Raw genomic sequence first — 72,089 nt, forward strand, 5'->3', positions numbered from 1 at the left:
AAGTCTCCCACGTCTGGGAGCTTTATCCACCCACGTCTGAGTGAAGTCAATGGGGCCGGTAGAGCAATCGCGGGCTCTAAGCATAACTCCCTTTATCATTTCTGGCAAAGGTTCACAATATCCCATAAGACACCAGAGTACAAAAGGGTAGTATGAACAATAACATTGACATATATCAGAAGCACATGCGGAACAACGAAGATATGCATGTGCCTTTATCAAACAAGGAAATGCAAACAAAGCATTACATAATAAATTTCAGATATACAATAATTTCAGGATGAACAATACAATAACTTCAAAGGACTAATATAAAGCTCAATTGAAGAAGAATTTAGCAGAAATCAAATTTCCAATAGGATGAAAATTGAATAGGCAAAACCCAACAAAGTTTTCAATTATGACATAATTTGAATGGTACATTTTCTAAATTGTTTGAGTGACGAAGCATGCTCCAAATCATTAAAAATGGTGTCATTAGAAAGCTGTATCAATCTATTTTCAGATGAACTCAGATTTATAATTTTTTGATTTCTTAACAGGAAGTGACAACAAATAGAGTAAAGGAAGGTCAGAATTGATCATCCCTGTTTTGCAGAATCGATAGAATCAATTTAAATAGATGTTTCAGAAGGTAAATATACTTCAAAATTTTCAACTAGCGTCAAAAGAAAGATATGCGAATCTAGTTTCCAAAGAACTAAGTTTTGCATAATTCAGAATTTTCACTAGAGCGTTATGAGCAATTTAGTAACAGAAGGTCAGAATTGATCATCTCTGTTTTCCAGAATTGATAGAATCAATTTAAACAGATGTTTCAGAGGCAAACATACTTTAAAATTTTCAAATTATGTGTCAAAAGAAAGATAAGTAAATCTAGTTTCCAAAAAAATAAGCTTTGTATAATTCAGAATTTTCTCTAGAGAGTTATGAGCAATTTAGTAACAGAAGGTCAGAAATTTCAGTCCCTATTTTGTAGAATCTATAGGGTTAATTGAAATAGAAGTCTTAGTAGGCATTTAAACTCCAAATCATTCAATATCAGTGTCAAAATAAAGATATTTGAGTCTACTTTCGAATGGATTAGGCTTTGCCTAAATCAGAGTTTAGTGCTAAAAGTTAGATCCAAAACAATGTATAGAAGTCAGATTACCGAAAATTTTCAGATTCATGGCTTTGTATCAAAAGGAAAGAAAGGTTTGGTACTAAGCTAAAATCTTTTGAATTATGAAGAATTAAAAGGAAAACAGAGATTAGGAATTCTGTAGGAAGAGGTTAGAACACTTACCTTAGATGTGTTTGATTCCCAAATATAGGGAGTTGATGCAAAACCTCATACAAAGTTTCCTCTTCTTCTTCTTCTTCTTCTTCTTCTTCTTCTTCTTCTTCTTCTCTTCTTCTTCTTCTCCTCAAACTAACATTGGCTGCAAAGTTTTTTTTTAATGGTGCCTTAAATTACTTAGGTTTGGCTCATGCTAAAATAGTGAGGTGGCAAGCATGCATGAGGGTTTAGGTATCAACTTTAGAATAAATGCAAGTGGCTCATCCTTGTTAATGACACATGTCCTCCATTTTGTTTTATTTTTTTTTATTTACTCAATTCTGAATATTCTATAAATCATATCAAAATTTTAATATTTACTCTTAGGTCCTTAGCCATAAACTTTAATATAATATTATTTAATAAAAAAATTATTAAATAATCCTCATATTTACAAACAAGCATTTACTAATTTTTTTTTTTAAATGGGGGATGTTACACTCTCCCCTCCTTAAAAGAAAATTTAGTCCTCTATATTTGTCATACCTCTTTCGGCGAAAGGATGAGGATACGCTTTCTTCATTTCTTCCTCTAGCTCCCAGGTCGTTTCATTTGTAGAATGTTGCTTCCAAATTACTTTAACCAGAGTAATGATTCTATTTCTTAAGATCTTCTCTTTTTTATCAATAATCTGAATGGGCTCTTCCTTGTAAAATAAGTCTTTCTGAATTACAATCGGCTCATACTCAATGACATGAGAGGGATCATGTATATACTTTCTGAGCATTGACGCATGAAATATATTATAAATATGACACATCGATGGTGGTAAGGCAATCTTGTAAGTGACAGAGCCAATTCTTTCAAGGATCTCAAAAGGTCCAATGAACCTTGGGTTTAACTTTCCTTTCTTTCCAAATCTTGCAATGCCTTTGGAAGGGGAGACCTTTAGGAATACAAAATCCCCTACTTGGAACTTGATATCTCGTCTTCTGTTGTCAGCATAGCTCTTTTGCCGACTTTGAGCAGCCTTTAGCCTTTTTATGATAACTTGAATCTTTTCAGTAGTCTCTTGTACTTTATCTGGTGCTAATAACTTTCTATCACCAACTTCCTCCCAACATATAGGCGTTCTGCATTTTCGCCCATACAATGCTTCATAAGGAGCCATCTAAATGCTCGAATGATAACTATTATTGTAAGTGAACTCAATAAGAGAAATATCTTTATCCCATTCACCTCTCCAATCCATAACATTGGCTCTAAGCAAATCCTCAAGTACTTGAATTGTTCTTTCAGATTAACCATCGGTCTGAGGGTGATAGGCAGTGCTAAACTTTACTTTAGTGCCCATAGAATCTTTGTAATCTCCTCCACAATCTAGAAAGAAATCTGGAGTCTCTATTCGAGATAATCTCCTTCGGGACACCATGAAGTCTTACTATTTCATCAACATACAAATCTGCAAGCTTATCAAGAGAATAAGTCATATTGATTGGTAAGAAATGTGCAGATTTAGTTAACCTATCAACAATAACCCAAATAGCATCGTGCTTTCTAGAGGTTCTGGGTAGTCCTGAAACAAAGTCCATAGTAATGCATTCTCATTTCCATTCAGGAATATCTAAGGGCTGTAACAAACCTCCAGGTCTCTGGTGTTCTGCTTTCATTTGCTGACAAGTCAAACACCTTGAAACATATATTGCAATCTCCTTCTTCATGCCTTTCCACCAATAATGACTTTGGAGATCTTTGTACATTTTTGTGCTACCAGGATGCATAGTGTACTTTGAATTGTGACCTTCGTTCAAGATTTGGTTCTTGATATCTGAGTCATTTGGAACACATATTCTATCCCCAAATCTCAATAGGCTATCATTTGAAATTTGAAAATTCAACTTCAATCCCTTTTCAACTTTATTATGTTAGGATCGGAGCGGCACTAAGAGGGGGGGTGAATTAGTGCAACAGATTAAAACGTCGGTTTTGACAAATCTTTCGTACGTTAAAAATCGAACTCGGAAGTGCTTAACTTGAAAGCGTATTCGCAAAGTTGTGCAGCAAAGGTAATGAGGAAATAAAGCACGTAAGAAGGTTTGCAGTAATGTAAATAGCAGTAATAAAATGCAATCCAAAGATTATGTCGAATTTAAAGTGGTTCGGTCAAATGACCTACATCCACTTGCGAAGCCCTCTTCGATGAGGCTCCCACCTTCCACTAGCAAATCTCTTGAAGGGGAAGGGTAAATACCCCTCTTACAACTTTTTACAAGCGGTTCACTCTCTTACAGATTTTCAGCAAGAAAGAAGGAGGTGAACACTAGCAAATTGAAAACAAGACTTGCTAAGACTTTTCTAAGATCTTTCTCTCAATCAATTGCTTCTTAAAAAGTTGTAATCTCATCTGAGATTTGAGGGGTATTTATAGGCCTCAAGAAGATTCAATTTTGGGCTCCAAAATTTGAATTCTCTTTAGTTCCCGATGCTGGTGGTGCCACCGCTTGTCAGTGTCTGACACTGACAGTGGACTGGCGGTACCACCGCCCAGCCAAGTGGTGCCACCGCCCAGCCCAGGCGGTTCCACCGCTTGGCTCTCGGGTGCTGGGCAGTGCCACCGCCAAACCCTTCGGTTCACTGGTTGGGCTTTAAATTTAGCCCAAACCAAGTCTAATTTTGGGCCCAGTTGGCCCCTAACCATGATATAGGATTATCTTTTAATCCTAATCATAATTACATGTGAACTACATAACTAAAAACATCCCAAGCAAGTTTTCAACCGTGAACGTCGAGTCTTGTTCCGGCGAGCTCTCCGACGAACTTCTTTCGACGGACTCCCAGCAAGCTCCCGATCTTGTGATGACTTCAACGAGTAGCCGAGCCTTCTCAGTGATCTCCGCGAACCTCTGATGATCTCTTCGGTGAACTTTCAAAAATTTCGACAAGTTCCCGATTTCTTCTCGGTTGGTTCCGGCAGCATCTCCGATGATTCTTCGGACTCTCAAACGTCCATCGAACTTGACTCTGGTATTCTTTCTTTATGTTTTCTGGTTATCGTAGTTAATCCTACACACTTAACTCACTAATATGGATTAGATCAATTAACCTATCAATTGATTTTATCATCAAAATCCGAGATTCAACAATCTCCCCCTTTTTGATGATGACAATCAATTGATGACGGAGTTAAACATAACTCCCCCTATCTATATGCCATATTATGAGAAGATAAAAACACTTGAATTCTATCCCATTGAATTCAAGCATAAACCGATAAGTTCTAACCGTAGAACTTATCGTTATTCTCATTAAGCAATAGTAAATATGAAACTTCGATGAAAATCATAAGTCAAATGATAAGGGACGATTTTTACTACGACAGGAGATAAAGATTTTCAACATGAATTTGATGATATAGATGTAAGGCATGCTTTCAATATGATCAATCAATCTTATGATATTCTCAAGGATTTTGCAAGGCATTTTGCAAGGCATATAAGACATTCATATCACATAAGCTTTTGCAATTCATATAAGTCATGCTATCAAAATGGTACAAGTAATCACTTTTCTCCCCTTTGTCATCAACAAAAAGGGAATGAGACTTGAATCACATAATTTGTGATTATAACATCAGGAATTCAGCATTGATCATACAAAAAATTTATCATTCAAAATTAAATATGCTAAAATATTTATGCAGAGTTCATCTTAAAGGAAAATTCAATATTCATCCATTTTATCAAATCTCTTCTTTCTATAAATAACAAAAATTGTAGATGTACAAGGAAGAGATTGTGATTTAAAATAATTTCAAGTAGTAACTCCAATAAGTCAAGATCATAATTCGAATACAAACTCATTCAAATTCAATTCGTCAACTTGAAACTCATAATCAAGCCATCAAAATCAATTTCAAGATTCACAAAATATCATAAGATCATTAATCTTGATCAGATGGGAGCGGTGTTTGACTCAAGATAGGATGAGGTAATTTAACATGTCATTTAGAATCGAAAGAGAAGGATCAAATTCACCAAGGAACGGAGAGAGGATGAAAAACTTTACGGAAAATCCATTCAAACAAGTTTATTCTTAGGGATAATTTAACATACCTAATTCCCTTCTAATGAATTCAAATTGGTCTTCATTCAAAGCTTTTGTAAATATATCTGCTAATTGATGCTTTGTGTCAATGAATTCTAGAACAACATTATTGTTAAGGACATGATCGCATATGAAATGATGCCTAACGTTGATGTGCTTAGTTCTAGAGTGCTGAATTGGATTTTTAGTAAGACATATGGCACTAGTATTATCACATTTTATGGGAATGTTTTTAAAGTCAATTCCATAGTCTTCTAATGTATTTTTCATCCAAACAACTTGTGCACAACATGCACTTGCAGCAATGTATTTGACTTCTGTCGTAGATAGTGCAACTGAATTTTGTTTCTTGGAAGTCCAAGAAACAAGTACATGTCCTAAAAATTGGCATGTTCTGGATGTACTTTTTCTATCTATCCTGCATCCGCCAAAATCGGCATCTGCATAAGCTATTAAATCAAAATTTTCAGATTTTGGATACCACAATCCTAAATTTGGAGTTCCTTTAAGATATCTAATTATTCTTTTAACGCTCTTAAGATGAGATAATTTAGGATTGGATTGAAATCTAGTGCAAAGTCCTACGCTAAACATAATATCCGGTCTAGTCGCGGTGAGGTAGAGTAGACTACCTATCATTCCTCTATATGTTTTTTGATCGAAATTTTCACTATTTTCATCCAAATCTAACTTAGTAGAAGTACTCATCGGGGTGTTTGTTGCTTTAGAATTATCCATGTTAAATCATTTTAACAATTCTAATATATATTTAAATTGGTTGAGAAATATGTCATCACTAAGTTGTTTGATTTGTAATCCTAAGAAAGTTAATTCACCCATTAAACTCATTTTAAATTCATGACTCATACATTTAGCAAATGATTCACATAGTGATTCATCCGAAGAGCCAAAAATAATATCGTCAACATAAATTTGTACAATAAGAAAATTTTCTTCAAAGTGTTTGATAAACAATGTAGTATCAACCTTGCCTTTGGTAAAATTATTTGAAATAAGAAAGGAACTAAGCCTTTCGTACCAAACTCTAGGAGCTTGTTTTAAACCATAGAGAGCCTTAGTCAATTTGAATACATGATTAGGTAGAAGAGAATTTTCAAATCCGGGAGGTTGTTCAACATATACTTCTTCCGAAATAAAACCATTCAAGAAGGCACTTTTGACGTCCATTTGAAATAGTTTAAAGTTATTACTACTAGCATAGGCAAGGAGCATCCTTATGGCTTCTAATCGAGCCACGGGAGCGAAGGTTTCTTCGTAATCGATACCTTCTTCTTGGTTGAAACCTTTGGCCACTAATCTAGCCTTATTTCTAACCATGATACCATTTTCGTCTTGCTTGTTTCTAAAAACCCATTTAGTACCAATGACTAAATGGTCACTAGGTCTAGGAACAAGCTTCCATACCTTATTCCTCTCAAATTGATTCAATTCCTCTTGCATTGCAATAACCCAAAAATCATCTTTTATAGCCTCGTCAATGCATTTAGGTTCGATTTGAGAAAGGAAGGCGACGTTAGCACAAAAATTCTTGAAAGAGGAACGAGTTTGAACCCCTTTTGATGTATCTCCTATAATTAGCTCCTTTGGATGAGCATCTATATACTTCCATTCCTTGGGTAAGGAAATTTCGGAAGAAGGTGCATCCAAGTTGCTATTTTGAGGAGGGGTTCATTTAAACTCAAATTATCAAAACCAAGATCATCATCAAAATCATTTTTCTTTAAATTAGAAATTTCATTAAAAACTACATGAATAGACTCTTCTATTACTAAGGTTCTTTTGTTAAAAACCCGAAAAACTTTAGAAACGGAAGAGTAACCAAGAAAGATGCCTTCATCGGATTTAGCATCAAATTTTCCTAAGGCATCCCCTTTCATTCAAAATAAAGCATTTACAACCGAAAACTTTAAAATAGGAAATATTTGGTTTTTTGTTATTCCATAATTCATAGGGAGTTTTTGATAGGGATGGTCTTATTAGGACTCTATTCATGATGTAGCAAGCCGTATTTACGGCTTCGGCCCAAAAATACTTAGGTAAACTATGTTTATTTAACATCGTTCTTGCCATTTCTTGTAGGTTTCTATTTTTTCTTTCAACTACTCCATTTTGTTGGGGATTTCTCGGAGTGGAGAAGTTGTGATTGTATTCATTAACTTTACAAAAAATTTGAAAGTCACGGTTTTGAAATTCGCCACCGTGATCACTCCGAATTGATGAAATCATGAAACCTTTTTCGTTTTGAGTGAGTTTACAAAATTTAGAGAAACACTTGAAACAATCACTTTTGTGAGCTAAGAAATAGGTCCAAGTGTATCTAGCATAGTCATCCACAATTACAAACGCATATTTGCTTCCTCCTAGACTTGTCGTGTCAATTGGTCCAAATAAGTCCAAATGAATCAATTGTAATGGTCTAGTGGTGCTAATTTGAGTTTTTGGTTTGAAACTAGTTTTTATTTGTTTACCTAGTTGACATGCATCGCATACTTTGTCCTTAATAAACTTTATATTTGGAATTCCTCGCACTAATTCTTTAGATGAGATCTTAGATATTAGTTTCATGCTTGCATGGCCTAGTCTCCTATGCCAAAGCCAAGCATCATCATTTAAAGCGGAGAAGCACATTTCATTACTTAGTTCATCAAGGTTGATGGTGTAGACATTATTTTATTTTTATGCAATCATAGTTATGTTATGGCTTGGTTTTTCAATAATACACACATTTGATTCAAATCTAACGATATAACCTTTATCGCATAATTGACTAATACTCAAGAGATTATGTTTCAATCCATCAACTAGTAAGACATCATCAATAGAAAATTTTAATTTGTTACCTATGGTTCCCTTGCCAATGATTTTACCTTGGTTGTTGTCTCCGAAGCTGACGTACCCTTCTTCTTTGCTAGTGAGCATAGAGAAATGAGATGAATCTCCAGTCATATGTCTTGAGCATCCACTATCTAGATACCATCTCTTGCTCCTAACTTGTGATGGTGTATGTTTCTATAAGAAGGGATTATTTTTAGGTACCCATTTTCTTTTGGGTGCCTTAAAAACTGATTTAACTTGTTCATCATATTGCATAGAATTGATCATGGTTCCTTTAGGAACCCAAATTAGTTTGTTCGGACTAATTTTCTTGAATGAACATTTATAAGTTTTATGTCCATATTTACAACAAAAGTTGCAATTGCTTTGGTGCCGAACATGTTGGATAGGGTCTTTAATAAAGGTGGTTGGATTTTGGTGAGGACTTCTCACAAATCCAATTCCACTTCTTTTAGGAACGTGACCCTTATTTGTAAGGATCATATTCAAAGACTTACTACAAATCTCGAATTTCTTCAAGGTGTCCTTAAGTAGCAAGTTTTCCTTTTGGAGAGTTTCTAGATCATGACATTTTATACATGGAGCTAAACTATCATGATATTCAGTCTTTAATTTATTGGCATTACAAGTGAGACTATCATGCTCCTTTTTTAGCGATTTGTATTTTCTACTAATTGTCTTACATTCATCAAATAACTCATGGAAGGCATTTAATAATTCATGATAAGGTAAATCTGCATCAATTAAATCCGTTTCCTCTTCTCCGATGGCCATTAGGGCGTAATGAGCAACTTGCTCGGTGTTGGACTCCTCTTCTTCGGACGCGCTTGAATCATCCCACGTTGCCTTGAGCGCATTCTTCTTTGATGTTCTCATTTTGGCTTGTGGATAATCGTTCTTGTAGTGTCCCGGTTTTTTGCACTCATAGTAAATTACTTGGTCCTTCTTATGTTCGAATTTATTTTTTGTATTATTTTTAATTTTGTTCTTTCTTAAATATTTTTAAAATTTTTGAGTCAAAAGTGCAATGTCATTGTCACTGTCCTCATCACTTGATGTTCCTTTCAAGTGGTCTTCTTGTGATGTGAGTGCCATATCCTTCCTGTTCTTTGGAAGGGGGTTCTCGAGCTCGTCATGAGCTTGAAATGTCATTTCGTAGGTCATTAGAGACCCAATGAGTTCTTCAAGAGGGAATGTTTTAAGGTTTTTGGCCTCTTGAATTGTCGTAACTTTTGGATCCCAACTTTTAGGGAGGGATCTTAAGATTTTAGTTACTAGTTCAAAGTTAGTAAAATCTTTACCAAGAGCTTTGAGTCCATTGATGACATCCGTGAACCGGGTGTACATGTCTCCAATGAACTCACTTGGTTTCATTCGGAAAAGTTCGTAAGAATGCACAAGGATGTTGATTTTGGACTCTTTCACTCGGCTAGTGCCTTCATGAGTGACCTCAAGAGTTCTCTAAATATTAAAAGCCGAATCACAAATTGAAACACGATTAAATTCATTTTTGTCTAGTGCACAAAACAAGGCATTCATAGCCTTTGCGTTTAAAGCAAAAACCTTCTTCTCCGATTCATTCCATTTGCTCATCGGAAGAGAAGATTTTTGAAATCCGTTTTCAACAATAGTCCAAAGCTCGAAATCCATGGAAATGAGGAAGATCCTCATACGAGTCTTCCAATAAGTATAATCCGACCCATTAAACATGGGTGGACGTGTGATAGAATGATCCTCATGTATGCCGGAGTAAGCCATCTCTCTTGGGTATCAAACCAAATATGAGAGTGAGCCTAGCTCTGATACCAATTGTTAGGATCGGAGTAGCACTAAGAGGGGGGGGGGGGGGGGGGGTGAATTAGTGCAGCAGATTAAAACATCGATTTTGACAAATCTTTCGTACGATAAAAATCGAACTCGGAAGTGCTTAACTTGAAAACGTATTCACAAAGTTGTGCAGCAAAGGTAATGAGGAAATAAAGCATGTAAGAAGGTTTGCAGTAATGTAAATAGCAATAATGAAATGCAAACCAGAGATTACGCCGATTTTAAAGTGGTTCGGTCAAATGACCTACATCCACTTGCCCTCTTCGATGAGGCTCCCACCTTCCACTAGTAAATCTCTTGAAGGGGAAGGGTAAATACCCCTCTTACAACTTTTTACAAGCGGTTCACTCTCTTACAGATTTTCAGCAAGAAAGAAGGAGGTGAACACTAGCAAATTGAAAACAAGACTTGCTAAGACATTTCTAAGACCTTTCTCTCAATCAATTGCTTCTCAAAAAGTTGTAATCTTAGTTGAGATTTGAGGGGTATTTATAGGCCTCAAGAGGATTCAAATTTGGGCTCCAAAATTTGAATTCTCTTTGGTTCCCAATGCTGGCGGTGCCACCGCCTGTCAGTGTCTGACATTGACAGTGGACTGACGGTGCCACCGCCCAGCCCAGGCGGTGCCACCACCTGGCTCTCGGGTGCTGGGCGGTGCCACCGCCAGACCCTTCGGTTCACTGGTTGGGCTTTAAATTTAGCCCAAACCAAGTCTAATTTTGGGCCCAGTTGGCCCCTAACCAGGATATAGGATTATCTTTTAATCCTAATCCTAATTACATGTGAACTACATAACTAAAAACATCCCAAGGAAGTTTTCAACCGCGAACGTCGAGTCTTTTTCCGACGAGCTCTCTGACGAACTTCTTCCGACGGACTCCCAGCAATCTTGTGATGACTTCAACGAGTAGCCGAGCCTTCTTGCTGATCTCCGCGAACCTCCGACGATCTCTTCGGCGAACTTTCAAAAATTCCGATAGGTTCCCGATTTCTTCTCGGTTGGTTCCGGCAACATCTCCGACGATTCTTCGGACTCTCAAACGTCCATCGAACTTGACTCCGGTATTCTTGCTTTATGTTTTCTGGTTATCGTAGTTAATCCTGCACACTTAACTCAATAATATGGATTAGATCAATTAACCCATCAATTGATTTTATCATCAAAATCCGAGATTCAACACATTCCTCAAGTATACTAAATGTGGATCTCATAGTTGTCCTTCTTTAATTTGTTGAATGAGATCAGTTTGCACCTGGATAGAGACCATCAATATTATTTAGTCTTGCCCTTGCCTCATTACATTCGAATCGTAATTTCTTTCTAATAGCTTCCATTGTTTCACAACTAAACTAGCCATAAAACTTGTAGATTTTCTACTAAGTGCATCAGCTACAACATTTGCTTTACCTGGATGATAACGTATGGTACAATTATAATCCTTTTGTTATCACTTTCTGATTCATTTCTAATCATATATATATATATATATATATATATATATATATATATATATATATATATATATATATATATATATATATATATATATATATATATATATATATATATATATATATATATATATATATATATATATATATATATATATATATATATATATATATATATTGGTAAACTTTTCCTTGCTATTCTTTTAATTATCAGAACAATTTCGTACATCAAATATCTTCTCCATTTTTCTGCCACCAATGGATTAAGTGCACCATGCTTCTACTACGCCACTCTGATTCAATATCCCCGATCACCCCTTTCATCTCACTTAATTAATCAAAACCAGATGAATTAGGAGAATCAAATGTCCTCGTCATCTTAGATTCTTAAAATGCATCAAAAAAAAAAAATCACCAATTACTATAGTTCACTAGACCTCAATATATTTTGCATGTCAACATATCAAGTATTTCAGTGATCCTCAAAACATGCTCTGACACCAACTCTTGTCACGCCCCCTCGAATTATCACAATCAGGAGGTGTAACCCTATCTAAAATCAATAATATGATAATTCATCGTCAATTTAATCCAGGATCCAATCTAACAATTTGAGGATACTAAGAATCATTCAAAATCGATATTCACAATTCATAAACCTGTACATTACATAAATCATAATCCACTTCACTTAGAGATTCACAAAATCTAAAGGCAACTCAACTAAACATCAACCACAACACAAATCCATAATTGTAGAAATATATACAATTACAAAAAGATAATTATTTACCATGAGTTCTTATCCTTATACAACTTAAACGTATCATTCTATAAACATGAGCGGTCCTTTAAACTTTTACAACACATGAATATCAACATATCCTTAACATTACATCAGTAGTAAAGTATACTATACAACAAAAAAACCTATCATCCAACAAAGATTAGCTCAAAAATCTTCTAGCCTTTCACTGCTTCAACCCAATTCTAGCTTTTCAGTGCGTGACAAGCTACTCTAAAAAATTTATATAGCAACGGGGTGAGCATAAAGAGCTCAGCAAGCGACTAACGTATCCATGGCGATAGGAGAAGTTCAAGCAGGCTTAGTATCAAGATAACAAAAGCAGAAATACAAGAATTTATTTGGAATCATCTCATTAGATATAAAAAAATCACAAAGGGTTACCTCATTCGAAAATAGGCATTAGACATAACAATAGGAAAAAGGAAATTGGAGCATTTCATTGGCAAAAGAAACATTTAGGCATGTATCAAATGATACAGGAAGCATTTAGGAGCATATCAAAGGTGTAAGAGTGTTTGGGAGCATAACAATGACATACGAAACACTTCAAACTATAACAAGTGAACCGAATAATAAACACAAACTTGTATGTCATTTTTGATGTAGCATGCATTCCATATTTTTTTTTATCCAAAGCATAAATATAAACTCATAAGCAAAGCTTTGGATAGCATATCAAAAACATAGAGGGCGCTGTGAGACCACATACATAATGTGATTCATCCATTTCTGGATGACCACCAAGCATAAGTCTCCCACGTCTGGGAGCTTTATCCACCCACGTCTAAGTGAAGTCAATGGGGCCGACAGAGCAATCGCGGGCTCTAAGCATAACGCCCTTTACCATTTCTGACAAAGGTTCACAATATCTCATAAGACACCAGAGTACAAAAGGGTAGTATGAACAATAACATTGACACATATCAGAAGCACATGCGGAACAAGAAGATATGCATGTGCCTTTATCAAACAAGGAAATGCAAACAAAGCATTACATAATAAATTTCAGATATACAATAATTTCATGATAAACAATACAAGAACTTCAAAGGACTAATAAAAAGCTCAATTGAAGAAGAATTTAGCAGAAATCAAATTTCTAATATGATGAAAATTGAATAGGCAAAACTCAACAAACTTTTCAATTATGACAGAATTTGAATGGTACATTTTCTGAATTGTTTGAGTGACCAAGCATGCTCCATCTGGGCGTCAAAAGAAAGATATGCGAATCTAGTTTCCAAAGAACTAAGTTTTGCATAATTCAGAATTTTCACTAGAGCGTTATGAGCAATTTAGTAATAGAAGGTCAGAATTGATCATCTCTGTTTTACAGAATTGATAGAATAAATTTAAACAGATGTTTCAGATGCAAACATACTTCAAAATTTCTAAATCATGTGTCAAAAGAAAGATAAGTAAATTCAGTTTCCAAAAAAATAAGCTTTGTATAATTCAGAATTTTTTCTAGAGAGTTATGAGCAATTTAGTAACAGAAGGTCAGAAATTTCAGTCCCTATTTTGCAGAATCTGTAGGGTTAATTGAAACAGAAGTCTTAGTAGGCATTTAAACTCCAAATTATTCAATCTTAGTGTCAAAATAAAGATATTTGAGTCTACTTTCAAATGGATTAGGCTTTGACTAAATTAGAGTTTAGTGCTAAAAGTTAGATCCAAAACAATGTATAGAAGTCAGATTACCGAAAAATTTCAGATTCATGGCTTTGTATCAAAAGGAAAGAAAGGTTTGGTACTAAGCTGAAATCTTTTGAATTATGAAGAATTAAAAGGAAAACAAAGATTAGGAATTCTTTAGGAAGAGGTTAGAACACTTGCTTTAGATGAGTTTGATTCCCAAATATAGGGAGTTGATGCAAAACCTCAAACAAAGTTTCCTCTTCTTCTTCTTCTCCTTCTTCTTCTTCTTCTTCTTCTTCTTCTTCTTCTCTTCTTCTTCTTCTCCTCAAACTAACGTTGGCTGCAAAGTTTCTTTTTAATGGTGCCTTAAATTACTTAGGTTTGGCTCATGCTAAAATAGTGAGGTAGCAAGCATGCATGGGGGTTTAGGTGTCAACTTTAGAATAAATGCAAGTGGCTCATCCTTGTTAATGACACATGTCCTCCATTTTATTTTATTTTATTTTTATTTACTCAATTCTGAATATTTTATAAATCATATCAAAATTTTAATATTTACTCTTAGGTCCTTAGGCATAAACTTTAATATAATATTATTTAATAAAAAATTAAATAATCCTCATATTTACAAACAAGCATTTACTATTTTTTTTTTAAAATAGGGGATGTTACAGGGGTGTGTGAATTAGTGCAGCGGTAAAAACATCGATTTTGAAAAATATTCGTTGGTTGAAAACCAATCTTAGAAGATGTTAACTTGAAAGCGTATGACAGCATAGTGAGAATAAGAAATTAGTTTGCAATATAAAGTAGATTGCAATAAAGGTAAAGTGCAAAACAGAAATGCAAACCGATTTATAGTGGTTCGGTCGTCGTGACCTACATCTACTCCCGATTCCTCCTCCGTTGAGGCCACCGGCATCCACTATCACCTTTACACCTCTACTTACTCCTCTCTTAAACTACACTAACACTTAGAGCTTTTGAGAGAAGTTCTCAAAAGATTACAATAGTATTTTTCTACTTTTTTGCTCTCAATTCTTGTGTATTGTAACCAGGGATGAGAGGTGTATTTATAGGCCTCAAGTGGATTCAAACTTGGAGCCTAAAAGAGTCTCATCTTCGGTTTTCGAGGTCTTGGTGGTACCACCACTAGTGCTAGGCGATACCACTACCTGCAATACTGACACTAGGCGGTACCACCACTTAGACTGGCGGTACTACTGCTTGGAAGACTATGTCTGGGAAGTACAACTGCCTAGACTGGCGGTACCACCACCTGACACAGTCTTGAAGATTGTGCCACGACGGTGCCACCTGTTGGATCACTGTTTAGGCTTTTCACTTGGCCGCCCAATACATCCCAAACTTGGGCCCAATTGACCCCTAATTGAGTTGGCCCAATTCCAACCCAATTATGTGCTAACTATAAATTTTAAGGCATACACTAAGCTAAATATATCTGTATGTCTAGGTTTCTTCCAACGAGTTTCCGACGATCTCTCGGCAATGTTGCAGCGGACTCCCGACAAGATCCTAGACTTCACAACGATCTTCTTGGCGAGTTTCGACGAGCTTCTTTGGCAAGCTCCTGGACTTCTCGATCAATTCCGATAGAACTTCCGATGAATGTCCGGACTTCCGACAAACTCTCGAACTCCCAATAAAATCTCATTCTTGACTTCGGGACTTCATTTTGCTTTATGCCTTGATTGTTATCATAGTTAATCCTGTACACTTAAAACCTACTTCAATCTAGACAATTATTACAAAGCTTGAATCAAATGTTATCCAGCATGTCATTGGTTCATCGATGCTTCATCTGATTCTTTGGTGCATCATCCTCTCTTGCCGCCTATTGCCCAATCGTCCAGTTGACCTCCGTAACTTTGATTTCCTTAGTGCAATTTCTGCTCTTCTTGGCCCGATGCCCAAACCCATGGCCCGAAGCCTTCTGCCGATATGTCGATTAATCCTTCGGCTCGACGTCCAATCTTCTGGCATGTTTTTCTCCAGCCGAACATAATTCTTCCTACTTTAATTGTCTCTCCCTGATCGAAGTTTCCTGCATCACTCAAAACATAGATCAAATCATAAATACTATCAATTGGTTTCATCATCAAAATCTAAGATTTAACAATCTCCCCCTTTTTGATGATGACAACCAATTGATGGAGTTTAAACAAACTCCCGGAGTTTAAACAAACTCCCGGAGTTTAAACAACCTCCCCCTATTAATATGCCATATTGATAGAAACTTTGAAATCATAGTATTTTAACATTGCATGTAACATGAGTATTAAAATAACCAATTGCATGCATCATAAAATCATGCATAATCAAAATATCCAAGTACATCATCCCATACATGTTCATCATCATAACTTCTCCCCTTTTGGAATCAATAAAAATGAGAAATGCAACTAGAAAATGTTTAGACATAATTTCAAATCATTGCATAATAAACATAATCTCAAGTTTTATCATCATGCAAGCTAGTATTTGTTTCTACTTGAAATGTGCAAGCTAAAAATTTTAGCAAGTTTTACATCACTTTAGAATATGCAAGCTAACAAGTTTTTGAGATATGAAAGTTAGCAATATTTGCTTCTACTTCAAATGTGCAAGCTAGTAATTCATGCTTCTCTTTTGAGATGTGCAAGTTTGTAAATTTTACTTCTTGAGATGGACAAGCTAGCACTTTTGCTTCTCTTGAAATATGCAAATCTAAAGATAGTACTTTTTGTTTCTCTTTTGAGATGTACAAGTTTAGCAATTTTTTCTTCTTCTTGAAGTGTGCAAGCTAGCAATTCTTTCTCTCTTTATCATTGTTAAAAAGAAGGAAATAACACAATGGTATGAATGTTCAAGTTATCACATGAAAGATATCAAGAAAAATTAATTTGGTGATGAGGTATACAATTTATGAATACAAAGGAATTGCACATAATAAAAATCTAAAGTTATAATTCTGAGAAATCAAAAGATCAATCATGGTTCATTTGGATAATTCTCTTTAACAAAATGAAAGAATCATAGTAAACGATCTTGATTTATATAAAAATCTCAAGTTATAATTATCAAGATCATGGTTTGTTTGCATAATTGTCCTCTTTAGTAAATTGTAAAAAAAAGAAATTATAGAAGATAAATTTTTTTTTGATTATCATAAAAGATATCTCAAGTCAAGAAATCAAGAGAAAGTTCATGATTCGATTGGAAAAAAAATTCATTCAAATTCAAATAATTAAAACCACTTTTATAGTTTAAGAGATTCAAAAATATAATAAATAGATTCATCAATCTCTTAATGAAAACTCGATAAGATAGAGATTGAGAAATTTTTAATAAAAATGCTTTCCTCTTTTTAGTTGTTTCAATTCATGCGATTGATTTCAACAAGCATGCCCAAGTTTTTTTTATATCAAAATCAGGCATCATGTTTAAAATAAAAAAAAAGATTTATCACAAAAATTATCAAGATCAACAACCATTAACTAATAAAATATCTTTAATCAAAAGATTTGTCACCAATAATTCTAATTCCAATAATTTTTCTTTATTATTATTGTTTCGGTTAGTGAGCTTTGTGAAGTGTTTTGGATCTCCAATCATATGCCTTGAGCATCCACTATTAAAATTTTAATTTTTGCTCCTAGCTTCAATTGTAGAGATGTCTATAAGAAAGATGAGTTTGTTCTAGGTACCCATTTAGCTTTGGGTCCCTTATGGTTAGATCTACCTATCTTGTCTTTTGGCATAAGGGCATTTGTGGTTTCTTTATGAACCCAAACTAATTTATGCAAGTCATATATTTTAAATGAACATTTATATAAAAAATGACCATGACTACCATAAAAATTATATTTATTTTCAAGAGAAACATGTAATATGGGTCCTTTAACAAAAGTAGTTTGCTTTTGTTGAGTGTTACTCAAAAAACTGATTTCTTCATTTCTATGAACATGACTCTTATTGGCAAGAATCATGTTTAAAGATTTGTTACTAATTTTAAATTTATATAAAGTTTATTGTAATGACGTATTTTCCTTCTTAAGTGAATCTAATTCTTTACATTGAGTATAGGGGGTTAACATGCAATTATCATGCTTATTTTTAATTTTTTAAAAATACGAGAGAGAGAAGCATGACCCTTTTATAACAATTTATATTTTTTACCAACTAATTTTAAATCATCATATAAATCATGAAAAGCATTTAGTAATTTAAAATGAGTTTCGGTTAAGTCATTTACCTCGTCGTCGAGAGCCATCAAAGCATAGTTCACCACTTCTTCTTCATTGGTTTACTCCTCGTCTTCAGATGCACTCGATTCATCTTACATCGCCTTGAGTACTTTCTTCTTCTTTGGCAACTTCTTCTTCAATTTTGTATACTCATCTTTAGAGTGTCCTGGCTTCTTGCATTCATAGCAAGTGGTTGTGTCCTTTTTGTGTTCATTTTTAGATTCTTGTTTTAATTTAGTCTTGTTCTTTTTCATAAACTTTTTAATTTTTTTGTGAGGAGTTCTATGTCATCTTCACTTGAGCTCTCGCTTGAGTGATCTTCTTTTGTTCTAAGTGTCATATCCTTCCTATTCTTTAGAAGGTTGTTCTCATGCTCTTCATGTGATTCGAAAATCATTTTATAGGTCATTAATGACCCTATGAGTTCTTCAAGAGAAAAACAGTTCAAGCCTTTTGCTTCTAGAATAGTAGTTACTTTTGGATCCTAACTTTTTAGAAGGGATCGTAAAATTTTATTAATAAGTTCAAGATTCGAAAAATATTTACCAAGAGCTTTTAAACCATTAACGACATCCATAAAATGAGTGTACATATCTCTAATGGTTTCGCTTGGTTTCATTCGAAATAATTCAAAACTATGCATCAAAAGATTTATTTTAGATTATTTTACTCTACTTGTGCCTTCATGAGTGATTTCAAGTGTGTGACAAATATCATGTTCAGTTTTGCATATAGAAATACAATTAAACTCATTTTTGTCTAAAGCGCAAAATAAAGCATTCATAGCTTTCGTATTTAAAGAAAAGAATTTTTTCTCAAAATCGTTCCATTCGTTCATAGGTTTAGAGGGTGTTTGAAAACTAAGTTCAACAATATTCCATAAATCAAAACTCATAGAAAGCAAGAAAACTTTTATTCATGTTTTCCAATATGTTTAGTCCGTCCCATTGAACATAGGAGGACGAGTGATAGAGTATCCTTCTAGATTACTACTAAAAGTCATTTAAACTCTCTTAGGAGTTAAACCAACTGAGAGTAACGTGGCTCTGATATCAACTTTTAGGACCGTAAACGATACTAAGAGGTGGGGGGGGGGGGGGGGGGGGGGGGGGCGGGGGGGCGGGGGGGAGTGAATTTATACTTTCGTAAAACTTCGACGATTTAGAAAATTCATTCAATCAAACCTGTATTGGAAAGATGTTTAACTTGCAACGTGTGTAAAGTAGCGAGTAAGTAAATCGGTAAGCAATATGAATAAAAAGCGTAAACAGAAATGCAAACCAATTTGTAGTGGTTCGGTCATCCCGACCTATGTCCACTCCCAATTCCTATTCACTCGAGGCCACCGGCTTCCACTACCGATCTTTTTTCCAATGAGTGAAGATCAACTACCCTTATAACTCTTTCTCATTTTCATAGACTTAGGAGAGAACCTTTATGTTAGGATCAAGAGCGGCACTAAGAGGGGGGGTGAATTAGTGCAGCGGAAAACTTTTCCGTTTCAAAAGTCTTCGTTTCGATTAAACCCGATTGTGATAAAAATTGTTTCATAAAGATTTTAATTTGAAAGCATATGGGAGTGTAGAGAAAGTAGTAAGAAGGTAAAGTAGCTTGCAAAAAAGGTAAATTGCTCAAAACGAAATGCAAACCAGAATTTAGAGTGGTTCGGTCATTGTGACTTACATCCACTTTCGGATTCCTCTTCCGTTAAGGTCACTGGCATCCATTAATGATCTTCCTTCAATAGGCAAAGACCAATCACTTTTTACAGTGCTTTCTCATTTTTACGGGTTTAGGAGATAATCCTTATAAGTCTCACACCTCTCTTGAATGATCTCAACACTTAGAAAGGGAGGAGGAGGACTCTAACACTTTTTACAACACTTTAACACTCAAAAATCCAAGATTATGCCAATGCTTTCATGTCGTTTTATGCAGAAAAGGGTAGGGTATTTATAGGCCCCAATTGGCTTTAGAATTGGAGCCATAAAGTATCATATCTCCGGATTTTGGGGTACTAGCGATACCACCGTCATTAAAGGCAATCAATTAGTCCGGAATGCCAATTTTTCCCTCAGCGATCCTTCGATGAATTTCTCGACGAGTCTTTCAGTGCGCTTCCGGCGAACTCCTGACAAACTCTTGGTGATCTTCCGACGAACTCTCGGTGATCTTCTGATAAACTCTCGGCAATCTTCCGACGAGCTTTTAATGACAAACTCTTAGCGATCTTCTGACAAACTCTCAGCGATCTTTAGATGAGCTCTCGGTGAGCTCCCGGTATATCGTTTGAATCTTCAACTCCGACCCATTATCTACTTTATGCTTTTCTGCTATCATTGTTAATTCTGTACACTTATCTTAACACATAGATTAGGTCAAGTAATTTACCAATTGATTTCATCATCACAATCTGAGATTCAAGAATCTCTCCCTTTTTGATGATGACAATTAATTGGTGAAGGAGTTAACCTTAACTCCCCCTATCTATATGCCATACTCGAGAAGATATAAACTTGAATTCACAACCTTGAATTCAAGCTTTGATCAAATTTAGAAATCGCATACATTGTGCATGAACATAATTTCAAGTCATCAAGATATTAAATGTATAATCACTTCATGAATGATAAAATGTTTCAGCATAGCCTTTCATCACTACTTGCACGAAATATTATCATTATTGCATTGTAGCACTCAAAAGTTCATAATATTAAGAATCCAATATTGCATCATTATATGATAACATTAGAAATTCTCAGCATTAAAGAGATTATAACATCATAGAAATTTTCAGCATCAAAGTAAGCATAGAATTTCAACATCAATGTAGGTAGCATTTTAAGAGTACAACATCAAAGTAAACAAAATAAGTTTACAACAATAAAAGAGAGGGATTTCATCCACTTCTCCCCCTTTGTCATTAGCAAAAAGACATACACAACTTATTCAAATGGTGGCAAGTCAGAATGTCTAAACAAGGTATTAAGTTATTGATGAATCTACTGTAACTCAATTCGAATTTAATCTTGTCGTTGTTCAAATCGATCCATCCGAGTCCCTATATCGTCGATAGATAAGGGGGGTGCTTGCTCTACTGGAGGAGTTACCTCAAAGGAATCAGTGAGAGAAGATTGATTACCCCTAAATATTGGTGTTTCTAGTTCTGGTGGGAGGTGATTAGTCCTTCTTGGTAGTCTAGTCCATATCCCATTTCTGAATGTACACCTTAATCTTCGAAGTAGGTTTCTATTTATGACATTAAATCTATCTAGCTTCAAAACTTCTTCATCAGGTGGGATAACTATGTCATAAGCATGGATTAATCTTGTGATCAGGCCACCATATGGAAGCATCATATCCTTTTTCGATAGTTCAATCATATTTTGTTATATTAGGTAGCCAAAGCAATTTTCATGTCCTTTCATAATCCAATACATTGTTCCTACTTCCATTTGGTTCACTTCATCATGATGATATTGTTTTGGAATTATAATGCTTATCAAGATGTGATGAAGTAGTTTGGTGTTGAAAGGTAGTAAATATTCGTAGCTTTTTGGAAGAATAGACAAGTTTGGATTACCGAAGATGGTTCCTAAGGCTTTAGAATAAGTGGTCCCAACTGATTCTTCATCCCATTGGCCTCTAAAATAATAGCCTCTTCTTTTTTTTTTTTTTTTTTTTTTTTTTTTTTTCTGTAATTCCTATTTAGATTACAAATTATGCTATTCGTAATAGGTATATGATGTCTTAAGAGATAGGTAGATACCCTTTCATTTTCATCTACATATAAATTATTGTAAAATAGCCTAACAAGTCTAGGGTAGATAGGTTCAGTTATTTGAAGCATTGGGAGAATGTTTAGATTAGCAAACCATTGAATAGGTTCTAAATAACTTAATTCCTCTAAATCAACATATTCACCCTTATAAACATTTCTAGATTCTATGGATGAAAATTTAAGGGCATGTTGATGAGAATCGAAAAGTAGGGAGTCATAGTTTTCATATAATCTCCTCTTCCCTTTGTCCCTAGAGAATCTTCTAGAACTCATGGAGACTACAATTATGAAGATAAATAAGAGGCAAACATAGGTAATGCATAGGGGGAAATCAATTTGGTTTAGGGATTACCTTAGTAGTTTCTCCTTCTTGTGATTACCAAGATGGTGTTTGAGATTGATCCTTGATTTAGTAGAAAACGAGGATTCTTTTGAGTTGCTGGAGGGAGAACAAGAGGATCAAGAGGTTTGGGGCTCTTTGGAGAAGTTTAGAATGGGTTGGGGTCGGTTCTACCGCCGGCCCTAACTTGTTCTATTTATAAGGCAGGTTGCGGGCAGTGGCACCACCTACAACCCATGACAACTAGTGGTGCTACCGCCTGCTGGGCGGTGCCACCGCCTACATGCAGTGAGCACTACTCCGATTGTGGTGCGTTGTGGTGCTAACCTTGAGTGGTTTCATCTTGCAAGATTTTTATCATTATGAAGTGCACACACTCATTTACACATTATAAGCTCATCATGTAAAGATTCGCATCATGTAAAAATTTACACCAAAATTCATGATTCATCATATAAAATTTGTATGCAAACATCGTAAAAAAAAATGCATATGATAAGATTCATATGACTTATTGCATAGTTCATGATTCAAGTGAGTGAAAAAAGAAAAATCGAGAAAGTCCAAAATTCAACAAATTCATGAATTCGGAGAATTTAACATCCCTAATTCCCTTCTAATAAAATCAAATTATTCTTCATTTAAAGGTTTTGTAAAGATATCGACTAATTGATGCTTTATATCAATAAACTCTAAAATTACATCATGATTATTAACAAGATCTCGTATAAAGTGATACCTAATGTCAATGTATTTAATTCTAGAGTGTTTAATATGATTTTTTGTTAAACATATTGCACTTGTATTATCACATTTTATAGAAATATTCTTAAGGTAAATTTTATAATCTTCCAATGTATTTATCATCCATACAACTTGTGCATAACATGCACTAGCTGCAATATATTCAGCTTTAGTTATGGATAATGCAATCGAGTTTTATTTCTTAGAAGACCAAGAGACAAGTGTTTGTCCTAAAAATTGACACGTTCCAGATGTGCTTTTTCTATCTAATTTACATCCAACAAAATCCGCATCAGTATAAGCAATTAATTTAAAGTTTTTGGATTTTGGATACTATAATTCTAGATTTATCGTTCCTTTAAGATATACAAGTATTCTTTTGACTGCTTTAAGATGAGATAATTTAGGATTAGATTGAAACCTAGCACAAAGTCCTATGCTAAACATGATGTCCGGTCTAATTGCGGTGAGGTATAGTAAACTATCTATCATACCCCTATAAGCCTTTTGATCAAAGCTTTCTCCATTTTCGTCAATATCTAACTTGGTGGAGGTACTCATAGGAGTGTTGATAGTCTTTAAATTGTCCATATTGATTTAGCAAGTCTAATGCATATTTTGTTTGGCTAAGGAAAATATCATTACTAAGTTGTTTGATTTGTAAGTCTAAAAAGAAAGTTAGTTCACATATTAGACTCATTTCAAACTCTTGACTCATATTTTTGGCAAACGATTCATATAAGGATTCATTTGTAGAACCAAAGATAATGTCATCAATATAAATTTAAAAAATAAAAAAAAATTATTTTTAAAATTTTTAATAAACAATGTAGTATCTGTTGAATCTCGGATTTTGATGATGAAGTCAATTGTAATTTGTTTGATCTAATCTATACGTTGAGAAAAGTATACAGGATTAACTACAATAGCAGTAAGACATAAAGCAGGTGTTGTGCTGGAGTCCAGATCAAGATCTTATTGGGAGTTCGAGAGTTCGACGGAAGTCCGGACGTTCGTTGGAAGTTCTACCGGAACCAATTGAGAACTCTAGGAGCTTGCCAAAGAAGCTCATTGGAACTCGCCAAGAAGATCGTCGTAAAAGTCCAGGAGCTTGCCGGGAGTCCGCCGGAACATTACCGAGAGTTCGTCGGATGTTCGCCGAAAGTACGCCGAAAGAGCAATTGACGTACCAAAACAAGAAGCACTATAATTATGTCTTAATTATCATAGTTAGAGCAAAAATTAAGTTAGGATTGGGAGGTGATCCTACTAACTTAATTATGGGCCAATTAGGCCCTTAACAGGGTTGAATTCGGCCGAAGTGAGCTACCAATTCAACCCCTGAAAATATGGCCAGCGGTGGCACCGACTGGAAGGCAATGCCCTTGATTTCTGGGTGGTGGTACCGTTGGCAACAGTGCTACTAGCGGTGGTACCGCCCCTGTTCAATTGTGGTACCGCTAGTACCCTGGATTCTAGGGATGTGACACTTTTTTGCTCTAATTTTGAATCCATTGGGGCCTATAAAAACCCCACCCTTTTCTGCATAAAAGGGCACGAAAGCATTGGCTTAATCTAGAATTCTTGAGTCATAAAAGTGTTGTAAAAGTTAGAGTTCACCTCCATCATCTCTTAGCCTTGTAACCATCCAAGAAAGAGGAGTGAGACTTGTAAGGGTTGTCTCCTAAACCCGGGAAAAGGAGAAAGTGCTGTGAAGAGGTGTTCGATCTTCACATTTTGAAAGAAGGCCTTTAGTGGATGCCGGTGACCTCGTCAAAGGAGGAATCTGAAAGTGGATGTAGGTCATCTTGACCGAACCAATCTAAATTCCGGTTTGCTTTTCATTTGTGCAATTTACTTTACTACAAACCTCCTTAATCTTCTCTTGAACTTTTATGAAAGCTTTCAATTTCAACTTCTCTCTGAAACTAATTGAATTGAAACCATTTTTGTCAGAATCGGTTTTAAACAAAATGAATAATTTTTTGAAATCGTGAAAGTTTTCAACTACACTAATTCACCCCCCCTCTTAGTGCCGCTCTTGATCCTAACAATTGGTATCAGAGCAAGGTTCACTCTCATTTGGTTTTAAACCCAAGAGTGATGGCATTTGCCGGCAACCTAGAGGGTCACTCAATTACACGTCCGCCCATGTTCAATGGGACAGATTACACATATTGGAAGACTAGAATGAGGATCTTCCTAATTTTAATGGATTTTGAATTATGAAATATTGTAGAAATTGACTTCCAAAAGTCTTCTATTCCAACGAACGATTGGAATGAGTTGGAGAAAAAAGACTTTTGCTTTAAACGCAAAGGCTATGAATGGCTTATTTTGTGCATTAGATAAAAACGAGTTTAATCGAGTATCGATTTGTGAAATGACTTTTGACATTTGGCACACACTTGAAGTGACTCATGAAGGCACTAGTAGAGTGAAAGAGTCAAAAGTTAATCTTTTATTGTATTCTTATGAGTTGTTTCGAATGAAACCGAATGAGACCATTGGAGACATGTACACCCGATTTACATATGTCGTCAATGGTCTAAAAGGACTTGGTAAAAGTTTCTCGGATTTTGAACTTGTTAATAATATTTTAAGATTTCTTCTAAAAAGTTGAAACCCTAAAGTAACGGTTATTCAAGAGGCCAAAGATCTAAATAATTTTCCTCTTAAAGAACTAATTGGGTCACTAATGACCTATAAAATGACATGTAAAGCTCATGAAGAGTTTAAGGACACCCTACCAAAGAACAAGAAGGATATGACACTGAGAACACAAGAAGATCACTTGAAAGAAAACTCAAGTGATGAGGACTTTGATAATAACGTGGCACTCTTAACAAAGAAGTTCAAAAGATTCATAAAAAGAAATAAATTTAAAAATGATACTAAAAATAAATTTGAACCTAAGAAAGAACAAGTGATATGTCATGAATGCAAGAAGCCGAGATACTTCAAGAGTGAATATCCCCAAGCAAAGAGGAGGCAACCAAAGAAGAAGGCTCTCAAAGCTACATGGGATGACTCAAGTGCTTCCGAAGAAGAAGAGCCAACCAATACCGAGCAAGTTGCTCACTATGCGCTAATAACTATTAGAGATGAGGTAACAAGTTTATTAGACGCAAATTTAACTTTCGATGAGCTTTCAAGTGCTTTTCATGAATTTTTTGATGAATGTAAAATCTTGAGTAAAAAATATAACTCTTTAAAAAAGGAACATGCTTCTCTTATTAGCAATTTTGATAGATTAAAAGTTGAGCATAATGATAGTCTGGCTTCATATACGAAATGTGATGGACTAGAATCACTTCAAAAAGAAAACTTGCTACTTAAGAAAACCTTAGAAAAGTTTGAGGTTGGTAGCAAATCCTTGAACATGATCCTTGCCAATAAGGGTCACGTTCATAGAAAAGGCAGAATCAGATTTGTGAGTAGCTCTCACCAAAATCCAACCACCTTTATTAAAGGCCCTACTTTACATATTTCACCCCGAAAGAAATGTAACTTTTGCTACAAATTTGGGCATGTAGCTTATCATTGTCAATTTAAGAAATGTAATCCACATAAATTGATTTGGGTTCCTAAAAGAACCTCAAATGACTCAATGCAACATGATAAGCTATATAGATCAATTTTTGAAATACCCAAGGTCAAATGGGTACCTAAAAATCATCTCTTTTTCTAGAAAAATATACCATCATAAGCTAGGAGCAAGAGATGATACTTTGATTTTGGATGCTCAAGGCTTATGACCAAGAGATCCAAAATATCTCATAAAGCTCTCTAAGCCAAAAATAAAAAAAAGGAAACACACAAAGAAAAGATCATTAGAATTAAAATAAGATCATGTTTGATGATTGATGATGCAATTATTATTTGAAATCTTAAGTGATAAACATTTTATTATAATCTCTCAATATTTGAAACTTGAGAATTTTTATGCATGAATTCCTTTCTCACAATTTATGGATTTCTTGACATTTGAAAAATGAGTCTTCATTTGCTATTATCTCTCATTACAAATATGATTCATGGAACATTGATACGATTGATCTTTTATGAATTAATAATTTCAATAAGAGTTCTCCCTCCCATTTATGAAAACTGACTTGGTACGAGATTCACGCGAACAAGCATTCGCACCACAAAATGACTATGATGCTGCTTGAAAGAGTAAGCAAGAATTCTTGCCTATTGGGAAGCCATAATGCTTTAAAAGGAAAAGTGATAAGTTGAGGAGAACAATGCCCTAGCAATGGCACTGTTTCTATTGAGAAGCCACAGGGTTTAAAACAGTGCACCGACAGTGGCACTGGTTGTAGGCGGTGGCTGGCAGTGGCACTGCCCTATAAAAAGGCACTTAGGGCTAGCGGTAGAACCGACCCCAAGCCCTCCTACATTCCTTCCTCACACCTCTGAACACCTCTCCACCCCTTATTCTCCTTGATCCTCCTCTAGAAACTCAAGGAAACCCTCCCTTTCTTCAAATCCAAGGATCAATCTTAACCTTTCAAGAAGATTACTACAACGGTAATTCTCAAACCTCTTCTCTCAATTTATTGATAGATCTTGCCTCTTATGTGTAGTTCTCTCATCATTTATGTGTTTAGTCTCATGGCTTCTAGAAGATCCTCTAGGGACAAAGGGAAGAGAAGAATAGATGAAAATTATGACTCCCTACTTTTTTATTCTAATCAACATGCCCTAAAATTTTCATCCATAGAGTCTATACATGTTCATAAGGGTAAATATATTGATTTAGACAAATTAAGTGATTTGGAACCTATTCAATGGTTTACAAATCTAGACATTCTTCCAATTCTTCAAATGGTTGAACCTATCTACCCTAGACTTGTTAGGCTATTTTACAACAATTTACATGTAGATAAAGATGAAAGGGTATCTACCTATCTACTAGGACATCATATACCCATTACGGATAGAATCATTTGCAACATCATAGGAATTCCAGTAAAAGAAAGAGGGTGTTATTTTAAAGGGCAATGGGATGATGAAACAATTGGGACTACTTACGTTGATGCCTTAGGAATAATTTTTGGCAATCCTAACTTAACGATTCTTTCAAAAAGCTACGAACATTTACTACCTTTAAGCACCAAAATACTTCATTACATCCTGATAAGTATCATTCTCCTAAAGCAATATCACCATGATGAAGTAAGCCAAATGGAATTAGGTACCATGTATTGGATTATGAAGGGACATAACAATTGTTTTGGTTACCTAATCCAACAAAACATGATTGAACTATAAAAAAGGGACATGATGCTTCCATATGATGGCTTAATCATAAGACTACTTTATGCCTATGATATTACTATTCCACTCGAAGAAGAAGTTATCAAACTAGATAGATTTAGTATCATAAATAGAAATCTACTTCGATGGATGAGATGTACATTTAGAAATGGAATATGAACTAGACTGCCTAGAAGGACTGATCCCCTCCAACCTGAACCAGAACCTGAAACACTAATTTTTAGGGGTAAGCAATCTCCTCTAATTGGTCCCTTTGAGGAATCACCTCCAATAGAGCAAGCACCTCCCTCATCTATCGACGACATAGGGACTCGAATGGATTGTTTTGAACAATGACAAAATCGACTTCAATAATTCCAAGATCAAATCTTAACTAAGTTGCAGTAGATTCACCGATAGTTTAATACCTTGTTTAGACATTTTAACTTACCACCACCTGAATGAGCAGGGGGTGAAATCTCTCTATTGTATTATGCTTACTTTTATTTTGTAATCTTATGTTGATTACCTTACTGTTTGTAATCTTAAAATGCTGCTTACTTTGATGCAAAAATTTCATTGTAATCTCTTTTATGTTGTAATCTTATGTTGCTTACTCTGATGGTGAAATTCTATGCTTACTTTGATGAATGTATCACTCTAAGAATTAGACTTAATAAATCTTTTAAATGAATAAATTCATTGATACATTCAACTTTTGGTATTTATAACCTGACGCATTATTTGATGATCATTTGCGAAGTTAGGAATGTTAATTTGTTCGAATGCATGAATTTGTTAAATTTCATTTTTGGACTTTCTTGATTCTTTGGATTACTCACTTAAATTATGTGCTGATAATTCTATAATGCAAATTTTACATGATGATAAGGTTGTGTGCTTCAATAAAATGTTTACTTTGATGTTGGAATTTTATGCTTTGATGCTGAAAGTTTCTACGATGTTGTGGTCTTTTTAAATGATGAGCATGTTATCATACAATGATGCAATATCATGTTTACTTTGATGATTATGATCTTTATTGAATATTGAGAAGTTTTAATCATACATGATGTAATATCGGATTCTTAACTTTTGAGTGCTTCAAGCAATGATGATATTATCTCATACAAGTAGTGATGATAGGTTATAATGAAATATTTTATAAATGCATAAAGTGTTTATACATATCTTAATGTTTGATTCATGGAAATCATTGACAAATGCATCTCTCACGGATTTCACTCTTATGAATTTTTAATAAGAAATGGATTTGATGTAATGCTCTTCAAGTTTTATTTGTGAATTTTTCCTTTATGTGATACTCCTCTCCCATGAATAATTGAAGGAATTTCAATGGATATATTAATCCTTGAAAGATGAATTCTCATGTGTGATAATGAAAGCATTTGTGTATTTTCATAGGGATTTGATTTCATATGGATATCTATTAGGACTCTAGCTAGGAGAATCATAATTGAGAGGGGCATTCATGTAAAACCTATCTAAACCAACCCCTATTAAAGAGGTGAAGAGGCTGGCTAGGGTTTGGAGGTTATTTCTTATAGAAGAATTAGGAGTTGTAAAGAAATAGGAGTCTTGAGTAGGAGTCCTATTAGAAGTCTTAATTGACTAGGAGTTCTATTAGGAGTTAGGGTTTATAAACCCTATAAATAGCCATGTATTCATCCTCTTTTGATAAGCAACAGATGAATTTTTTCTGCAGCCTTTGAGCAGCAACTTGGAGGGAGGAACCCCTATAGAGTTCCAAGGAGGCCAATCTCCTAAAGAGTTCTATAAGGGTTCTACCACCTGGTATTAGAGCAGCGTTCTTGGCATCTTGCTACCCTTCCATAGCCATCCATCAGCCCTCCACAGCCACCCAAAGCAATTCTCACAATTGCTTAAAAGATCGTCACCAAATTCCGCCGTCATCTCCACCACCGCGGATCATCCTTTGATCTCCCTATGAATTATAATAGGTTCTAGTTTCCTACTATACTACTGCTACAATTTAGTTATCCTTATTCAAAAATCCAAAAAAAATTATTCCTATATTGCTGCATAAACTTTTCGTCGTAAAATTTTCATCTCTATAACGAAAGATACATTGCAGAATTCCAACCGCATAGCACAGTCTGTTTGATCTTGCTACTGCATTTTTTCTATCCAAATCTCTACAAAATTTTTATGAGAGCTTTGACACTTCCTAACAGCAGATTTTCCTTTGGTTTTATTAAAAAATTCTCAATATAAACTATTGATCTTTTATGTCTAAGCTGCTATACTTGAAAATCTACATTGTAAAATTTCAGCCGCATAACACAGATTGTTTGATCTTGCTACTACATTTTTTATATCCAAACCTCTATGAAATTTTTATGACAACTTTGACACTTCCTAACAGCATATTTTCCTTTAGTTTTGTCAAAAAATTCTCAATATAAATAATTGATCTTTTACGTATAATCTGCTATACTTGAAAATCTGTACTGTAAAATTCCAACCGCAGCATAGTTTGTTTGATCTTGCTACTATGTTTTTTCTATCCAAATCTCTATGAAATTTTTATGATAGCTTTGATACTTCCTAATAGTGGATTTCCCTTTGTTTTGTTAAAAAATTCTTAATATAAACTACTGATTTTTTATATCTAATCTGCTACACTTGAAAATATGTGATGCAGAAAATTTCAACCGCATATTATTTCCTTAACCCATCTATTTGTAATCTTTTTTTGATGAAATTTCTTATACACTTCATAGATCATCTTGGCTTCCATCTAAGATTGATCTATTAAGGAATTCATCTCTAAAAATGATTTGTGTCGCTATAAATTTTCGTCGTAAGTCGTTGAAATTTTTCGATGAGAATTCTTCTATCGCAACTTGCATCAATTTCTTTGCTGTTATACTGCCAAAATTTTCTTTATTAAATTAGGTATCTTTACTGTCATATAAACTGAGATTTTACTGTCAATTTTCTACTTCAATTTCTCAAGTGTTTAGTGGAAATTTTATCAAGAAACCGCTTGTTTCTTCGACGATAATTATGCTCTTATAAGACAACACATGCCTGCGGCAACTTCCATTGATTTCTATCAAACCTTTGCTGCCATCTACCATAGATCTAAAACTTTCATCCACAGCCCTAAAATTCTACTAAACCACACCCTTAAACTGCACCCAAAATAGCCACAAAACAAACCTAAACCACAGTCTATATTCACCAATCCACTAACCCTTTCGACCATCACTTCTCTCAACTTATACATGCCTTTAACCCGATAACAAAAGAGAGATCTTAACATCACATATTTGGAGGCATATATTATGACATCTAAGGAGGCAATCAATGCTAAATTCGAAGCCTTTGAGGCATGAATGAAAGATAAGATTCAGACTCTCTTTACCGAACTCAGTTTGGGTTGACCACCAAGCCCAAAGAAATTACATCAAAGGGAGAGCCCTAACCAATCGCACCAAGCCCGATGAGATGACTTCCAAGAGATGGGAGGTTCTATGATCGATCCCAACTATCCACGCATGAGGGTAGACTTCCCTAGATGGGAAGAAGGAGACCCGATTGGTTGGATCTCGCGCACGGAGCGATATTTTCGGTACCACAAAACCGCGGATGCATCTATGGTAGAAATTATGGCTATACATCTTGAAGGGGATGCCATATAGTGGTTTGACTAGTTTGAACACACTCATGGAGTCCTCTCATGGTGACAATTCAAAGAAGGACTACTGATCCACTTTGGACCAACCGATTACGAGAACATTGACGGACAACTAGCAAAGATCCGATAAATCTCCATCATTCAGGAGTACCAAATCAGGTTTGAAAGGTTATCTAATCAAACTTGTGATTGGTCTAAAAAACAGCTATTGGGGACCTTCATTGAGAGCTTGAAGCCGGAGATTCGGGGAGAAGTTAAAGCGCGACAACCGTACACGCTTATGGTAGCTATCTCTTTCGCACGATTTCAAGAGGAGCGATTGAACTATGAAGCCCGGAGGACTAGGGTCACTCCTCGACCAGCAATACTGAACCCTCAGCCCCCCCTACTATCGACCGAGTCCCTGCACCGAAAAGGTTGACAAGAGAAGAGCTTCGGGAGTGATATGCAAAGGGGTTATGTTGGCGCTGCGACGAGCCATGGAGCCGTGAGCATTATTGTAGTAAAGGGAGACTTCTTATGATTGAACTAGTAGAAGAAGAGGTCATTGAATATCTAGAAGAGAGCCTTGAACATGAAGAAGAAGATACGGAAGAAGAGCCATAACTGACCGACATTACGGTACACGCACAAGCTGGCTACTCAAACCCGCAAACGATGAAAGTTGGAGGCCTTCTCAAACAACAACCGATCACTATTCTCATCGACACGGGCAGTACTAATAACTTCCTAAATAGTAAGGTTGTAGCTCGGATGGCACTCCACATTTGCAGCAAGTCCGATGTAAAGGTCGCCAACGGCAAAATCCTAAAGTGTGACCAAAGATGCCCGCAGGTGAAATTATTGCTATAGGACCAAGAGATAATTGCATATTTCTTCCTCCTCCCTCTTGATGATCATGAGGCCATGCTTAGAATTAAATGGTTGACAATATTAGGTGATATTTCTTGGAATTTTATGAAACTAATTATGAAATTTTACAGTAAGGAGAAACAAGTGATACTGCACGGGAAACGTGAGGGTGACGTAACGACGATTTGCACACAACAAATGGAGAAGATTTTGCATAAAGTATGCAGCGGATTTTTGGTACAACTTGAGCAGCAAACTAAGGGAGAGCCAATAGAATTTGAAGATCCAAATCTACTTCCATTACTTGCTAAAATTTCAGATATATTTGACGAACCACGCAACCTACCTCTTACCCGTCGGCATGATCATTATATAATGATTCTTCCAGGAAAATCTCCAGCAAATACTTAGCTATATCAGTATCCACATCTCCAGAAGGATGAAATAAAAAGGATTGTAAAAGAGATGCTCGAAACAGGAGTTATTCGGCCAAGTTGCAGCCCCTACTCTTCACCGGTGCTCCTCGTACGAAAGAAGGACGAAACATAACAATTGTGTGTTGATTATTGAGCTCTCAACGGCATAACCATCAAGGACAAATACTCCATTCCAATAGTAGATGAATTGCTAGATGAAAGGGAGCACAAATCTTCACAAAGCTAGACCTTTGATCTGAGTATCATCAAATACGAGTGTGCGAAGAAGATATACCGAAAACCACCTTTTGAACACACAATGACCACTATGAATTTTTACTTTATTTAATAGAAGGTGAAATATCTTTGGCATATTATATTAAAGGAAGGTGTGGTAGCGGACCCCTTCAAAATTGGAGCAATGCAGAACTGGCCAACCTCGAGGAATATAAAATTGCTACGTGGCTTTCTCGGTTTAATAGACTACTACCGTAAGTTTGTAAAAAATGATGGAAAGATCAGTACACCACTTACTTCCTTGCTGAAAAAATATGCTTTCCAATGGTTGGACAAAGCCACCACTGCCTTCGACAAACTTAAAGCCGCAATGACGATAATGCCCGTACTAGCGGATGCCTCCGGAATCGGAATTGGTGTTGTACTAATGCAAGATGCCACCCCCTCGCTTATACCAGTAAGGCATTATCTCCTTCCCATCTCAAAATGACTATTTATGATAAGAAGATGCTCATGATTGTGCATGTGGTGGCCAAATGGAGATCGTACTTGATCGGGCGACGCTTTCAAATCAAGACCGACTATAAAAGCCTAAAATATTTCTTGAGCAGAAGATATCTTCATCTTCCCCCGAACAACAAAAATGGGTAACAAAGCTTCTTGGATATGATTATGAAATAATTTAAAAAAAGGGGAAAGAGAATGTTATTATAGATGTGCTTTCGCGGCTACCCAAGCAAGCTGAATTTTTGGCCATTTCACTTTCGACTAGCAACATCCCTGCAGATATTAAGAGGGAATGGCAGGAAGATCCGGAGACCAATAAGATCATAAAAAAAAAAAAAATTGGAGGAAGCACCAAGCTCCGTGGCTCATTACGATTGGGACTCAAAAGAATTACGCTATAAGGGCATACAATTGAAAAGGAGTACAGCGTATCACCCGCAAACCAACGGCCAAACGGAAGTGGTAAACAGGTGCTTAGAGACAGCCCAAAGCAACCCAGCAAATATGACTACCCAAGGAGAACTCCATACCCAATCGAGTGCCATTATTGATCGACGGATCGTGACTCGACGATGATGACCCACTACTGAAGTGCTAATATAGTAGGCAAACTTACTAGCAGAAGGTGCCACTTGAGAGAACTATGACGACTTGAAGATTAAATTTTCAAAATTCATAGATTGTCGGCCTCAAGGACAAGGCTGATTTGAAGAGAGCGGGTCTGTTAGGACTCTAGCTAGGAGAATCCTAATTGAGAGGGGCATTTATGTAAAACCTACCTAAGCCGACCCCTATTAAAGAGGTGAAGAGGTCGGCTAGGGTTTGGAGGTTATTTCTTAGAGAACAATTAGTAGTTGTAAAAGAATAGAAGTCTTAAGTAGGAGTCCTATTAGGAGTCTTGAGAAGGAGTCTTGAGTAGGAGTCATATTAGGAGTTAGGGTTCATAAACCCTATAAATAGCCATGTATTTCTCCTCTTTTGATAAGAAATAGATAAATATTTTCTGTAGCCTTTGAGTAGCTACTTGGAGGGAGGAACCCCTATAGAGTTCCAAGGAGGTTGATCCCCTAAAGAGATCAACCCTAAGTTTAGAATTCTACAAGGGTTCTAATAATATCTCGATCCTTTTCATGAATCCCTTCTCTTTGTCAAAATAAAAGCATGTTTTAACGAAAACTTCTTTATCATTTTTTACTTGATTCAAATCATTTCACAAATTTAGTTCTTAATGGATTCCCTCCTTACCTTCTTTCCTCTTCTTCATGCAAAATGTGACGAGAAAGAGGGAGAAGTTGTTGGAATCAATCGTTTTAATGTTGATAACATCTAATTATGAGAACTTTTAAGTGTGAAACTTGTTCGATTTTTTTTACCACACTTGCATTATTGAATTGTTCGCCTTTTTGTTGATGATAAAAGGGGAGAAATAATACCAAAATGTGGTAAATTGATGACAAATGTTTGCAATGTATTTCATCATATATACTTGAAATGTTTACTTGATAAATTTCTTTCATTATGATAAGATATCTAGAGCTTAACTTACTATTTTGTAATTGATATCTTGCTATAGAATGATGAATTGTTATCTTTTTCATCTTTCATATTTGAAATATTATACTTGAAAATGGATATCATTCCTTGACATCATTTCAATAAATACTTGGCATCGTATTTTGAGAATGATAGATCATGATAGGAATCATGATGTGCATATTAATAAGTTTAATTAACTTATCTTATCGGTTTGTTTCTTGAATTCAAAGGCCTTGAATTCAAGAATGCTTTTCTCAAGTATGGCATATAGATAGGGGGAGTTAAGGTTAACTCCATCATCAATTGATTGTCATCATAAAAAAGGGAGAGATTGTTGAATCTCGGATTTTAATGATGAAGTCAATTGTAATTTGTTTGATCTAATCTATATGTTAAGAAAAATGTGCAAGATTAACTATGATAGCAGTAAGACATAAAGCAGGTGTTGTGCCGGAGTCAAGATCGAGATCTCATTGGGAGTTCGAGAGTTCGACGGAAGTCCGGACGTTCATCGGAAGTTCTACCGGAACTAACCGAGAAGTCCAGGAGCTTGCCAAAGAAGCTCGTTGGAACTTAACAAGAAGATCGTCGCAAGTCCAGGAGATTTGCCGGAAGTCCGCCAAAGCATCGCCGAGGGTTCGTCGGATGTTCACCGGAAGTTCGTCGGAAGCTCGCCGAAAGAAGCGATTGACGCATCGGAGCAAGTTGTAGTAAATGTCTTAAGAATTATCGTAGTTAGCATGTAGATTAAGCTAGGAATGGGAGGTGATCTCATTAACTTAATCTGGGAACAATTGGGCCCTTGACAAACCCAAATTGGACCGAATGGATCAGCCCATTCGGACCCAGATTTCTTGGCCGGCGGTGGCACCGCCTAGGAGGCTCAATCTCCCAGGAAAACTAGGCGGTGGAACCGCCCCAGTTAGGCTGTGGAACCACCCCAGTCAGGTGGTGGCACTACCTGGGCTTAGTCTCCAAGCAAGACTGGGTGGTGGAATCACCCTAGTCAGGCGGTGGCACTACTAGAGCTCGGTCTTTAAGCTTTGTCAGGCGGTCGTACCGCTAGGACCCCGAAAATCCGGGAGATGACATTTTTGAGCTCCAAATTCAAACCAGTTTGGGGCCTATATATACCCCACCCTTTCCTGCATGAAAGGGCACCGAAAATCCAATCTTACTTTATGATTTTTAGAGCTCAAAAGTGTTTTAAAGGCTAGAAGTTCTCCTCCCTCTTTTCTTCCAAGTTTTGATCTTTCAAGAGAGGAGAGAAAATTCTGTAAGGGTTGTCTCCTAAGCCCGTCAAAAGGAGTGAAACTGTAAAAGGGTGGTTGGCCTTCACCTATTTAAGGAATGCCTCTAGTGGATGTCGGTGACCTCATCGGAGGAGGAAGCCAAAAGTGGATGTAGGTCAAGATTAACCGAACCACTCTAAATCTCAGTTTGCATTTACTTTCTATTTTCTATCTTAACTGCAAACTACCTCCATTGCTTTACTTTAACTACACTTCACCTAATCTAAGTTAAAGCAATTTCTGAATCGGCTTTCATACCGAAATCGCTTTTATCGTACGAACGTCATATTTCGGTTTGCAATTACATTCTGTTCTCTATCTTAACTGCAAACTGCCTCTATATCTTTACTTTAACTACATCTCGCTTGATCACAAGTTAAAGTGATTTCCGAATCGGCTTTCTTACCGAAATCGTTTTTATCGTACAAACGTCATTTTAAATCGTCGAAAGTTTTCCGCTGCACTAATTCACCCCCTCTTAGTGCTCTTGATCATAATAATTGGCATCAGAGCAAGGTTAACTCTCAAACGGATTAAAACCCAAGAGAGATGGCATACATTGGAATCCAAGAGGGGCACTCTATTACACGTCCGCCCATGTTTAATGGGATGGACTACACCTATTGGAAAACCCAAATGAGGATCTTCCTTATTTCAATAGATTTTGAACTTTAGAATCTTGTCGAAAATGGATTTTCGAAGTCTTCTCTTCCAATGATCGATTAGAATGAGTTAGAAAAGAAGACTTTTGCTCTTAATGCAAAGGTTATGAATGCCTTATTTTGTACGCTTGATAAAAATGAGATTAATCGTGTTTCGGTTTGTGAAACCATATTTGATATTTGGCATACACTCGAAGTGACTCACGAAGGCACAAGTAGAGTGAAAGAGTCAAAAATCAATCTTTTGATATATTCTTTTGAACTTTTCCGAATGAAACCAAGCGAGACTATTGGCGACATGTACACCCGTTTTGCGGATGTCGTCAATGGTCCAAAAAGACTCGGCAAAAGTTTTTCAGATTTTGAGCTCGTAAATAAGATTCTAAGATCCCTTCTTAAGAGTTGGGACCCTAAAGTCACTGCTATTCAAGAGACTAAAGACTTAAATAACTTCCCTCTTGAAGAACTAATTGAGTCATTAATGACCTATGAAATGACTTGCAAGGCTCATGAAGAGCAAGAAGACATCCTTCCAAAGAGTAGGAAGGATATGACACTTAGAACTTTAGATGACCACTTGATAGAAAACTCAAGTGATGAGGACTGTGACGATGACTTGGCACTTCTAACAAGGAAATTCAAAAAATTTATTAAGAGAAACAAGTTTAAAAATGACACAAAAAATAAATTTGAACCCAAAAAGGACCAAGTCATTTGCTACGAGTGCAAAAAGCTGGGACACTACAAAAGTGATTGTCCCCAAGCCAAGAAGAGAACATCAAAGAAGAAGGTGCTCAAAGCAACGTGGGATGACTCAAGTGCGTCCGAAGAAGAGGAGTCCAACACGGAGCAAGTTGCTCATTATGCCCTAATGGCCATCGGAGAGGAGGTAATACATTTAATTGATGCAAATTTATCATTTGATAAATTATTAAATGCCTTCCATGACTTATTTGATGAATGTAAAATAATCAGTAGAAAATATAAATTACTGAAAAATAAGTATGATAGTCTTGTTAGCAATTTTGATAAATTAAAAACTGAATATCATGATAGTTTAGCTCAATGTGAAAAATTGTTAGAACCCTTGCAGATTCTAAACTTGGGGTTGATCTCTTTAGGGGATCGGCCTCCTTGGAACTCTATAGGGGTTCCTCCCTCCAAGTTGCTGCTCAAAGGCTGCAGAAAAGATTCATCTATTGCTTGGGAAAAGAGGAGGAATACATGGCTATTTATAGGGCTTCTAAACCCTAACTCCTAATAGGACTCCTACTTAAGACTCTTACTTCTAACCAACTCCTAATAGGACTCCTACTCAAGACTCCTATTCCCTTACAACTCCTAATTCTTCTCTAAGAAAAAACCTCCTACATGAATGTCCCTCTCAATTAGGACTCTCCTAGCTAGAGTCCTAACAGAATGTCCCTCTCAATTAGGACTCTCCTAGCTAAAGTCCTAACAGTTTTACATGAATGTCCCTCTCAATTAGGACTCTCCTAGCTAGAGTCCTAACAAACCCACCCTCTTCAAATCAGCCTTGTCCTCGAGGCTGACGATTCATGAATTTTGGGAATTTGATCTTCAAGTCATCATAGTTCTCCAAAGTGGCATCTTCTGTTAGTAGGTTTGCCCACTGTATTAGCAATTCAGTAGTGGATCGTCGTCGTCGAGTCATAATCCGTCGATCAATAATGGCACTTGGCTGAGTCTGAAGTCCTCCTTGGGTAGTCATATTTGGTGGGTGGCTTTGGGCTATCTCCAAGCACCTATTTACAACTTCTGTTTGGCCATCGGTTTGTGAGTGATATGCCATACTCCTTTTCAATTTAGTACTCTTATAGTGTAATTCTTTTGAGTCCCAATTGTAATGAGCTACGGAGCTTGGTGCTTCCTCCAATTTTTTTTATAATCTTACTAGTCTCTGAATCTTCCTGCCATTCCATCTTAATATCCTCAAGGAAGTCGCTGGTTGGAAGTAAAACGACCGAAAATTCAGCTTGCTTAGGTAGTTGCGAAAGCGCATCTGCAACAATATTCTCTTTCCACCTTTTGTAAGTTATTTCATAATCAAATCCAAGAAGTTTTGTTACCCATTTTTGCTGCTCAGGGGATGATATCTTTTGCTCCAAAAAGTACTTGAGGCTTTTATGGTCGGTTTTAATTTGAAATCGTCGACCAATCAAGTAGGGTCTCCACCTCGTTGCTACGCGCACAATAGCGAGCATCTCCTTATCATATGTTGACTTATTTTGATAGGAGGGAGATAATGCCTTGCTAGTGTATGCGAGTGGTCGACCATCTTGCATGAGAAAGACTCCAATTCTGACTCGAGATGTGTCGGCCTCAATAATGAAGGGTCGGTTGAAATCTGGTAGTGTTAGCACCGGCGTCGTCGTCATGGCTGCCTTAAGTTTATCGAAGGCAGCGGAGGCTCTGTCAGACCATTGGAAGACATCTTTTTTCAATAAGTAAGTAACTGGTGCACTAATCTGTCCATAGTTTTTCACAAACTTGTAGTAGTAGCCTGTTAAACCCATAAAGCCATGTAGCAATTTTATGTTCCTCGGGGTCAGCCAGTTTTGCATTGCTCCAATTTTGAAGGGGTCTACTGCCACACCTTTCTCTGATATGGTATGCCCAAGATATTCCACCTTCTTTTGAAGAAAGCAAAAATTCATAGTGGTTGTTGTGTGTTCAAAAGGTGGTTTTCGGTATGTCTTCTTTGCATACTCGTATTTGATGATACCCGGATCGAAGGTCCAGCTTTGTGAAGATTTGTGCTCCCTTAGCAACTCATCTACTACTGGAATAGGGTATTTATTCTTGATGGTTATGCCATTGAGAGCTCGGTAATCAACACATAATCGCCATATTCCATCCTTCTTTCGTATGAGGAGCACCGGTGAAGAGTAAGGGCTGCAACATGGCCGAATAACTCCTGTTTTGAGCATCTCTTTTACAATCCTTTCTATTTCCTTCTGGAGATGTGGATACTGATATGGCTGAGCATTTACTATAGATTTTCCTGGAAGAATCGTTATACAATAATCATGCCAACGGGTAAGAGGTAGGTTGCACGGTTCGTCAAATATATCTGAAAATTCAGCAAGCAAAGGAAGTAGATTTGGATCTTCAAATTTTGTTGGCTCTCCCTTAGTTTGCTGCTCAAGTTGTACCAAAAGGCCGCTGCATGCTTTATTCAAAACCTTCTTCATTTGTTGTGTGCAAATCGTCGTTATGTCGCCCTCACGTTTCCCGTTCAGTATCACCTGTTTCTCCTTACTGTAAAATTTCATAATTAGTTGCATAAAATTCGAAGAAATATCACATAATATCGTCAACCATTTAATTACGAGCATGGCCTCATGATCATTAAGAGGGAGAAGGAAGAAATCTGCAATTATCTCTTGGTCCTACAGCAATAGTTTCTCCTGCGAGCGCCTACGATCATAATTCAAAATCCGTCCGTCGACGACCTTAACGTTAAACCTGCTGCAATTCTCAATAGGTAAGGCCATCTGGATAGTAACCTTACTATTTAGAAAGTTATTAGAACTGCCCGTGTCGACAAGAACAGTGATCGGTTGTTGTTTGAGAAGGCCTCCAACTTTCATCGTTTGCGGGTTTGAGTAGCCGGCTAGTGCATGTACCATAACTTCAGTCAGTTGTGGGTCTTCTTCTGCATTTTATTCTTCATGTTCAAGGCTCTCTTCTGAATGTTCAATGACCTCTTCTTCTATTGGTTCAATCATAAGAAGTCTCCCTTTACTACAGCGATGCTCACGGCTCCACGGCTCGTCACAATGCCAACATAACCCCTTCGCATATCGCTCCCGAAGCTCTTCTCTTGTTGACCTCTTTGGTGTAGGGACTTGGTCGATAGTAGGGTGGGCTGAGGGCTTCAATATTACTGGTTGAGGAGTGACCCTAGTCCTCCGAGCTTCATGGTTCAATTGCTCCTCTTGATGTCGTGCGAAAGAGATGGCTGCCATAAGTGTATACGGTTGTCGCGCTTTAACTTCTCCTCGGATCTCCGGCTTCAAGCCCTCAATGAAGTCCTCAATAGCTATTTTTGAGACCAATCACAAGTTTGATTAGATAACCTTTCAAACCTGGTTTGGTACTCCTGAATGGTGGAGGTTTATCGGATCTTTGCTAGTTGTTCGTCAATATTCTCGTAATCGGTTGGTCTGAAGCGAATCAGCAGTCCTTCTTTGAATTGTCGCCATGAAAGGACTCCATAAGTATGTTCAAACCAGTCAAACCACTGTATAGCATCCCCTTCAAGATGTATAGCTGCAATTTTCACCATAGATACATCCGCGGTTTTGTGGTACCGAAAATATCGCTCCGCGCGCGAGATCCAACCAATCGGGTCTCCTTCTTCCCATCTAGGGAAGTTCACTCTCATGCATGGATAGTTGGGGTCAGTCATATAGCCTCCCCTCCCTTGGAAGTCATCTATTCGGGCTTGGTATGATTGGGCAAAGCTCTCTCCTTGATTTGATTTCTTCGGGCTTAGTGGTCGGCCCAATCTGAGTTCGGTAAAGAGCATCCGAATCTTATCCTCCATTCGCACCTCCAAGGCTTCGAATTTAGCATTGATTGCCTCCTTAGATGCCATAGTATATACCCCCAAATCTCTCTTTTGTTGTTGGGTTAAAAGCATGTATAGGTTGAGAGAAGTGATGGTTGAAAGGGTTGGTGGATTGGTGGATGTAGGCTGCGGTTTAGGCTTGTTTTGTGGCTGTTTTGGGTACAGTTTGAGGGTATGGTTTGGCAGAGTTTTAGGGTTGTGGATGAAAGTTTTGGATCTATGGTACTTGGTAGCAAAGGTTTGACAGAAATCCGTAGAAGTTGCAGTAAGTATGTGCTGTCTTCTAAGAGTAGAATTGTCGTCGAAGAAACAACGGTTTCTCGACGTAATTTCCACCAAAAACTTAAGAGAATTGAGGAGGGAATTGATAGCAAAATCACAGTTTATATGACAGCAAGGATATCTAATTTAATCAAGAAAATTTCGGCAGTATAACAGCAAGGAAATTGGTGCAAGTTGCAATTGCAGAATTGGCGTCGAAAAATTTCAGCGGGTTACGATGAAAATTTGCAGCAACATAAAATCATTTTTAGAGATGAATTTCTTAATAGATCAATCTTAGATGGAAGCCAAGATGATCTATGAAGTGTATAAGAAATTTCATTCAAAAAATATTGCAAATAGATGGGTTAAGGCAACGATATGCAGCTGAAATTTTCTGCAGCATAGATTTTCAAGTGCAGCAGATTGGACATAAAAGATCAGTAGTTTATATTGAGAATTTTTCGATGAAACCAAAGGGAAATCCACTGTTAGGAAGTGTCAAAGATGTCATAAAAATTTCGTAGAAATTTGGATAGAAAAAGCACAGTAGCAAGATCAAACAGATGGTGCTATGCGGCTTGAATTCTGCAATTCAAGTGCAGCAGATTGGACATAAAAGATCAGTAGTTTATATTGAGAATTTTTTGATAAAACCAAAGGGAAATCTACTGTTAGGAAGTGTCAAAGATGTCATAAAAATTTCGTAGAAATTTGGATAGAAAAAGCATAGTAGCAAGATCAAAAAGATGGTGCTGTGCGGCTGGAATTATGCAATGTATCTTTCGTCGTAGAGATGAAAACTTTGTGACGAAAAGTTTATGCAGCAATATAGGAACAAATTTTTTTTTTTTTGGATTTTTGAATAAGGATAACTAAATTGCAGAAGCAGTAAGGTAGGAAACCAGAACCTGTTGCAATTCACGGGGAGATCAAAGGATGATCCGTGGTGGTGGAGATGATGGCGGAATTCAGTGATGATCTTTTAAGCAATTGTGGGAATTGCTTTGGATGGTTGTGGAGGGTTGATGGATGGCTGTGGAAGGGCAGCGAGACGCCAAGAACGCTGCTCTGATACCAGGTGTTAGAACCCTTGCAGATTCTAAACTTGGGGTTGATCTCTTTAGGGGATCGGCCTCCTTGGAACTCTATAGGGGTTCCTCCCTCCAAGTTGCTGCTCAAAGGCTGCAGAAAAGATTCATCTATTGCTTGGGAAAAGAGGAGGAATACATGGCTATTTATAGGGCTTCTAAACCCTAACTCCTAATAGGACTCCTACTTAAGACTCTTACTTCTAACCAACTCCTAATAGGACTCCTATTCCCTTACAACTCCTAATTCTTCTCTAAGAAAAAACCTCCTACATGAATGTCCCTCTCAATTAGGACTCTCCTAGCTAGAGTCCTAACAGAATGTCCCTCTCAATTAGGACTCTCCTAGCTAAAGTCCTAACAGTTTTACATGAATGTCCCTCTCAATTAGGACTCTCCTAGCTAGAGTCCTAACAAAAATGTCATGATCTAGAAACTCTCCAAAAGGAGAATTTGCTACTTAAGGACGCCTTGAAGATATTCGAGGTTGGTAGCAAGTCTTTGAACATGATTCTCATAAATAAGGGTCACGTTCCTAAAAGAAGTAGAATCGGATTTGTGGGAAGTCCTCACCAAAATCCAACCACCTTCATAAAAGGCCCTATCTTACATGTTCGACACCAAAGTAAATGCAACTTTTGTTGCAAACATTGACATAAAACGTATCATTGTCCATTCAAGAAAATTAGCCTGAACAAATTGATTTGGGTTCCTAAAGGAACCATGATAAAATCTATGCAACATAATAAACAATGTAGATCAGTTTTTGAGGCACCCAAAAGTAAATGGGTACTTAAAAATTATCCTTTCTTGTAGAGACATACACCATCACAAGCTAGGAGCAAGAGATGGTACCTTGATAGTGGATGCTCAAGGCATATGACCGGAGATCCATCTCAATTCTCTAAGCTCACTAGCATAGACGAAGGCTATGTCACCTTCGAAGACAACAACAAGGGTAAAATCATTGGCAAAGGAATCATAGGTAACAAATCTAACTTCTTTATTGAAGATGTTTTATTAGTTGATGGTTTAAAACATAACCTCTTGAGCATTAGTCAATTATGTGATAAAGGATATATCGTCAAATTTGAATCTAATGCTTGCATCATTGAAAAACCACACAAAAACACATCTATGATTGCATTAAAACATAATAACGTATACACCATTGACATCAATGATCTTTGCAATGAAATGTGTTTCTCAGTTTTGAACGAGGATGCTTGGCTTTGACATAGGAGATTAGGTCATGCTAGCATGAAACTAATCACTCAAATATTATCCAAAGAACTTATACGAGGAATTCCTAATATCAAGTTCATTAAAGATAATGTGTGTGATGCTTGTCAATTAGGAAAACAAATTCAAATCTAAGAATCAAATAAGCACCTCTAGGCCCTTACAATTGATCCATATGGACTTGTTCAGACCAATCTCTACATCAAGCTTAGGAGGTAGCAAATACACCTTCGTCATTGTAGATGACTATAGTAGATACACATAGACTTATTTCTTGAAACACAAAAATGAATGCTTTAGATATTTTACCAAGTTTTTTAAACTTGTTCAAAATGAAAAGGGTTTTGTGATTTCATCAATTCAAAGTGATCATGGTGGTGAATTTCAAAACCGTGATTTCTAAGAATTTTGTGAATCTAATGGATACAACCATAACTTCTCTACTTCAAGAAATCCTCAACAAAATGGAGTAGTAGAAAAAAAGAATAGAAATTTACAAAAAATGGTAAGAACCATGTTGAATGAACATAGCCTACCCAAATATTTTTGGGTCAAAGCCGTAAACACTGCATGCTATATATTGAATAGAGTTCTAGTAAGACCCTTACTCACCAAAACTCCCTATGAGTTGTGGAACAATAAAAAACCCAATGTTTTATATTTTAAAGTTTTTGGGTGTAAGTGTTTTATCTTGAACGAAAAAGATTCCTTAGGAAAATTTGATACTAAATCCGATGAAGGAATTTTTCTTGGTTATTTTTCAGTTTCTAAAGCCTTTCGTATTTTCAATAAATGAATTTTAATTATAGAAGAATCCATTCATATTGTTTTCAATGAGATTTCCGAAATCAAGAAAAATAATTTTGATGAGGATGTTAATTTCGATTCTTTGAATTTAAATGAAACCTCTTCTCCAACTAGCAACTTGGATGCATCCACTTCTGAAACATCCTTACCCAAGGATTGAAAGTATGTAGATACTCATTCTAAGAAGCTAATTCTAGGAGACACATCTAAGGGGGTTCAAACACGTTCTTCTCTTAAAATTTTTTGTGCCAACGTCGCTTTTTTCTCCCAAATTAAACCTAAATGTATTGACGAAGCCATGAAAGATGATTCATGGATTATCGCAATGCAAGATGAGTTAAATCAATTTGAAAGAAATGAGGTGTGGAAGCTTGTTCCTAGGCCAAATGACCATTTAGTTATTGGTACTAAATGGGTCTTTAGAAACAAGCAAGATGAATATGGTATCGTGGTTAGAAACAAGGCTAGATTAGTGGCCAAAGGTTTCAACCAAGAAGAAGGTATTGATTACGAAGAAACCTTCGCTCCTATGGTTAGATTAGAAGCCATAAGGATGCTCCTTGCCTATGCTAGTAATAATAATTTTAAGTTGTTTCAAATGGATGTTAAAAGTACTTTTCTTAATGGCTTTATTTCTGAAGAAGTTTATGTTGAATAACCTCGCATATTTAAAAATAATAGCCTCCCTAATCATGTATTTAAATTAACTAAAGCTCTCTATTGTTTAAAACAAGCCCCAAGGGCTTGGTATGAGAGACTTAGTACTTTTCTTATTGAAAATAATTTCACAAAAGGCAAGGTCGATACTACATTGTTTATCAAGAATTTTGAAAATAATTTTCTCATTGTTCAGATTTATATTGATGATATTATCTTCGGGTCTACGAATGAATCTCTTTGTGAATCTTTTGCTAAAACCATGAGTCTCGAATTTGAAATGAGTTTGATGGGAGAATTAACATTTTTCTTAGGCTTACAAATTAAGCAACTAAGCAATGACATCTTTATTAGTCAAACTAAATATGCTTTAGATCTGCTGAAAAGATTTAATATGGATAGCTTTTGACTATGAGCACCTCCACTAAGTTAGAAGTTGATGAAAGTGGAGAAAGCTTCGATCAAAAAACTTATAGGGGTATGATAGGAAGTTTACTTTACCTCACTATAACTAGACCAGATATCATGTTGAGTTAATTGCTTATGCTGATGTAGATTTTACTGGGTATAGACTAGATAGAAAAAGCACATCAGGAACATATCAATTTTTAGGACATTCCCTTGTTTCCTGGTCATATAAGAAACAAAACTCGATTGCACTATCAACAACCGAAGTTGAGTATATTGCAGTTAGTGCATGCTATGCACAAGTTGTATAGATGAAAAACACCTTAGAAGATTATAAAGTCCATCTTAAAAATATTCCCATTAAATGTGATAACACAAGTGCAATATGTTTAACAAAGAATCTCATTCAACACTCAAGAACAAAACATATTGATATTAGACATCACTTTATACGAGATCATGTCACTAATCATGATGTAATCATAGAGTTCATTGATACTAAGCATCAACTAGCTTATATTTTTACAAAACCTCTAAGTGAAGAACAATTTGATTTCATTAGAAGAGAATTAGGAATGTTAATATGTCTGAATGCATGAACTTGTTACGATTATTTTTTGAACTTTTTTGATTTAATGATCAAATCACTTAATTGCCATGATGATTTTACACAATTACATGCCTTAATTACATGTTGGAAATTATGTGTTTTGGATACAAAAAATTCCATGATAATAAGCATGTTTTATCTTCATGATTGAATTTGAAAATCTATAGCAAAACCTTATCCGAATGCATGAAAGTGTTAAATTTTATTTTCGGACCTTCTTGATCCTAACAATCGGATTTTCTCGATACATTATTCTCTTTCGGACTTAATAAACATATGTTATATCGAGTTTGATTCACATTATTGATTTTTGGCATATGGAATCAACTAGCAAATGCATCTCTCATAGACTTATCATGTGAAAAATATCTTTCGAGAAATGGATTTGATGATTCCTTCTTATATCTTTTGAGAAATAGTTTTACGTGCAAGGATTTGATTCATACATATCTTGATCCTAATAAAAATAAAGCATGCTTTAATATCTTATCAATTTTAACTTCATTCGAGTAAGCTCACAAATGACTTTTCTCCTTCATGCAAAAAGATAATAACAAATAAAGAGGAAGAAGTAATGAAAGTTACCTCCATGTCATGATTTCCTTGAGATGTTTATATAATGGGTATCCTATCACTCATTGTTGAAAAATGACATAAACCTAGATAAAATTTGCCTATATCGTTCTCCTTTTTATTGATGATAAAGGGGGAGAAATATGAATTGATACTATGAGTGCCATATTTGAATGAGAAATATATGAATTGATGCTATGAGTGCCATATTTGAATTTAATGCTATATGAATTGATGCTATGAGTGCCATACTTAAATTTGAATTATGTTGAGATATCAAAAGCTTATATCGAAATATATGATAAATTGGTGATAGAATTGCTATGATTGCCATATTTGCACTATGCCATATTTGCACTATGCTATTGCCATATTTGCACTATGTTATGATATCTAGAGCTTAAATCGTAATTCTACAAATTGATATCTTGTCAAGTGATGAAATGCTATGATTGCTAAACACTTGAAATATTTACATTATGTTAAGATATCAAGAACTTACATCGTAATTTTACATGTTGATATCTTGTCATATGATGAATTGCTACAATTGCTATCTTTCACATTTGAAATGTAAAACCTGAAAATGGATGTCAAGCCTTGACATCCTTTTTAGAGAAATACATCATGATAGGAATCATGCTGGGAGTATTGATAAGGATAAATGATCTTAACTTATCAATATATCTCTTGAATTCAAAGGCTTTGAATTCAAGAATGACTTATCTCAAGTATGGCATATAGATAGGGGGAGTTAAGGTTAACTATGTTATCAATTGATTGTCATCATCAAAAAGGGGGAGATTGTTGAATCTCATATTTTGATGATGAAGTCAATTGTCATTTGTTATCTAATCCATATGTTGAGATAAGTGTGCAGGATTAACTACGATGGCAGTAAGACATGCAGTAGGAGTTATGCTGGAGTCAAGACCATGATCACGTTGGGGGTTCGAGAGTTCGACGGAAGTCTGGACAGTCGTCAGAGGTTCTACGAGAACAAATTCGAGAAGTCCAGGAGTTTGCCAAAGAAGCTTGTCGGAACTCGCCAAGTGGATCGTCGCAAGTCTAGGAGATTTGCCAGAAGTCCGCCGGAGTATCGCCAAGGGTTCGTCGGATGTTTGCCGGAAGTTCGTCGGAAGCTCGCCGGAAGAAGCGATTGACGCATCGGAGCAAGTTGCAGTAAATGTCTTAAGAAATATCGTAGTTAGCATGTAGATTAAGCTAGGAATGGGAGGTGATCCCATTAACTTAATCTCGGGGCAATTGGGCCCTTGACAGACCCAAATTGGGCTGAATGGATCAGCCCATTCAGAGCCAGAGTTCCTGGCCAGCGGTGGCACCGCTTGGGTCGACGGTGGCACGGCCTAGGAGCTCAGTCTCCCAGGAAAACTGGGCGGTGGAACCACCCCAGTCAGGTAGTGGCACCGCATGGGCTCAGTCTCCGAGCAAGACTGGGTGGTGGAACCGCCCTAGTCAGGCGGTGGCACCACCAGAGCTCGGTCTCCGAGCTCTATCATGCGGTCGTACTGGCCAGTTTGGCGGTAGTACTGCCAGGACCCCGGAAATCTGGGAGATGACATTTTTTAGCTCCAAATTCAAACCAGTTTGGGGCCTATATATACCCTACCCTCTCCTGCATGAAAGGGCGCCTAAAATCTAATCTTACTCTGTGATTTTTAGAGCTCAAAAGTGTTGTAAAGGCTAGAAGTTCTCCCCCCTCTTTTCTTCCATGTTTTGATCTTTCAAGAAAGGAGAGAAAATTCTGTAAGGGTTGTCTCCTAAGCCCGTCAAAAGGAGTGAAACTGTAAAAAGGGTGGTTGGCCTTCGCCTATTGAAGGAAGGCCTCTAGTGGACGTCGATGACCTCATCAAAGAAGGAAGCGAAAAGTGGATGTAGGTTAAGATTGACCGAACCACTCTAAATCTGAGTTTGCATTTACTTTTTGTTTTCTATCTTAACTGCAAACTGCCTCCATAGCTTTACTTTACCTGCACTTCGCCTAATCTAAGTTAAAGCAATTTCTGTATCGGCTTTCATATCGAAATCGCTTTTATCGTACGAACGTCGTATTTCGATTTGCAATTACATTATGTTCTCTATCTTAACTGCAAACTACCTCTATATCTTTACTTTAACTTTATCTCACTTGATCACAAGTCAAAGTGATTTTCAAATCGGCTTTTTTACCGAAATCGTTTTTATCGTATGAACGTCATTTTAAATCGTCGAAAGTTTTCCGCTGCACTAATTCACCCCCCCCCCTCTTAGTGCTCTTGATCCTAACATACATGCATCACACACATTGTCTTTAACGAACTTTTTGTGAGGAATTCCTCTTACAAGTTCTTTAGATAAGATTTGAGAGATTAGTTTCATGCTAGCATGACCTAATCTCCTATGCCAAAGCCAAGCATCATCATTCAAAACCGAAAAACACATATCATTACAAAGATCATCAATATCGATAGTATATACATTATTTTGTCTTAGGGCAATCATAAATGTGTTTTTCTGTGGTTTTTCAATAATACAAGTATTGGATTCAAATCTAATGATGTATCCTTTATCACATAATTGATTAATGCTCAAAAGGTTATGCTTTATTTAAGCTATCAACTAATAACACATCTTCAATAAAGAAGTTGGATTTGTTACCTATGGTTCCTTTACCAATGATTTTACCCTTGTTGTCTCCGAAGGTGACATATTCTTTGTCTAAGCTAGTGAGCTTAGAGAATTGTGATGGATCTCTGGTCATATGCCTTGAGCATCCACTATCAAGGTACCATCTCTTGCTCCTAGCTTTCGTGGTAAACATTTCTATAAAAAGGGTGATTTTTAGGTACCCATTTGACCTTGGGTGCCTCAAAAATCGATCTACACAACTTATCATATTGTATTGAGTCATTTAAGGTTCTTTTATGAACCCAAATCAATTTATGTGGACTATATCTCTTAAATGAATATTTGTACGTAATATGTCCAAATTTACAACAAAAGTTACATTTATTTTGGGGTGAAACATGCAAGGTAGGGCCTTTAATAAAGGTGGTTGGATTTTGGTGAGAGCTACTCACAAATCCGATTCCACTTCTTTTATGAACGTGACCCTTATTGGCAAGGATCATGTTCAAGTACTTGCTACCAACCTCAATTTTTTCTAAGGTTTCTTTGAGGAGCAAGTTTTTTTTTTCTAAGTGTTTCTAATTGATCGCATTTTGTGCAAGGAGCTAAACTATCATCATGCTCAATTTTTAATCTATCAAAATCACTAACAAGAGAGACATGCTCCTTTTTTAATAATTTATATTTTTTTCTAACTAATTTACATTCATTGAATAAATCATAAAAAGCACTTAGTAATTCATCAAAAATAAACTTGTATCTAATGACTGCTTACCTCATTTCCAATAACCATTAGTGCATAGTGAGCAACTTGCTCGGTATTGGTTTGCTCCTCTTCTTCGGATGCACTTGAGTCGTCCCACGTTGCTTTAAGAACCTTCTTCTTCTTTAGTTGTTTCTTCTTTGCTTGGGGATATTTACTTTCGAAATATCCTCGCTTCTTGCATTCGTAGCATATAACTTGTTCTTTCTTGGATTCAAATTTATTTTTAGTGTCATTTCTAAATTTATTCCTTATTATGAATTTTTTAAACTTTCTTGTTAAGAGTGCCAAGTCATCATCAAGGTCCTCATCATTTGAATTTCTTTCAAGTGGTCTTCTTGAGTTTTTAGTGTCATATCCTTCTTATTCTTTGGAAGGTTGTTCTCAAGCTCTTCATGAGCATTACAAGTCATCTCATAGGTCATTAGTGACCCAATTAGTTTTTTGAGAGGAAAGTTATTTAAATCATTAACCTTTTGAATGGTCGTTACTTTAGGATCCCAACTCTTTGGAAGGGATCTTAAGATTTTATTAACGAGTTCAAAATTCGAGAAACTTTTACCAAGTCCTTTTAGACCATTGATGACATCCATAAATCGGGTGTACATGTCTCCAATGGTCTCACTCAGTTTTATCCGAAACAACTCATAATTATGTACTAAAAGATTAATTGTTGACTCCTTCACTCTACTAGTGCCTTCGTGAGTCACTTCGAGTGTGTGCCAAATATCAAAAGTCCTTTCACAAATGGATACTTGATTAAACTTGTTTTTATCCAAAGCACAAAACAAGACATTCATAGCCTTAGCATTTAAAGCGAAAGTCTTCTTCTCCAACTCATTCCAATCATTCACCGGAAGAGAAGACTTTTAAAAGCCATTTTCTACAATGTTTCATAATTTGAAATCCACTGAAATTAGGAAGATCCTCATTCTAGTCTTCCAATATATGTAATTCGTCCCATTGAACATGGACGGGCGTGTAATTGAATGACCCTCTTGGTTGCCGGCAAATGCCATCTCTCTTGGGTTTTAAACTAAATGAGAGTGACCTTACTGTGATACTAATTGTTAGGATCAAGAGCGACACTAAGAGGGGGGATAAATTAGTGCAGCGAAAAACTTTCCTGTTTAAAAAGTCTTCATTTCGATTAAACTTGATTCCGACGAAAATCGTTTCATAAAGATTTTAACTTAAAAAACATATGGGAGCATAGAGAAAGCAGAAAGAAGGTAAAGTAGCTTGCAAGAAAGGTAAATTGCTCAAAACGAAATGCAAACCAGAATTTAGAGTGGTTCGGTCGTTGTGACCTACATCCACTTTCGGATTCCTCTTCCGTCGAGGTCACCAACGTCCACTAATGGCCTTCCTTCAATAGGCGAAGACCAACTACCTTTTACAGTACTTTATTCTTTTCACGGGTTTAGGAGATAACCCTTACAATTCTCATACCTCTCTTGAATGATCTCAATATTTAGAAAGGGAGGAGGAAGACTCTAGCACTTTTTACAACAATTTAACACTAAAAAATTCAAGATTATGACAATGCTTTCGTGTCCTTTCATGAAGAAAAGGGTGGGGTATTTATAGGCCCCAATTGGCTTCAAATTGAAGCTAAAAAGTATCATATCCTCGGATTTTGGGGTACTGACGGTACCACCGCCATTATTGGGCAGTACCACCGCCTGACACTTGACACTGGGTGATACCACCGCCCAGTCTGAGCGGTATGATTGCTTGACAGAAGTCAGAGATCGAGCTCTGGTGGTACTATCGCCTTACAAGGGTGGTACCATCACTAGCAGCATTAACTGCTAGTGGTACCACCGCCCAAAATACTTGGGACCCCGAGTCTTAGGTGGTGCCACCATCGGCCATGATTTTAGATACTTAATGGGATATCCAATCCGACCTAATTTAGCCCTGCTAATGGCCCAGTTGGCCCCTGACTGAGTTAGTGGGATCACCTCCCAATCTTAAATCAATTTATGGTTCTAACTACGATTAAAGGCAAGCAATTAGTCCGATATGTCGATTTTTCCCTCGGCGAACTTCTTGACGAGTCTTCCAGCGAGCTTCCAGCGAACTTCCGATGAACTCTCTGTGATCTTCCGACGAACTCTCCGCAATCTTCCGACGAGCTTTCAGCTACAAACTCCCGGTGATCTTCCGATAAACTCTCGGCGATCTTCAGACGAGCTCTCGGCAAGCTCCCAGTATATCGTCTGAATCTTCGACTCCGGCCCATCATCTGCTTTATGCCTTTCTGCTATCGTCGTTAATCCTGCATACTTATCTTAACACATAGATTAGGTCAAGTAATTTACCAATTTATTTTATCATCATAATCCGAGATTCAACAATTTACACCTCTCTCTTTTACACTTAGACCTCACTTCTCCCTATAGAAGAACTTCTAAATACTATGAAGAAGTGACTCTACGCTTCAAGAGAGTTTACACCTCTTTTTTTCACAAGAGTTCTTTCTTTTCCTACTCTTTTCCTCCTTATTCCAAGCAGGAATAACTAGAGTATTTATAGACCCCAAATGATTTCAAAAAGTAAAGCCAAATTCAAATCCTAAGGATTTCGAGGTACTACCGGTACCACCGCCTGTGCTAAGCGGTATCACCGCTTGACATAGTTTGGGAGACTATGTTTGGGTGGTACCATCGCCTGTTCTAGCAATGCCACCACCTGACCCATCTATGGGTCACTAAATGGGTCTCCCAATGGGTCCTTAATTGAGTTAGCTTGGTTACACCTGAAACTAACTCAATTAGACCTAGACTACTTCGATCTTAGACACATATGATTACAAGCAAGAATCCTATATTGTCCAACATGTCATTGGTTCATCTGGCACATCATCCTCTCCTTCGGCATATTGCCTAATTGACATATTGACCTCCCGTAGTATATGATCTCCTTAGTACAATGTCTGATCCTTCAGCCTGATGCTCGAACTCATGGCAAGAAGTCATTATGGCACGTCGACCGGTCCTCCGGCCCAACGTCCAATCTTCTAACATGTTTCACTTCGGTTCAATATTTGATTCTTCCTTCTTTAATCTAATTGTCTTTCTATGAATGAAGTTGGTCCTGCGTCACACAAATACACATTAGATCATAACTTTATCAATTAATTTCATCATCAAAATCCGAGATTCAACAATCTTATCATATTTAAACTAAAATTTTAAATAGTTAAAGCACATAAGTTTTGAAATGTGAGAGATATGGTACATAAGAATAAAAATATAATAGTTAGAAGAGATCTTTATGAAAATTTTATATAAAAATATTATGCACATTTAAAATTATGATAAATATGATTTATATATAAAATCATAAAAAAAATGTTACATACACTTGAAATTGCTAGCGAAAATTACCATATGCAAATAGCATGAGTAAAATGTTAATTTCTTGAAGATATTTTTTTCTTGAAAATATGGGGGCCTTTTGAATGGCATGTGTAGTGGTATCAATATCATTTTCTTTAGTTTATTACATGCAAGTTTCATATCATGGTAATTGCAATGCATATTGATTTCACATTATCATGTTTTATTGATATTTGACTGCATAAATGATTATATCAAGTACACGGGTTGCATGTTTATCATGAATCCTGACATAAAATTATTTGATTATATGGCTTGTTATAATAGTCTTAACGAAGGTATAAACAAAAGGATGTTGAATCTCGGATTTTGATAATGAAGTCAATTGTAATTTGTTTGATTTAATCTGTATATTGAGAAAAGTGTACAAGATTAACTATGATGGCAGTAAGACTTGAAGCAGGTGTTATGCCGGAGTCAAGATCGAGATCATGTTTGGAGTTCGAGAGTTCATCGGAAATCCGGACGTTCATCGGAAGTTCTGCAAGAACCAAACGAGAAGTCCAGGAGCTTGCCATAGAAGCTCGTTAGAACTCGCCAAGAAGATTGTTGCAAAGTCCAGGAGCTTGCTGGGAGTCTGCCGGAGTATTGCTGAGAGTTCATCGGATGTTCATCGGAAGTACGCCGGAAGCTCATCGGAAGAGTGATTGACGCACTGGAACATGAGATGCAATAATTATGTCTTAATTATCATAGTTAGAGTGTAAATTAAGTTAGCATTGGGAGGTAATCCCACTAACTTAATTATGGACCAATTGGGCCCTAAGTTGGGTTGGTTTGGGTCGAATTCAAGGCCCAACCAGGACCCAGAATTCTCGGCCGGCGGTGGCATCGCCAGGGCCGGTGGTGGCACCACTTGCGAGACTCGGTCTCCCAGGAATTCTGGGTAGTGGTACCACCCCTGTCAAGTGGTAGTATCGTCGACAGTTATTACTGCCAGTAGTGGTACCGCCCTTGTCAGGCAGTGGTACCAACAAAGCTCGATCTCCGAGCTCTGTCAAGCGGTAGTACCGCCCAGACTAAGCGGTAGTACCGCCCAGTGGTAGATGTCAAGTAGTAGTACCACCCAATAATGGCGGTGGTACCGTCTAGACCCCGGAAATCCGGGATTAGACATTTTTAGGCTCCATTTTTGAAAGCTATTGGGGCCTATAAAAATCCCACCCTTTCCTACATGAAAGGGCATGAAACCTATTGACAAATCTTGAGTTCTTTGAGCCTTAAAGTGTTGTAAAAGTGCTAGAGTTCTCCTCCTTTTCTAAGTGTCGAGATCATTCAAGAGAGGAGTGAAATTTGTAAGGGTTGTCTACTAAACCCAGCAAAAGGAGAAAAGCTGTGAAATGTGGTTGGCCTTCGCCTATTGAAGAAAGGCCTCTAGTGGACGCCGGTGACCTCGTCGGAGGAGGAAGTCGAAACTAGATGTAGGTCACGATTGACCGAACCACTCTAAATCTGGTTTGCATTTCATTTTGAGCAATCTTCTTTAACTGCAAATCATTTTATAGCAAAGTATTTCTTCTCCTCATCTTGCTTTCATTACACTTATGCTCTCTTACGTTTTAAAGTAATTATCTTTCCGAATCGATTTCCTTCGAACGTACAAAATATTTTCTGAAATTGCATAAGTTTTCCACTGTACTAATTCACCCCCCCCCCCCTCTTAGTGCGCTCTTGATCCTAACAATTGGTATTAGAGCAAGGTTCACTCTCATTTAGTTTTAAACCCAAGAGAGATGGCATTTGCTGGCAACCAAGAGTGTCATTCAATTACATGTCCGCCCATGTTCACTTGGACGGATTGCACATATTGGAAGATAGGAATGAGAATCTTCCTGATTTTAATAGATGTTGAGCTTTGGAATATTGTAGAAAATGGATTTCAAAAGTCTTCTATTCCAATGAACGATTGGAATGAGTTGGAGAAGAAGACTTTCGCTTTAAATGCAAAGGCTATGAATGCCTTGTTTTATGCATTAGACAAAAACGAATTTAATCCAGTGTAAATTTGTGAAATGACTTTTGATATTTGGCACACACTCAAAGTGACTTATGAAGGCACTAGTAGAGTGAAAGAGTCAAAAATTAACCTTTTAGTGCATTCTTATGAATTGTTTCAAATGAAACCGAGTGAGATCATTGGAGACATGTACACCCGATTTACGGATGTCGTCAATAGTCTAAAATGACTTGGTAAAGGTTTCTCGGATTTTGAACTCGTTAATAAAGTTTTAAGATCCCTTCCAAAGAGTTGGGACCCTAAAGTAATGACTATTCAAGAGGCCAAAGATCTAACTAATTTTCCTCTTGAAGAACTAACTGGGTCACTAATGACCAATAAAATGATATGTAAAGCTTATGAAGAGCTTGAGGACACCCTTCCAAATAACATGAAGGATATGGCACTAAGAACACAAGAAGACCACTTGAGAGAAAACTCAAGTGATAAGGACTTTGATAATGACTTGCACTTTTAATAAGAAAATTCAAAAAATTCATTAAAAGAAACAAATTTAAAAATGACACTAAAAATAAATTTGAACCCAAGAAAGATCAAGTAATTTATTATGAATGCAAGAAACCGGGATACTACAAGAGCGAATGTCCCCAAGCCAAGAAGAGGACACCAAAGAAGAAGGCGCTCAAAGCAACATGGGACAACTCAAGTGCATCCGAAAAAGAGGAGCCAACCAACACTAAGCAAGTTGCTCACTATGCGCTAATGGCCATTGGAGATGAGGTAACAAGTTCATTAGATGCAAATTTATCATTTGATGAACTATTAAATGTTTTTTATGATTTATTTGATGAATGCAAAATAATTAGTAAAAAATATAAATTATTAAGAAAGGAGCATGATTCTCTTATTAGTGATTTTGATAAATTAAAAATTAAGTATAATGATAGTTTAGCTCCATGTACGAAATGTCATGATTTAGAAATAATTCAAAAGGAAAACTTACTACTCAAAGATACCTTGAAGAAATTTGAAGTTGGTAGCAAGTCATTGAACATGATCCTTGCCAACAAGGGTCCCGTTCATAGAAAAGGTAGAATCAGATTTGTGAGTAGCTCTCAATATAATCTAACCACCTTTGTTAAAGGCCCTACCTTGCATGTTTCACCCCAAAAGAAATATAACTTTTATTGCAAACTTGGACATATAGCTTATCATTGTCCATTTAAGAAATGTAGTCCATATAAATTGATTTGCGCTCCTAAAAGTACCTCAAATAACTCAATGTAACATGATAAGCAATTTAGATCGATTTTTGAGGCACCCAAGGTCAAATGGGTATCTAAAAATACTATCACAAGCTAGGAGCAGGAGATGGTACCTTGATAGTGGATGCTCAAGGTATATGACCGGAGATCCATCTCAATTCTCTAAGCTCACTAGCATAGACGAAGGATATGTCACCTTCAGAGACAACAACAAGGGTAAAATCATTGGAAAAGGAACCATAGGTAACAAATTCAACTTCTTTATTGAAGATGTTTTGTTAGTTGATGGCTTAAAATATAACCTCTTGAGTATTAATCAATTGTGTGATAAAGGATATATTGTTAAATTTGAATCTAATTATTGTATTATTGAAAAACCACATAAAAACATATTTATGATTGTATTAAAACAAAATAACGTATACACCATTGACATTAATTATCTTTGCAATGAAATATGTTTTTCGGTTTTGAATGATGATGCTTGGCTTTGGCATAGGAGATTAGGTCATGGTAACATGAAACTAATCATCCAAATTTCATCTAAAAAACTTGTAAGAGGAATTTCTCATATCAAGTTCATCAAAGATAATATGTATGATGTTGTCAATTAGGAAAATAAATAAAAGGTAGCTTCAAACCTAAGAATCAAATAAGCACTTCTAGACTTTTGTAATTGATCCATATGGACTTGTTCGGACCAATTTCTACATCAAGCCTAGGAGGTAGTAAATATGCATTTGTCATTTAGATGATTATAGTAGATATACATAGACTTATTTTTTGACACACAAAAGTGAATGCTTTAGACACTTCTCTAAGTTTTGTAAACTTATTCAAAATGAAAAGAGTTTTATGATTTCGTCAATTCGAAGTGATCATGGTGGTGAATTTCAAAACCGTGATTTTCAAGAATTTTATGAATCTAATGGATACAACCACAACTTCTCTACCCCAAAAATCCTCAACAAAATGTAGTAGAAAGAAAGAATGGAAATTTACAAGAAATGGCAAGAACCATGTTGAATGAACATAGCCTACCCAAATATTTTTGGGCCGAAGCTATAAACACGGCATGCTATGTCATAAATAGAGTTCTAGTAAGACCCTTACTCACCAAAACTCCTTATGAGTTGTGGAACAACAAAAAAACCTAATGTTTCATATTTTAAAGTTTTTGGGTGTAAGTATTTTATCTTGAATGAAAAAGATGCCTTAGGAAAATTTGATGCTAAATCCGATGAAGGAATTTTTCTTGGCTATTCTTCTATTTCTAAAGTATTTCGTATCTTTAATAAAAGAACTTTAATTATAGAAGAATCCATTCATGTTGTTTTTAATGAGGTTTCCGAAATTAAGAAAAATGATTTTGATAATGATGTTAATTTTGATGCTTTGAATTTAAATGAAACCCTTTCTCCATCTAGCAACTTGGATGCATCTACTTCTGAAACATCCTTACCCAAGGATTGGAAGTATGTAGATGCTTATCCTAAGGAGCTAATCATAAGAGACACATCTAAAGGGGTTCAAACTCGTTCTTCTCTTAAGAATTTTTGTGCCAACGCCGCTTTTCTCTCCCAAATTGAACCAAAATGTATTGACAAGGCCTTAAAAGATAATTCATGGGTCACTACAATGCAAGATGAGTTAAATCAATTTAAGAGAAATGAGGTATAAAAGTTTGTTCCTAGGCCACATGACCATTTAGTTATTGGTACTAAACGGGTCTTTAGAAACAAACAAGATGAATTTGGTGTGTCTCCTTAGGATGAGCATCTACATACTTCCATTCATTATATGATGTTTCAGAAGAAGATGAATCCAAGTTGCTGGTTGAAGGAGAGGGTTCATTTAAATTCAAAGCATTAAAATTAAGATCTGTTGAATCTCGGATTTTGATGATGAAGTCAATTGTAAGTTGTTTGATCTAATCTATATATTGAGAAAAGTATACAGGATTAACTACGATAGGAGTAAGACATAAAGCAAGTGTTGTGCCGAAGTCAAGATCGAGATATCATTGGGAGTTTGAGAGTTCGACGAAAGTCCGGACATTCGTTAGAAGTTCTGTGGGAACCAACCGAGAAGTCCAGGAGCTTGCCATAGAAGCTCGTCGGAACTCACCAAGAAGATCATCATAATGTTTAGGAGCTTGTTAGGAGTCCGTCGGAACATTGCCAGAAGTATGACGAAAGATCACCGGAAGTATGCCGGAAGCTCGCTGGAAGAGCAATTGATGCACCAGAATAAGATGCACTATAAATTATGTTAATTATCATAGTTAGAGTATAAATTAAGTTAGGATTGGGAGGTAATCCCACTAACATAAGTATGGGCCAACTAGGCCCTTAACAGGGCTGAATTGAGCACCCAATTCAACCCCCGAATTCTTGGCCGGCGGTGGCACCTCCAGGGCCGACGGTGGCACCGCCTCGAAGATAGTGCCCCAGGATATCTGGGTGATGGTACTGCCCCTGTTCGACGATGGTACCGCCCAGAGTCAAAACAGCGGTGGTAGTACCGCCCAGTAACGACGGTGGTACCGCCAGTACCCCGGATTCTGGGGATGTGACACTTTTTGGCTCCAATTTTGAAGCCATTATGGCCTATAAAAACCCCACCCTTTTCTGCATGCAAGGGCATGAAAAACATTGAGATAATCTTGAGTTGTTGGGGTGTAAAAGTGTTGTAAACAAGTGCTAGAGTTCTCCTCCTCCATTTCTAAGTTTTGAGATCATTCAAGAGAGGAGTGAGACTTGTAAGGGTTCTCTCCTAAACCCGTGAAAAGGAGAAAGTGCTATAAAAGAGATGGCTGGTCTTCATCTATTGAAGGAAGGCCTTTAGTGGATGCCGAAGACCTCATTGGAGGAGGAATCCAAAAGTGGATGCAGGTCACGTTGACCGAACCACTCTAAATCCTAGTTTGCTTTTTAATTTGTGCAAGTTTAATTACTATAAGCTACATTACCTTATTATTGTCTTCTCTACACTTACGTACGCTTTCAAGTTAAACTCCTTACGAAATGATTTTCGTCGAAGTCGGTTTTATCGAAACGTAGACTTTTGAAATCACGAAAGTTTTCCGCTGCACTAATTCCCCCTCCCCCCCTCTTAGTGCTACTCTTGATCCTAACAATTGGTATCAGAGCCAAGTTCACTCTCATTTGGTTTTAAACCCAAGAGAGATGACATTTGCCGGCAACCTAGAGGGTCATTCAATTACACGTCCGCTCATGTTCAATGGGACGGATTACACATATTGGAAGACTAGAATGAGGATCTTTCTAATTTCAATAGATTTCAAATTATGGAATATTGTAGAAAATAGCTTTCAAAAGTCTTCTCTCCCAATGTCTTGTTTTGTGCATTAGATAAAAATGAGTTTAATCGAGTATCGATTTGTGAAATGACTTTTGACATTTGGCACATACTCGAAGTAACTCATGAAGTCACTAGTAGAGTGAAGGAGTCAAAAATTAGTCTTTTGGTGCATTCTGATTAGTTGTTTCGAATGAAACCGAGTGAGACCATTGGAGACATGTACACCCGATTTATGGATGTCATTAATGGTCTAAAAGGACTTGGTAAAGGTTTCTCAGATTTTAAGCTCGTTAATAAAGTTTTAAGATCCCTTCCAAAGAGTTGGGACCCTAAAGTCGCGGCCATTCAAGAGGCCAAAGATTTAAATAACTTTCCTCGTGAAGAACTAATGACCTATGAGATGACATGTAAAGCTCATGAAGAGCTTGAGGACACCCTTCCAAAGAACAGGAAGGATATGACACTGAGAACATAAGAATACCACTTGAAAGAAAATTCAAGTGATGAGAACTTTGATGATGATTTGGCACTCTTAACAAGAAAGTTTGAAAGATTCATAAAAAGAAATAAATTTAAAAATAATACTAAAAATAAATTTTAACCCAAGAAAGATTAAGTAATATGCTATGAATGCAAGAAGCCGGGACACTTCAAGAGTGAATGTCCCCAAACAAAGAGGAGGCAACCAAAGAAGAAGGCACTCAAAGCTACATGGGACGACTCAAGTGCCTCCGAAGGAGCCAACCAACATCGAGCAAGTTGCTCACTATGCGCTAATGGCTATTGGAGATGAGGTAACAAGTTCATTAGATGCAAATTTAACTTTCGATGAGCTTTCAAGTGCTTTTCATGAATTGTTTGATGAATGTAGAATCTTAAGTAAAAGTACAACTCTTTGAAAAAGAAACATGCTTCTCTTATTAGCAACTTTAATAGAGTAAAGATTGAGCATGAAAATAGCTTAGCATTCTATACAAAATGTGATGAACTAGAATTACTTCAAAAAGAAAACTTGCTACTTAAGAAAACCTTAGAAAATTTGATATTGGTAGTAAATCCTTGAACATGATCCTTGCCAATAAGGGTCACGTTCATAGAAAAGACAGAATCGGATTTGTGAGTAGCTCTCACCATAATCCAACCACCTTTGTTAAAGGCCCTACTTTGCATGTTTCACCATGAAAGAAATTCAACTTTTGTTATAAATTTGGGTATGTAGCTTATCATTATCTATTTAAGAAATGTAGTCCACATAAATTGATTTGGGTTCCTAAAAGAATCTCAAATGACTCAATGCAATATGATAAGCAATATAGATCAATTTTTGAGGCACCCAAGGTCAAATGGGTACCTAAAAATCATCCTTTTTTGTAGAAAAATGTACCATCACAAGCTAGGAGTAAGAGATTCATCTCAATTCTCTAAGCTCACTAGCATAGACGAATGATATGTCACCTTTGGAGATAACAAAAGGGTAAAATCATTGGCAAAGGAACCATTGGTAACAAATCCAACTTCTTTATTGAAGATGTATCGTTAGTTGATGGCTTAAAGCATAACCTCTTGAGCATTAGTCAATTATGTGATAAAGGATATATTATTAAATTAGAATCTAATGCTTGTATTATTGAGAAACCACACAAAAACACATATATGATTGCACTAAAATAAAATAATGTATACACCATTGACATTAATGATCCTTGCAATGAAATGTGTTTTTCGGTTTTGAATGATGATGCTTGGCTTTGGCATATGAGATTAGGTCATACTAGCATAAAACTAATCACCCAAATTTCATCAAAAGAACTTGTTAGAGGAATTCCTCATATCAAGTTCATCAAAGATAATGTGTGTGATGCTTGTCAACTAGGATAATAAATAAAAGGCAGCTTCAAACCTAAGAACCAAATAAGCACCTCTAGACCTTTGCAATTGATCCATATGGACTTGTTCGGACCAATTGCTACATCAAGCCTAGGAGGTAGCAAATACACATTTGTTATTATGGATGATTATAGTAGATACAGATGGACTTATTTTTTGGTACACAAAAGTGAATGCTTTAGGTATTTCTCTAAGTTTTGTAAACTTGTTCAAAATGAAAAGGGTTCTATGATTTCGTCAATTCGAAGTAATCATAGTGGTGAATTTCAAAACCGTGATTTCCAAGAATTTTGTGAATCTAATGAATATAACTACAACTTCTCTACTCCAAGAAATCCTCAATAAAATAGAGTAGTAGAAAAAAAGAATAGAAACTTACAAGAAATGACAAGAATCATGTTAAATGAACATAGCCTACCCAAATATTTTTTGGCCGAAGCCGTAAACACGATATGCTATATCATGAATAAAGTTTTAGTAAGACCCTTACTCACCAAAACTCCTTATGAGTTGTGGAACAACAAAAAACCCAATGTTTCATATTTTAATGTTTTTGGGTGTAAGTGTTTTACCTTGAATGAAAAAGATGCTTTAGAAAAATTTGATGCTAAATCCGATGAAGAAATTTTTCTTAGCTATTCTTCTATTTCTAAAGCATTTCATATCTTTAATAAAAGAACTTTGATTATAGAAGAATCCATTCATGTTATTTTTAAAGAGGTTTCCGAAATTAAGAAAAATGATTTTGATAATGATGTTAATTTTGATGCTTTGAATTTAAATGAAACCCTTTCTCCATCTAGCAACTTGGATGCATCTACTTCTAAAACTGTTGAATCTCGGATTTTGATGATAAAATCAATTGATGGGTTATTTGATCTAATCCATATTATTGAGTTAAGTGTGCAGGGTTAACTACGATAAACCAGAAAACACAAAGCAAGTATACCGGAGTCAAGTTCGATGGACGTTTCAGAGTTCGAAGAATCGTCGGAGATGCTGCCGGAACCAACCGAGAAGAAATCGGGAACCTGTCGGAATTTTCGGAAGTTCGCCGAAGAGATCGTCGAAGGTTCACGGAGATCAACGAGAAGGCTCGGCTACTCATTAAAGTCATCACAAGTTCGGGAGCGTGCTTGGAGCCCGTCGGAAGAAGTTCGTCGGAAAGCTCGCCGGAACAAGACTCGACGTTCGCGGTTGAAAAACCTGTTTAGGAGGTGTTTTTTTTATGTAGTTAACTTGTAATTAGGATTAGGATTAAGAGATAATCCTATATCCTGGTTAGGGGCCAACTGGGCCCAAAATTAGACTTGGTTTGGGCTAAGTTTGAAGCCCAACCAATCAACCAAAGAGTCTGACGGTGGCGCTGCCAGACTGGGCGGTTGCACCGCCCAGCACCCGAGAGCTGGGCGGTGGCACCGCCCAGTGCCCGAGAGCCAGGCGGTGGCACCGCCTGAGCTGGGCGGTGGCACTGCCCAGCACTGTCAGCGCCTGACACTGACGGGCGGTGGAACCGCCACTAACAGGCGGTAGCACCGCCAGCATCGGGAACTCCACGAGAATTCAAATTTGGAGCCCAAATTTGAATCCTCTTGAGGCCTATAAATACCCCTCAAATCTCAGCTGAGATTACAACTTTTGAGAAGCAATTTGATTGAGAAAAAAAGTCTTAGAAAGTCTTAGCAAGTCTTGTTTTCATTTTGTTAGAGAGTTCTCCTCATTCTTTCTTGCTGAAATTTTGTAAGAGGTTGAACTGCTTGTAAAAGGTTGTAAGAGGGGTATTTACCCTTCCATTTCAAGAGATTTGCTAGTGGAAGGTGGGAGCCTCATCGAAGAGGGGCCTCGTAAGTGGAGTAGGTCATTTGACCGAACCACTCTAAAATCGGCGTCATCCTTGGTTTGCATTTCATTATTGCCATTTACATTATTGCAAACCTTCTTACATGCTTTAGTTCCTTATTACCTTTGCTGCACAACTTTAAGAATACGCCTTCAAGTTAAGCTTTTCAAGTTTCGTTATTTTCGTACGAAAGTTTTGTCAAAATCAACGTTTTAATCCGCTGCACTAATTCACCCCCCCTCTTAGTGCCGCTCCGATCCTAACAATTGGTATCAGAGCTAGGCTCACTCTTATATTTGGTTTAATACCCAAGAGAGATGGCTTACTCCGGCATGCATGAGGGACACTCTATCACACGTCCACCTATGTTTAATGGGTCGGATTACACGTATTGGAAGACTCGGATGAGGATCTTCCTCATTTCTATGGATTTCGAGCTTTGGACTATTGTTGAAAATGGATTTCAAAAATCTTCTCTTCCGATGAGCGAATGGAATGAATCGGAGAAGAAGGTTTTTGCTTTAAATGCAAAGGCTATGAATGCCTTGTTTTGTGCACTAGACAAAAATGAATTTAATCGTGTTTCAATTTGTGATTCGGCTTTTGATATTTGGAGAACTCTTGAGGTCACTCATGAAGGCACTAACCGAGTGAAAGAGTCCAAAATCAACATTCTTGTGCACTCTTACGAACTTTTCCGAATGAAACCAAGTGAGTCCATCGGAGACATGTACACCCGGTTTACGGATGTCATCAATGGACTCAAAGCTCTTGGTAAAGATTTTACTAACTTTGAACTAGTAACTAAAATCTTAAGATCCCTCCCTAAAAGTTGGGATCCAAAAGTTACGGCCATTCAAGAGGCCAAAGACCTTAAAATATTCCCTCTTGAAGAACTCATTGGGTCTCTAATGACCTACGAAATGACATGTCAAGCTCATGACGAGCTTGAGAACCCCCTTCCAAAGAACAGGAAGGATATGACACTCACATCACAAGAAGACCACTTGAAAGGAACATCAAGTGATGAGGACAGTGACAATGACATTGCACTTTTGACTCAAAAATTTAAAAAATATTTAAGAAAGAACAAATTTAAAAATAATACAAAAAATAAATTCGAACACAAGAAGGACCAAGTAATTTGCTATGAGTGCAAGAAACCGGGACACTACAAGAACGATTATCCACAAGCCAAAAAGAAAGCATCAAAGAAGAAGGCGCTCAAGGCAACATGGGATGATTCAAGCACGTCCGAAGAAGAGGAGTCCAACACCGAGCAAGTTGCTCACTACGCCCTAATGGCCTTCGAAGAAGAGGTAACGGATTTAATTAATGCAGATTTACCTTATCATGAATTATTAAATGCCTTCCATGAGTTATTTGATGAATGTAAGACAATTAGTAGAAAGTACAAAATGCTAAAAAAGGAGCATGATAGTCTTACTTGTGATCTTGATAAATTAAAAACTGAATATCATGATAGTATAGCTCCATGTGCTAAATGCCATGATCTAGAAACTCTCTAAATTGAGAACTTGGTACTTAAAGATACCTTGAAGAAATTCGAGGTCGGTAGCAAGTCCTTAAACATGATCCTTACAAATAAGGGTCACGTTCCCAAAAGGAGTGGAATCGGATATGTGAGAAGTACTCACCAAAATCCAACCACCTTTATTAAAGGTCCTATCTTACATGTTCAACACCAAAGCAATTGCAACTTTTGTTGCAAATATGGACATATAACTTACCAATGTCCATTCAAGAAAATTAGTCCGAACAAATTGATTTGGGTTCCTAAAGGAACCATGATCAAGTCTATGCAACATGATAAACAAGTTAGATTAGTTTTTGAGGCACCCAAAAGTAAATGGGTACCTAAAAATAATTCCTTCTTGTAGAAACATACACCATCACATGCTAGGAGCAAGAGATGGTATCTTGATAGTGGATGCTCAAGGCATATGACCGGAGATCCATCCCAATTCTCCAAGCTCACTAGTATGGACGAAGGCTATGTCACCTTCGGAGACAACAACAAAGGCAAAATCATTGGCAAGGGAACCATAGGTAACAAATCAAGTTTTTCCATTGATGATGTGTTACTAGTTGATGGATTGAAACATAATCTATTGAGCATTAGTCAATTATGCGATAAAGGCTATATCGTTAGATTTGAATCAAATATGTGCATTATTGAAAAACCAAATCTTAACATGACTATGATTGCTTTAAAACAAAATAATGTCTATACCATCAATCTTGATGAACTAAGAAATGAAATGTGTTTCTCCGCCGTAAATGATGATGCTTGGCTTTGGCATAGGAGATTAGGCCATGCAAGCATGAAAACAATATCTAAAATCTCATCTCAAGAATTAGTCCGAGGGATTCCGAATATGAAGTTTATTAAGGATAAGGTATGCGATGCATGTCAACTAGGGAAACAAATAAAAACAAGCTTCAAACCAAAAAATCAAATTAGCACCACTAGACCATTACAATTGATCCATTTGGACTTATTTGGACCAATTGATACGACAAGTCTAGGTGGAAGCAAATATGCTTTTGTGATTGTGGATGACTACTCTAGATACACTTGGACCTATTTCTTAACTCACAAAAGTGATTGTTTCAAGTGCTTCTCTAAATTTTGTAAACTCACTCAAAACGCAAAAGGTTTCATGATTTCATCAATCCGGAGTGATCATGGTGGCGAATTTCAAAACCATGAATTTCAAAATTTTTGTGAAGTTAATGGATACAATCACAACTTCTCCACTCCAAGAAATCCCCAACAAAATGGAGTAGTTGAAAGAAAAAATAGAAACCTACAAAAAATGGCAAGAACTATGTTGAATGAACATAGTTTACCTAAGTACTTTTGGGCCGAAGCCGTAAATACGGCTTGCTACATCATGAATAGAGTCCAAATAAGACCATCCTTATCAAAAACTCCCTATGAATTATGGAATAACAAAAAACCAAACATCTCCTATTTTAAAGTTTTCGGTTGTAAATGCTTTATTTTAAATGAAAGGGATGCCTTAGGAAAATTTGATGCTAAATCCGATGAAGGCATCTTTCTTGGTTACTCTTCCGTTTCTAAAGCTTTTCGGGTTTTTAATAAAAGAACTTTAGTAATTGAAGAGTCTATTCATGTAGTTTTTAATGAAGTTTCAAATTTAAAGAAAAATGATTTTGATGATGATCTTGGTTTTGATAATTTGAATTTGAATGAACCCCCTCCTCAAAATAGCAACTTGGATGCACCTTCTTCCGAAATTTCCTTACCTAAGGAATGGAAGTATATAGATGTTCTTCCAAAGGAGCTAATTATAGGGGATACATCTAAAGGGGTTCAAACTCGTTCCTCTTTCAAGAATTTTTGTGCTAATGCCGCCTTCCTTTCTCAAATCGAACCTAAATGCATTGACGAGGCCATAAAAGATGATTTTTGGGTTATTGCAATGCAAGAGGAATTGAATCAATTTGAGAGGAATAAGGTATGAGAGCTTGTTCCTAGACCTAGTGACCATTTAGTCATTGGTACTAAATGGGTCTTTAGAAACAAGCAAGACGAAAATGGTATCGTGGTTAGAAACAAGGCTAGATTAGTGGCCAAAGGTTTTAACCAAGAAGAAGGTATCGATTACGAAGAAACCTTCGCTCCCGTGGCTCGATTAGAAGCCATAAGGATGCTCCTTGCCTATGCTAGTAGCTATAATTTTAAACTATTTCAAATGGATATCAAAAGTGCCTTCTTGAATGGTTTTATTTCCGAAGAAGTATATGTCGAACAACCTCCCGGATTTGAAAATTCTCTTCTTCCTAATCATGTATTCAAATTGACTAAGGCTCTCTATGGCTTGAAACAAGCCCCTAGAGCTTGGTATGAAAGGCTTAGTTCCTTTCTTATTTTAAATAATTTTACCAAAGGCAAGGTTGATACTACATTGTTTATTAAACATTTTGAAAAGAATTTTCTTATTGTGCAAATTTATGTTAACGATATCATTTTTGGCTCTTCAGATGAATCACTATGTGAATTATTTGCCAAATCTATGAGTCATGAATTTGAAATCAGTTTAATGGGTGAATTAACTTTCTTTTTAGGATTATAAATCAAACAACTTAAGGATGGTATATTTCTTAACCAATCTAAATACACATTAGAATTGTTAAAACGATTTAACATGGATAATTTAAAAGCAATAAACACTCCTATGAGTACTACAACTAAGTTAGATATGGATGAAAATAGTGAACATTTCGATCAAAAAACATATAGGGGAATGATAGGTAGCCTACTCTACCTCACCGCGACTAGACCGGATATTATGTTTAGTGTAGGACTTTGCGCTAGGTTTCAATCTAATCCTAAATTATCTCATCTCAAAAGTGTTAAAAGAATATTTAGGTATCTTAAAGGAACTCCAAATTTAGGATTGTGGTATCCAAAATCTAAAAAATTTGATTTAATAGCCTATGCGGATGCCGATTTTGGCGGATGCAGGATAGATAGAAAAAGTACATCCGGAACATGCCAATTTTTAGGACATGCACTTGTTTCTTGGACTTCCAAGAAACAAAATTCAGTTGCACTATCTACGGCAGAAGCCGAATACATTGCTGCAAGTGCATGCTATGCACAAGTTGTTTGGATGAGAAATACATTAGAAGACTACGGAATTCACTTTAAAAACATTCCCATAAAATGTGATAATACTAGTGCCATATGTCTTACTAAGAATCCAATTCAGCACTCTAGAACTAAACACATTGATGTTAGGCATCATTTCATACGTGATCATGTCCTTAACAATGATGTTATTCTAGAATTCATTGACACAAAGCATCAATTAGCAGATATTTTTATAAAAGCCTTAAATGAAGATCAATTTGAATTTATTAGAAGGGAACTAGGCATGTTAAATTGTCCCTTGGAGTAAGACTTTTGAAAGGATGTCTTATTCCTGTTCCGTTCGTTTGTGAATTTGATTTCATCTTCCTCTTTCGATTCCAAATGAGATATTAAAACTACAACTCAATGTCTCAACCTTTCCTTGCGTCAAAAAAAAAAAAAAAAAAAAACTCTGGAAATCAAGAAAGGGGGAAGAAAAGTTTTCTTTCCTCTTTCACGGCCAGCCAGCGGTGGCACCGTCCCCAACCCGTGGATATCTTCCTCCAGCTCTCTCAAATTCTCTCAATCTCTTATTCTGCTCTTCATCTCATGCTCCAAACTGGTCGTCTTTTGAACAAAACCTGAACTTCTGTTTTGTATTTAAATTCTGGATATATGCTTTTGGTTGAATGCTGATTTCTCTTTTTAAGCTGAATTCTGGATAAGTATTAATGAATGCTGGATTTGCGTGAATGCATGATGAGTTTCGAATTACCATGGGCTTGTATAGAAAGAAGAGGTTTGATAAAATGAATGCTAAATTTTTCTGTAAAATCGTATTCCTTTTTGTTGATGACAAAGGGGGAGAAAAGTGATGACTTATATAAGCTAGTGTGATATGAATGTCTTATGTGCCTTACATAATCTTTGAGAAATTCGCAAGATCACATAATCATATTGAAAGCATGTCAAACATATCATTAAATTCATGATAAAAATCTTCATTCGACTTGAAAATTTTTTTTTTCATCGAAGTTTCGTATTTACATTATGCTCAATGAGAATAGTGATAAGTTCTACGGTTAGAACTTATCGGTTCATGTTTGAATTCAATGGGATGAAATTCAAGTGTTTATTTTTTAACTTCTTATAATATGGCATATAGATAGGGGGAGTTATGTTTAACTCCGTCATCAATTGATTGTCATCATCAAAAAGGGGGAGATTGTTGAATCTCGGATTTTGATGATAAAATCAATTGATGGGTTATTTGATCTAATCCATATTATTGAGTTAAGTGTGCAGGGTTAACTATGATAAACCAGAAAACACAAAGAAAGTATACCGGAGTCAAGATCGATGGACGTTTAAGAGTTCGAAGAATCGTCGGAGATGCTGCCGGAACCAACCGAGAAGAAATCGGGAACCTGTCGGAATTTTCGGAAGTTCGCCGAAGAGATCGTCGAAGGTTCACGGAGATCAACGAGAAGGCTCGGCTACTCATTAAAGTCATCACAAGTTCGGGAGCGTGCTTGGAGCCCGTCGGAAGAAGTTCGTCGGAAAGCTCGCTGGAACAAGACTCGACGTTCGCGGTTGAAAAACCTGTTTAGGAGGTGTTTTTTTTATGTAGTTAACTTGTAATTAGGATTAAGATTAAGAGATAATCCTATATCCTGGTTAGGGGCCAATTGGGCCCAAAATTAGACTTGGTTTGGGCTAAGTTTGAAGCCCAACCAATCAACCAAAGAGTCTGACGGTGGCGCTGCCAGACTGGGCGGTTGCACCGCCCAGCACCCGAGAGCTGGGCGGTGGCACCGCCCAGTGCCCGAGAGCCAGGCGGTGGCACCGCCTGAGCTGGGCGGTGGCACTGCCCAGCACTGTCAGCGCCTGACACTGACGGGCGGTGGAACCGCCACTAACAGGCGGTAGCACCGCCAGCATCGGGAACTCCACGAGAATTCAAATTTGGAGCCCAAATTTGAATCCTCTTGAGGCCTATAAATACCCCTCAAATCTCAGCTGAGATTACAACTTTTGAGAAGCAATTTGATTGAGAAAAAAAGTCTTAGAAAGTCTTAGCAAGTCTTGTTTTCATTTTGTTAGAGAGTTCTCCTCATTCTTTCTTGCTGAAATTTTGTAAGAGGTTGAACTGCTTGTAAAAGGTTGTAAGAGGGGTATTTACCCTTCCATTTCAAGAGATTTGCTAGTGGAAGGTGGGAGCCTCATCGAAGAGGGGCCTCGTAAGTGGAGTAGGTCATTTGACCGAACCACTCTAAAATCGGCGTCATCCTTGGTTTGCATTTCATTATTGCCATTTACATTATTGCAAACCTTCTTACATGCTTTAGTTCCTTATTACCTTTGCTGCACAACTTTAAGAATACGCCTTCAAGTTAAGCTTTTCAAGTTTCATTATTTTCGTACGAAAGTTTTGTCAAAATCAACGTTTTAATCCGCTGCACTAATTCACCCCCCCTCTTAGTGCCGCTCCGATCCTAACAAAAACATCCTTACCCAAGAATTAGAAGTATGTAGATGCTCATCCTAAGGAGCTAATCATAGGAGACATATCTAAAGGGGTTCAAACTCGTTCTTCTCTTAAGAATTTTTGTGCCAATACCGCTTTTCTCTCCCAAAT

Source organism: Musa acuminata, chromosome BXJ1-2 (assembly GCF_036884655.1).
Source record: "Musa acuminata AAA Group cultivar baxijiao chromosome BXJ1-2, Cavendish_Baxijiao_AAA, whole genome shotgun sequence".
Lineage (NCBI taxonomy): Eukaryota > Viridiplantae > Streptophyta > Magnoliopsida > Zingiberales > Musaceae > Musa > Musa acuminata.